This window comes from Maylandia zebra, linkage group LG16, assembly GCF_041146795.1.
Source record: "Maylandia zebra isolate NMK-2024a linkage group LG16, Mzebra_GT3a, whole genome shotgun sequence".
NCBI classification, from domain to species: Eukaryota; Metazoa; Chordata; class Actinopteri; order Cichliformes; family Cichlidae; genus Maylandia; species Maylandia zebra.
In genome coordinates, this window is record NC_135182.1 from 13081744 (window position 1) to 13153832 (window position 72089).

The 72089-nt window shown below is 41.6% G+C and overlaps 2 protein-coding genes and 1 long non-coding RNA gene across 5 annotated transcripts; 2 read left to right on the plus strand and 1 right to left on the minus strand.

The window, feature by feature from the left end:
- The first annotated feature begins 1317 nt into the window (after positions 1-1317).
- Positions 1318-20270, plus strand: si:ch211-269e2.1 (cohesin subunit SA-2). The gene is made up of 32 exons (XM_004567950.6): positions 1318-1801; positions 2146-2241; positions 2335-2422; positions 3025-3189; positions 3400-3496; positions 3584-3660; positions 3752-3823; positions 5910-6114; positions 6200-6351; positions 6442-6515; positions 6618-6741; positions 6823-6921; positions 7189-7268; positions 7356-7463; positions 7542-7662; positions 7790-7907; positions 8103-8206; positions 8303-8395; positions 8513-8599; positions 12562-12762; positions 12948-13024; positions 13113-13200; positions 13288-13368; positions 14588-14680; positions 14793-14967; positions 16830-16966; positions 18652-18753; positions 18842-18993; positions 19084-19212; positions 19297-19487; positions 19573-19648; positions 19729-20270. Exons 2-32 carry the CDS (start codon positions 2192-2194, stop codon positions 19868-19870), a joined length of 3558 nt encoding a protein of 1185 aa, XP_004568007.1. The 5' UTR covers positions 1318-1801; positions 2146-2191; the 3' UTR covers positions 19871-20270.
- Positions 20271-21936: 1666 nt separating this feature from the next.
- Positions 21937-39944, minus strand: ppp2r3b (protein phosphatase 2, regulatory subunit B'', beta). 3 transcript variants are annotated; one of them, XM_076874726.1, is made up of 15 exons: positions 39774-39944; positions 38964-39357; positions 29622-29807; positions 29143-29246; positions 28390-28492; positions 26991-27065; positions 26817-26903; positions 26394-26550; positions 25696-25744; positions 25520-25609; positions 25239-25414; positions 24495-24613; positions 24289-24395; positions 23441-23485; positions 22383-22519 (listed from the first exon to the last, which is right to left on the minus strand). In XM_076874726.1, exons 2-14 carry the CDS (start codon positions 39315-39317, stop codon positions 23470-23472), a joined length of 1623 nt encoding a protein of 540 aa, XP_076730841.1. In that variant the 5' UTR covers positions 39318-39357; positions 39774-39944; the 3' UTR covers positions 22383-22519; positions 23441-23469. The 3 variants fall into 3 exon arrangements, with proteins under 3 accessions (XP_004568005.2, XP_004568006.2, XP_076730841.1); XM_004567948.5 differs by lacking the exon at positions 23441-23485 and having other exon boundaries at positions 21937-22519; positions 39774-39942; XM_004567949.6 differs by lacking the exons at positions 23441-23485; positions 38964-39357; positions 39774-39944 and adding an exon at positions 32654-33094 and having other exon boundaries at positions 21937-22519.
- A 43-nt stretch (positions 39945-39987) lies between these two features.
- Positions 39988-50551, plus strand: LOC143412920 (uncharacterized). Its single transcript, XR_013093427.1, has 3 exons — positions 39988-40165; positions 40655-40783; positions 50412-50551. It is a non-coding gene; the product is annotated as an uncharacterized LOC143412920 (long non-coding RNA).
- The last annotated feature ends 21538 nt before the right edge of the window (positions 50552-72089 follow it).

The window sequence follows — 72089 nt, forward strand, 5'->3', positions numbered from 1 at the left end:
GTCGTGCCAGGCCGATTCTGGCCCCCAGGCCTTATATTTGGCACTCTTGACCTAAAGGTTCTTCAACCAAATTGTGTTTAAGATCATGGTCAAGGTCACATTTTTTGTTTTGTACAGGAAATGACCTGTAAATTGTCATGGATCGTGAGCTGAAGTAGCTACTTACATTCTGGTTCTGGTGACTTCCCCTCAGTCTGGCATCTATCCACTATGTTTGGACAACAGTTACTCATATTACAAGTATAAAATACTTGGGACTAACAGAAAGAAGTTGTCAAAATACACAAATGCCAAAGGTGCCCCATTAAAAACTCACCAGGAATACACCAGTCAGAGCACATACAGAACAATCAGTCTACATCTTTTAAATTGAGAATGAGATAGAGCGTGAGCTCAGACTTTCAAACCAGTATTTCACATTTACTAATTGGAAACATGTTTACTTACACTAAACGTGAGCTGTAACAATGGAAAAGTGGTTAACTGTGCATATTTTAGAGTGTTTTTGACTGACTTTGTCTCTGGTGGAGACTGGCTTTCAGCATTTAGCTGCAGCAGCTTTTATTCTCCCCATCTGTTGACTAATGTCACGTGTATATAAGCAGGTATCGCTTACTGGGAGGGAGAGAGAGAAAGAGAGGCAGGTGTGCGCTACAGTCTGTAGGTGAGAGATGTCAAGCAAATACAGCCCACGCTAAATGGGCCACACCAATGAAAACTCACATTTCTATCAGAAGTAAGGAAGTCTAAGTACACATTTAACCTCTGAGATATCTTAATATAAGAAAAAGAAAGTGTAGTTTCAATAATACATACAGTTTTTCAACGTGACAAAGAAATGCTGATGTACTAAAGGAAAGAAATCTGTCACCAAAACTTTAAATTGTAAGTAATAAATGTGTCATGCCAGACTGTCATGCAATTATAAAACAGAAGGTTTTTGTTAATTGACAGAAACTCATTTCCCCCCATTTCTGTAGTAGATAGTGAAAAAACCCAGCAACATTTGTGCTATTTAATTATTAATTATTTGGTGTAATATCTTTGTCATGAGGAAACCGCAGTGTTTCTGGCCTTCAGGCCTTATGTTTGATACTGCAGCTGTAGGTGATGCAGGGGTTCTGAGAGGCCTTTCTATTCTTTCCTGCATTTATAACATTGCTTCTCAAATCCTTCCCGTCCTTAAACCTTTGCCTGCGGGCTAAGCTGCTCGCATAAGATGAGTGAATAGCTCCCCCTGCTGGTCAGCTCATTCAAATAGGAATGAGCTGACCAGGAAATGCCATGACATCTCCCTTCTGAATTGACTGCTGCTACTGTGCTTAATTAAATTACACGGGAAGCGCTTTTGGGACCGAGGTGTGCAGGATACATTGCATTAAAAATCACAGCAGGACCAGCGAGATAGCTAAATGTGCTGCATTATTTTTGTGGTAGCACAAAAAGGCACAATCTTCCTGTTATTCACTCGCTAACAGTTCATACGTCGACGAGGCTCTTCTTACAGATGTTTACAGCGCTGTGGCCTGACGAAAACCGCTCCGTACAGCAAGCCTTCTGTCACCGCCGCCGGAGGAGGGACTCAATTCACACTGACGTTTCCCGCCAGCCAATCGCATCATTCTATTCGGGCTCGTTAGCCAATCACGACCCGTTAGGCTGTCTGTCAACTTGACTGTGAGAGCTGGGGCTAAAGACGGAGGATATCAGTGGAAATACTTGAATTAAATGAGTCTGACAAGCTTCCAATTCAAAGGCATACACTGACAAACATCGAGGCGTATGCGTTTATGCGAAGAGGGTAAGTTTGAAAAGTTTAGCAGCGACCTTTGAGTCTTTGTCTTACCTTTTAGTTTTAATCCGTGCTTGTTATATTCTGCAAGCCGAGGCACTGCTAATTAGGCTAGCTGTAAATTATTACTTATATTTTTTTGATTTAGTAAAAGAAAGTGCTCTGTTCAACTTTCATGGGGGCCAAAGCGGCCACTATGCCCAAGTGTCTTTAACTTACCCTTTAAAGCACCGCGGTAGCTCCTCCCAGCGGAGGGGGCACGCAGAAAATCAGTTAAACGCAAGCCTCTGCCCCCACCCTCCAATGCATTGCTTAGTTTTGGTAGCACAGACTGTCGGGTACTGTGTTTGCAGATGCAGAGTCACACAGCTGAGCCCTGCGTGAACGTCTGAGGGGATCATGATACCAGAGGCCACAGCTGCAGCTGCATCCAGGTCCTCAGAGCAGAAGTAAGTTAGCAAAGTTAGTCGTTATTTGACAGTGCCTGCTATAATAACCCAGCTTCCCTCTGTTAACCAGTTCTCCTGTTTCTGAATTCCCAGTAAGAGCTCTTGTGCCAAGGCGGACACCTCTGAAGCCGTCAGTCACTCAGAGGAGGACTCTGGGAATGAGAACAGGCGAAAGAGTGTGGTATGTGTTATCCACTGATGCTCATGCAGGCTTACACAAGAAAAACGCTTCTTCTGCTTCTTTTTCTTCTTCTTCTTCTAGCTGCTCCCTTTAGGGGTTGTCATATCTGATCCCCTGCTTCCACCTCCACCTATCCCTAGCATCCTTTTCTATCACATCAACCCCCCACATGTGAGGTCTTCCTCTTTTCCTTCTGCCTGGCAGCTCTATATTCTACAGCCTTTGTCCAATATATCCATTAGTCCTCCTCTTCACATCTCCAAACCATCTCCTAACTTTGTCTCATAAATGCTAAACCTGAGCTCATTTGTAATCTTGTCCATCCTTGCACCAGCTGGTGGAAGCCGCCATGTTGACCCAGAACATGAATACAGTGGCCCAAGTGGATATCAGTGTTCTGCCTAATTGAGTTTAGTGTATGTGGCTACAAACCAGCCACATACGTAGTCCGGAGAAGAGAAGTCGTAGGCGTTCTAATGCTGTGGAGGCAAATTTGTGTCTGCGCCTTCAGACTGATTTTCACTCGACCTCGACTGGAAATCGTTGCACATTATTTCAGCCGGCTGTATTTTCTTCACCTGTCACGTTTTCAATCCCGGCAGAGACGAAGGAGGCGAACACACGAGAGCTCCGAGAATGTCAAGTGCAAAAGTCCCAAGGCCAGCTGCAGCGGCACGAGGAGAGCAGGAAGAGGACACGGCAAACAGAAGCACGTGGAGGCCGTCACCTTGTTTGAAGTGATCACCATGGGCAGGAGTGCCATGCAGGTAACTTCGTACACATTGTGTCGCTTTGTTGAATTTAAAAAGGGAAGCGTTGTAATCTCTGCTATCTGTCAGAGCTGCTGATTTCACCCTGGCTATTGAGCAGTTATAACAGGCTATTAAAAATCCCACATCCTCAGTGTAGAAATGGAAGATTCTTAATTGTGTACAATAATATTATGATTCACCGGGTCTTCTTTGATGCCTGAGCAGGCGGTGATAGATGACTGGATTGAGGCGTATGGGTCAGACAGAGACTCCTCTCTCCTCGACCTCATCAGCTTCTTCATCCAGTGCTCTGGGTGCAAAGGCAAGCAGACCTGCCAGCGCGCACATACGTGCAGCATACCAACAAAGGGCTTTGTCTTTAGCGTGCTTTCTGGTTTTTTTTTTTAAGGTGTCGTCACAGCGGAGATGTGTCAGAGCAAAGAGGACAGCGAAGTCATGAGCAAGATGGTCGAGGAGCTGGATGAGGTAAGAGGATTTCAGCTCGGCGCTCTGTCGTGTTATTATGTGAAGCATGTTTTGGATGTTGTGGAAGAGAAACTGTATTTGAGTGTTTCAGACTGCTGGTCTGCAGTATAAGAAGTTTCTGGCTTTTCCGTGGATCCTCACAGTCACGTGGCCCATGGATACAGTAAGTACCCACTCACTGCACTTTAAGCACTTCATGTCAGCAATGGCCAGTTACTGCTCTTCCATTGTTTTGTAAATGAACTTTTATTTTCTTTTATCAGCTTTAAACACAAAGTGACAAACAAAGTAGTGTGGTATATAGAGATATTTGTGGCATCTTGGTGTTTTTTACTTTGCTTTTTCTTCTGTTTCCAATATATTTGTTGTTATTTCAGCTACATTCACACGTTTGAAATAAAACGGTCAATCAATCAGTCAAGTAAAGCCGATGGTTCAGTAGCTTGTAGAACCACCTTTAGTTGCAGTAACTTGAAGTAGGAGTTATATGTATGATTTTATTAGTCTCTCACATCACTTTGGAGGAATTTTGGCTTGCTCATCTTTACAGTGTTGCTTCAGGTCATTGAGGGTTGCAGGTATTCGTTAACGGACAGCTCTCTTAAGGTCCTGCCATTTTAATCAGATTGAGGTCTCAGTGACAGGGCCACTGCAGCACTTTGATTCTTTTCTTTTTCAGCCATTCTGTTGTAGATTTTCACAGGTTCTTGGGATCATTGTCCTACTGCGTCACCCAACTATAGCTATGTTTTAGCCTGGCAGACAGGTGGCGTTATATTTGAGTCTAGAGTACTTTGGTATACGGTTCCAGGCCACTCAGTGACTGCAAGGCGTCTGTTTCCTGTGGCTGCACGACAAACCAAATTCATCACGCCTCCACCACTGTGCTGACAGCTGCTATGAGGTGTTTGTGCTGATATGCTGAGTTTGGTGTTCATCGAATGTAGTGCTGTGCATTACATCTCCACTTTGGTACACTTATACTTAGTCTGGTGGTTTGTTCGGATGGAACTTTGCAAACCTAAGCTGTGTTGACATGTTATTTTTTAGAGAGAACAGCTTTCTCTTGGTGTTCATTAAAAGAAAAACAGAATGACAAGGATGCTGTTTTTTATTTTTAATGTAGGAATCTTTGAAGTTGAAGTCTTGGGATTCAGACAGACACCGACAATAAACCTGCAAAATGTGGAAGTTTTGAGTTCAGTGTTGCTGTTCGTTTGTTCATACGTGGTGGATTGACTGAGCATGAATCTTGTTTTGCAATAACATACTGTTTACATGTCAGGCTGAGTTACTTTCATTTTCACATATAATTCACTGAGCGGTTCCACCACAGCAGCAGGGCAGGGTTACAGTTGTGGTCAAAGGTTTACTTTCACTCATCATGAGCATGAATGTCAGGGCAATTTGGCCTTTAGTGATTTATTTCAACTTACAGTACAGTATGCATCTTTAATGACTTTAAACAACAAGAACTGGATGCACTAATTTGAATTTGTTTAGGATTTTCTTGAATATACACAGGGTCAAAAGCATATTTACAAACAAATTTTGTCTCATTTGAGGGTCACAATTTAAGTCTTCTTCTAGACTTTGGCAAAGTACTTACGTACAGTTTGAAGTGATGATCTTGGAATCTACAGTTGTTTAGAAATGCTTGAAGAGATTGTAGAACCTTCAGCACCACTCATTAAAAGATTTTAGTAAGTGTAGGTATATACTTGAGGCTCTGTGTATACTTATGCACTTGTGCATAAGTATACATTTGATAAAATTCAAACTTGTGCACCCAGTTCTTGTTTTTGAATCATGAGTGTATTTAAACTTCTAAGCACAACTGCAAACTGGTTTTGCTTAAAAGTGGCGTATACCCGTGTTTAAAATGAAAAGTCTTGTAGTAGTAGTAGGGGTGATGCAGTACGGCTGTATGGCACTGAGATTAGCCGGTCTGCCGGGACTGTGGCTGAGCTTGACTTCCTAAGCTAATGCTCTGCTCAATTAGCCAAAAAAGAGACAAAAAAGCACAATAAAAATGTTTGACTCCTTGCACAAATGTAGCTTTTACATGATTTTCTATACATGTTGCAAAATTATTAGCATTAATTTTCTTGTTCATGAAAACCTTCAGTACGAATCTGATATACTGTATGATACTAATCACCTGGAAAAAAGCATTTCAGTAACATTTTGGATACTTCAAAGGTCTTAAACTTGCTAAACCTGCTGTCTCTTTCTCTCCTCCGCTGTAGGACAGTGTTGAGTATCCTCTGGTGCAGTCTGGACCGTACGGCCGCTGGTTCCACTCCGAGTTCTGCGACTTTGTGTCTGTGCTGGTGGCTCAGTGTCAGCACGGCATCATCTTCGACGGCTACCTGATGAACACCCTCATCTCGCTGCTCACCGAGCTGTCAAACTCTTGCGTGCGAGCGTTCAGACACACCTGCACACTAGCGGGTAAGAGCGAAACTACGTGAATCAGCATTCAGACACACTTGCGGATAAACTAACCCGTACTTTCGATGTGGACTTCTCTAATCAGCGGTGAAGCTGCTGAGCTCTCTGGTGGGCGTGGCTCTCAGCTTGAGCGCTGGCATCGAAAACAGTCAGAAGCTGTATGAGGTGCAAAAAACGAAGACGATGAGGCAGAAGAGCGCACAGCAGCTGGAGAAAGTACAGAGGAAGATCGCAGAGGTACACAGAGAATGAGCAGGACGAAACTGAAAGGACTTTTCCTTTTATTGACGGTGTGGCTTCTGTGTAACCTTCCTGTTGCTCCTCTAGTTGCAGGAGAACCGAGCAGAGATCGAGAGCATGATGGACATCATCTTCAAGGGAGTTTTCCTTAAGCGATACCGGTACAGTTTTCTCTGACATGCTTCATTATTTAAATGTTTAATCTATACTGCATTATTATTTTAACTCAACTCGGGTTTGTGGGTGTTTGCGTGCTCGTGCAGTGATGTGCTTCCAGAGATCCGCTGCGTCTGTATGGAAGAGTTGGGTTTGTGGATGAAGCTCTACAGTTCTGTGTTTCTCAGCGACAGTTACCTCAAATACATGGGCTGGATGATGCACGACAAGGTAGCCAGCAGCAAAATAACAACAAAAAAATCATCATGGGATGATTTTTACAACGCCGCCTGGCTGCTGTTTATCTTTCAGGTGCCAGATGTGCGTCTCAAGTGTGTGTTAGCTCTGCAGGGTCTGTACGGAGATCCCCTCTTCCTGCCTAAACTAGACCTGTTCACCAGCCGCTTTAAGGTAATCCAGCCTCCATCAGGACCGGTGAAATCTGAATTACCTACACTGCCTTCAAATATCACTGGCTTGTCATGTCATGTTCGAGCCTTAAGAGCTCAATATAGCTGGAGATCAGGACAAGACTTTTAATAAAGCGCTGCTCATAATACTGCAACTACTTCTACTACTGATAATAATAGTAATAGTAACTGATAGGGTTTTTTGTATAGCTCTGATTAAAACAAGCATCACAAAGTGCTTTAATGCTCTTGTACTGTTGTGTTCCAGGACCGGATCATCTCCATGACCCTGGATAAGGACAGTGAAGTGGCAGTGCAGACCATGAAACTCCTGGTGCTCATCTCCAAGTGAGTCTGTTTGATCTGTCATCTAATCTTCTCACTCATGTCTTCATTCTGTTCCTCTTCACATCCACTTCCTTCCTCACTCCTCAGGACATCTGACGATGTGCTCACTCCAGAAGACTACAAACACCTCCTCCAGTTTGTTTACTCTTCACAGCGCCCTCTTGCGGCCACTGCGGGGGAGCTGCTCTTCTCAAGGTATGTCTTCCTATGTCACTTGAAAAACAACTTAGCGGTTTATTAGTGCTTCCATATGATATAGATTGTCTCGGTCAGGCTTCTCAATGCTGTAGCCCCTGCATCTGATACTCAGGATGGATCGAATGAAGACGAAGCGTGTAAGCAGCAAACATTTGCCAGACTGAAGGCTCTGCTGCACTTCTACCAGGAATCTGAGGTGAACACAGACTGGCTGTTTCAAGTCGAAGCTCCAGTCTGAGCTAAGAAAGGACTTTCTTCTCTATTGTGTTATCACCTAGTTTACATCTGTGATGTTGTGAATCATGTAAAGCTTATGCTTTCAGCTGCACAACCACGTGGTGTACTTGGTGGACAGTCTATGGGACTGCGGTGGAGCTTTGCTGAAGGACTGGCCCTCCTTCACGTCTGCACTGCTACAGGACTCTTCCTCATGCAGTCCAGGTAGGGAAATGTGTGTGCTGTCAGTTCCTAATAATTTTCCCTCACCAAAGATTTTTTTGTGGCTTAAAAGGACCGTTTAAAATCATCCACAACCTTCATCTTCCTCATTCTGGTTTTCAGTTGTTTCCTCCACAAAAAAACATGTTAGATCCTCTGTGAACTCCTGCTTTTCTAAGTATGTGTGTGCGTATGTAGGTTTCACCCTTGCTGAACAAGCAGTGCTTGTAGAGATCCTGGTAGCGTCGGTGCGTCAGGCCTCAGAGGGACCTGTGCTGGCAGGGAGGAGTGGAGCGAAGAAGGTCAGTGGAAGATGTCTGTCCTCTCTTTGTATGTGAGATAGCACACTGATAACTCATCATTTAAAAGACATAAGTGTTTATTTTGTTGTGTTTCAGGTAATGAGTGCCAGAGATAAGAAGATTCAGAACGATGACTGTTTGAAGCTCACTGAACATCTCCTGACGGTGCTTCCAAAGCTGCTGTCTAAGGTGTTTATTCCACATGTAGCTGTTGCTATATAAATCAGTGTGATTCTGTATCCAGGCATCTGTGCTGCACTATTGAATTCTGGTTGTTATATTGTAATGTCTCTATTCTCTCTGCAGTTTTCAAGTAGCAGTGACATCCTTGCCTACCTGATGAGGATTCCCCCGTACTTCCTCCCAGAGTGTCTGCACGCTGAAAACACACAGGTATGCACACCTGCACTCAGTTTACACTATTTAGTCATACAGAAATGGGAATGTGGTAATGTGCTTTCCTTATCCTGAAAGGAGGCCTATTCCGCTCATTTCCATCCATGTGTTTTTATTCACGGACTAGAGCAGCGGTCCCCAACCCCTGGGCCGAGTCGCTTGCTACCGGGCCGTGAGAGTCGAGGGTCGGGTGTGAAATTTATGGTTTTCAGGGTTTTTGTCGTTAACTTGGTTTCCCTGGGTCTTTTCCCGTGTTGTAGTTGTGTCTTATTTTGAAAGAAATATTTACACGTTACCTTAGCAACCAGAGAGCATTAAGTGGCAGAGAGGAGGATGTTACTCTCAGTGTTGTCAGGATGCTGCTAATAAAGTTACACAATTACACAGTGAATTTGCATTTATTATTATATTTACAAAATACCATCGTTTTTGTCTTAGTCGTATTAATTTACTTTGTTGTATTTATCTGCGACACCTTAAAGGCCGGTTCGTGAAAATATTGTCTGACATTAAACCGGTCCGTGATCCAAAAAAGGTTGGGCACCGCTGTACTAGAATATCTTCAAATGATTCATAATAGAAGATAACCTTCAAGTGGTTTTTTAACAGAGCGAGGGATTTTCAACACACAATTTCTCAACATACTACTACTAGTTCTGTTTGGTAAACTTAATGGTGAAATGACACTACTCCAATACTCAGCTGGGCTATCGTCTTAGCTTTTTACTTTCATTATACATCACAAAGCCTGCAAATGAGTTTTGCTACCAAATGCGATGTTTTCTTTTTTTTTTTTTTTTTTTTTTTTTTAAATGACATCAGAAACAGCAGTATGCGACATTACGTGATGGCAGAGCTTCAGTTCATCCTTTGTCATTTTTTTTTTTTTTTTTTTTTAATAAATAGGACAGGGGGAATGAATGAGAGAGAGAGGGGGAGAGAAAGAAAGAAAACCCAAGGGGAGAAGAGACGGTGAGAAGGGGGGGGAAGAGAGACAAAAAAAAAAAAAAAACTCCTGGGTCACCTGTATGGAGAAAAAACAAACAAACAAACAAACAAACAGAGGAGACAGCAAACAACAAAGAGCAACATAATAATAGAGAAAACAAAGCACCATCACAATAAACTAGCTAGTCATAGATATCAGTATTTACTAAGTAATAAACGATATTGTGCAGCACGCAAGATAGACAGCGCACAGTGTGCTTTGAGGCAGCAGCCAAGAAAGCTTTAGTCCGCGTCTGTGAATACCCATGTGTGCATACCTGTGTGGATCAGCATGCTTGCATTCCAAAGGTTTCTCCATGTAATGATCTGCTAGGGAGTGTGGGGGGGCCACAGCCCCATCCTCCAGGGTGTGAAGCGGGTATGGAGGAGATCAAAACTCCAGACATCCAGAGGCCCCCAGAACACAAGAGACCATGGAAGACCAACAGAGGGGCAGCCGCGCCACTGTTCCAGTAAGAGCTGAGGAGAGTCCCAGATGAGGGCTCACTCAGCAGCCGCGGAGCAGAAGCCAGGGGGGGTTGCAGTGACGCGCCCGTGAGCTCCGCCGGCCCCCAGCTGCGCCTGAGTGACCGAGCCCTAGGCCGAGAGGCCGGGGGCACCCCACCTCCAAAGGGGCCCGAGCGAGCCCCAGGCCCCAGGCCCCGACAAGCGGCCGCCAAGGAGTGAGCCGGTGTGTACCCGGACGCCCACCCCCAGACACAAAGAACCACCAACACACCGACACCTGAGGGAGTCCGCCACCGGCAGGGGAAGTGGTGGTGGGTGGAGATAGGCCTCCAAACCTTGGAGGGCCTGAGGTGTCCCCAGAGAGGTGGCGTCTGATACCCAACCTGACATATAGACACAGACATACAGGCACACACAGACACAAACATCCATTCCCACCCTCATGCTCTCATATGCACTCACTCCACACTCAACCAACGTGGAGACAGACATAAAGAGACGCTGTACACACAATCACACTCCCCAAGCGTACTCTACAAACCGGGTCTAGGTACCCTTGCCCCTGGAGGGGGGAATTGCACCCAGACCCAGGTGGTGTTACCCTTTTCCCTGCGGTGGGGAGAGGCAGACCACCCCGACTCCGCAGCAGCAGGGAGGCCCCACACCCCAGACCGCAGTCGGACGGCCAACTCCTCCTACTAGCCCCCCCGCTCCAGCAGGCCGCAGAGAATGGGGGTGGGAGAAGACTCCAAACCTCCCTCCACCCGCTCATTGTAGTGTTGATGCATGTGTGTTCTAAGGTGCAATTAAAACCCAGGAGGGCATGGAGCTACCTGCCAAGGAGCAGCAGGTAAGCGCATGGTCCCTCCTGCTAGCCCTCAATGACTAAGTGTATTTAAAATTGAGAGGTGGGCAACGACGTCAGGGGTGAGGTATACACCCTGATGGTGATTTGGACTCCGTGATTGTGCCCACCCCCAAGATCCTATATGTATGTGTAATGAGAGTGTGAATAATGTGAATGTCTAAGTTGTGGGATAAAATTGAGGCAGAGGCAGCCAGAAGGGGACAGGGGGGGGGGTAGCCTCCTCTGCACCCTGGTGACATACCCCCACTCCAAGGCCCTGCATGTGTGGGTGGTTGTGGAGGAGCGGGAAGAGGGAGGCAGCTGGAGATGGGGAGGGAAGGAAGGGAGGGGCAGGTAACCCCTCCCTGGGGCCAGCTCCCCCGCTGACCCCAGTAGGCACTCCCACCCTCCGCGACCCGCCAGGGAAGGGGGGCCCAGGCCCATCAGACCGGGGCCCAGTGCAGTAGCGCCCCCCGGCTCCACAGAGCCCTGGACAGTCCACCCAACCCCACCACAGAGAAAACTGCACCCACCCCACCAACCACACATCTTCCAGACTACATAAGACGGTAAACGCCCAGGCTGAGATCTTCCTCCACCTCTCCTGTATCTCCCCCTCCTGCAGAGAGTTCCTGAGAGAAGAAAGCTCCTGCCAGATGTGACCATCCCCCCCACCAGTTGAAGAGCCCCCCAGGCGGCTCGATGCACCGGCGGCACCCTGCTCCAGGGCCGGGCCCCCATGCACCCACCCGCCCACAACCCCGGCAACACACCAACCAGGACCCGAGCCCCCGAGGCCCGGCCCGGGCCCCCGCCCAGAGACGGAGCACCCCCAGAACCTCACGCCCATCCCCAGAACCTCAGTTTACACTATTTAGTCATACAGAAATGGGAATGTGGTAATGTGCTTTCCTTATCCTGAAAGGAGGCCTATTCCGCTCATTTCCATCCATGTGTTTTTATTCACGGACTAGAGCAGCGGTCCCCAACCCCTGGGCCGAGTCGCTTGCTACCGGGCCGTGAGAGTCGAGGGTCGGGTGTGAAATTTATGGTTTTCAGGGTTTTTGTCGTTAACTTGGTTTCCCTGGGTCTTTTCCCGTGTTGTAGTTGTGTCTTATTTTGAAAGAAATATTTACACGTTACCTTAGCAACCAGAGAGCATTAAGTGGCAGAGAGGAGGATGTTACTCTCAGTGTTGTCAGGATGCTGCTAATAAAGTTACACAATTACACAGTGAATTTGCATTTATTATTATATTTACAAAATACCATCGTTTTTGTCTTAGTCGTATTAATTTACTTTGTTGTATTTATCTGCGACACCTTAAAGGCCGGTTCGTGAAAATATTGTCTGACATTAAACCGGTCCGTGATCCAAAAAAGGTTGGGCACCGCTGTACTAGAATATCTTCAAATGATTCATAATAGAAGATAACCTTCAAGTGGTTTTTTAACAGAGCGAGGGATTTTCAACACACAATTTCTCAACATACTACTACTAGTTCTGTTTGGTAAACTTAATGGTGAAATGACACTACTCCAATACTCAGCTGGGCTATCGTCTTAGCTTTTTACTTTCATTATACATCACAAAGCCTGCAAATGAGTTTTGCTACCAAATGCGATGTTTTCAAACGTGAGTCGTGTCGCTCCTGTAGGCGGTGTCCAGCCTGTTGACAGAACTGGAAGCTGTTTTAGACGTCCACTCAGGCCCGGCTGTTCTGGAGGGAGGGGCCCGCGTGTTCCTCTCTCTCTGTCGCGAGGAGACAGCTTGGTGCTCCCCCGCCCGAGCTGCTAGAGACTCTCTGGTCCAGCGTTGGGTGGACCGGCTGACAGCACTGCTGGGGGAATCACTCAAGGTGAGTACTGCTGGATTTATGTGGACGCAATTATTGTGTGTCAGGCTTGTATTCATGTATCCAGAAAAAAAAGAGTGATTACCTTGTACTTCTATTCTGATTTTACTTTTACTCATCACACCTGAAATCCTCGAAATGTTAGAGACTGAAAGCAACTCTCATGAAGTCTGACTTCTCTTACACAGGGTGAAAGTTTCTCTGCTGATGAGGAGAAAATCAGAGAGATTTTAGCCATGCTGAAGAAACTTAGAGCTTTCAACAAGTAAGACTTGACAGTCGTTTAAAGTCAAGCGTGAGTATGGTGCTGCTGATGTGGATTTATGTGGCTGTTTCTCTTCGTGTTTCCATAGTTGCCATGACCTGAGCCAGTGGGGTCTGTTTGATGTGCTGTCTCCTCTCCTGTCAGTAGAGAGCAGCCTGGAAGGAGCTCCACCTGAGGTATCATCCCCGCCTGCTGTGTAGACAAATGTGGTCTTTGTACTGCGCACACGTCTTCAGTGTATTTCCACTTCACTGTGTTTGCAGGTGTTGCTGGAAGTACTGCAGTGTTTGTCCTTTTCCATGATGTGGTCGCTCAGCACCAGCAGTCAAACTCTGACCTGCAGGGTGAGCTACATCCGCTTTACAGCTCAGTCTTTAACCTGTGTGAATGTAGTGATATAGAGATGAGGTGTTAGCAGCGATGTATGTGCACTTACACAGAAAACACTCTGTGTTCTCAACATTTTAATCATTTTTGATAATTAAAAAGACCGCGTTTTATTTTAAAGTCATATGTAGTGTTTCTTTTTTGCTTTTGTTTGTTTTTTTTGAGTCTGGATGCTTGGGTCAGAGTAAAATTCTCACTCAAAATCAAAAGACATCCCCTCAGAACAGCTGTATTAAAAGTGAAGGAAGATAAACTGCAAATAAAAGTATACTACTGTTCAGAGGTTTTGGGTTCTTTTCCCTGTAAATTAAGGATTTCAATTTTACCGTTTAAGCTAAAATAACATAAAAATAATATAAAACCGGTTGTTATTGTGTCCATGGTGTACCCTTCCTCCCATCTTATTACAGCTGGAATAGGCTCCAATCGCCCTGTGAGCCTGAATTGGACAAATGGAACAAGATTGATGGATCTACCTAGGCTTACAGAGGCTCATTTTCTGTGTTTCTGTGCTGTTTTGTGTTCCCTAATTCAGGATTATCTTTTGAAAGGCTGATTTATCAGCTGGAAACAGTTTTACTGATCACAAAATAATAAAATCTGCATTGTTGAGACTCTGTAGCATCAAACTCTGTGGGTTTAATACACTTCTGAGGGTTTGAAGGTAACTGCTGAAAAAAGAAGTTTCTGTACAACCGTGTGTACTACTTTCTGGCTTGTATGAGTAAAATGTGATGAAGCAGCCAGCTGAGGAACTGTAATGTGTCAGTTGCTCAAGCCCTAATATACTTGTGAGCTGATCGTTTTACCTTCTGCTAATAAGGCAAAATGCTAATGCTATAAAAGGAGCAGTACACACTGTAGCAGTCTAGTAGCAATCTCGCAGATGTAATAATCTATTTCCTAGAAATGTTCTTTCAAAAAATGACATTTTTAAATGAACCTGAACCTTTAAACAGTAATGCTAATTTCTTGACAAAAACAGGAACAAATTTAATTTGACAGTTTCACATCTTAACAACACCTTAGGAAGTTTTCATTAATTATTACTGTATTATTATGCAAGTCAATAGAAGTTTTTAAATCATATTTACAAGTTATTACAAGCAGCCAGAAACAGAAGAATTAGAGCTGAAATGATCAGTCAGTTAATCAGTCAACACTGTTTGTGTTTAGGAGAAGGCGCAAGCCCAGAGGCTCCAGCTGCGTCTCTTCTGCGAGAGAAGTCATCACTGTCTGTCCCACGGTGACCTCAGTGTGAGGCAGCAGGTACGCCTGCTAACCATTTCGACACTTCCTCCTTCTTCTTCTTCTTCTTCTTCTTCTTCTTCTTCTTCTTCTTCAGGCCTTTCTTACGTCTTCTCATTTTTTCCAATTTCAGGCCTTCCTGGGTGTGTGTGACGTCCTGACGGCTCACTCCTACCAGCTACGCGTGTGGGATCCCACCTCTTTCGGTCCACTGCTCTACACGCCCAGCCCCAAACTGCAGAGGGCGCTGTTGAACTTTGTGTGCGTGCACGTCTTTGTCGGCTCAGACTATGACAGCCAGAGCAGGGGTGAGACGCCAGCCTGTTTAAGTGGCTTTATTTTTTCTTATTCTTACCTCACTTTAAAGGATGTTTTAGCCTCTCTGTTCAGAATGATGTAAGTCCACAGGCAGTGGGTGGCTCTCTCTGTGCTCACCTTAAATCAGGCTTTAAGATTTCTGTGTATGTTTGATTGTGAGCAGAGAGGAAATAAGAGAGAAGGGGAATGAAGAAGTACGAGAAGTGAAAGCAAAAAGTCCTGCATTAAAAATTGTGACCCGAGCAGAGGAATAAAAGTATCATTAGCAAAATGAGCTTAAGTACTCTCCCGGTGATGGAGTATTATTTATGGCATGATTGGATTGTTAATACTAATGCATCAAAGCCTGAGCAGCATTAGCTGGTCGAAGTTTACTTTTAATCAGGCCTCCTCTGAAGGCTCGCAGCATGAATCTTTGGGGATCGTAAAAAAAAGGATTAATGGGTCAGGAAAGAGGAGAAAACAAAAATCCGATGCTACAAATTTGTATTCATTTCTCTTTAATCCTTCGATGCAGCGGATGGAAGGCAATGGATAATTTGACCTCTTTGGGTCTCAAACATGTAGTTAAGTGAAACCATCTGAGAAGTTTAAAGGGGAAATGACTCTCTGGTGAAACGGCTCAGCAACTCATGGATATCTGAAACACGACAAGGGGGCCAGCGGCAGGGGGGCACAAAAAGCCAAAAAAGTGTCTAAGGCATTGGTTTTCATTTTTATTTTAACTTCTTTTTTTTTTCTAACCAATGCAAAGTATTAGGATTTAATGTTCGTTTTTATGGCAAGAAAAGTAACTACAGCTGGTTTTTGGAATAAAGAACAGAATACTGAAGCGTGCTCATTGCAGCGCCGCGCGGTAGATGGCACTCTCACTCTGCCGCTGCTCTGAGCGAGCCGCTGATTGAGTGTGCCGGCCCCGCTGTGGTAAAAACATGTAGATATTAAATGCACGGCCACACATTTGGCTTAATAAGTCGCTGCAGAGCCGCCTGCTGACTGTAAATGGGGTCTGATTTCCAACCTGACCTGACAATTGACCCTCAATTACAAAAGAAGCCTTGTTAATGTCCTCAGACTGAAACAGGGTTGACTAATTTGTAAGAAGGGATGTTAGACTTTGTTATGCAAAGCAATGCAGCTTGTAAGCGGATGACGGTGACACGCTCCTGTCTGCTGTGAAATGAAAAAAACAAGATTGACATCTTGGAAATACATCGTTTTTTTTCCCCTTTTATAAAGTCCTTCAAGTAAACTTATGAATTCATCCACAGCTCACTATATCTAAAACATTTTATTATCTTTAGTATAGCGTCTGCTTTCAGAGACATATTGCATCCAAATATGGGGATAGTCTAGAGAAGTCAATAACTGTCCTGGTGGGAATCTCTTAAATGTTCAACCAAATACGATACAGGATTATTGGTTTTTGAACATGTAATAAAAAGCTATTGTTTTATTGGATTTGCCTGGTAACGATTTTGTTCTATAGACAGTGTTTTCTATTAGCTGCTGGATCAGAGATCACTCGGAGGGCAAGGGCACTGAGTTAAATCATAAAATCAGGGCAATCTCTTTCCGTGAGAAAATTCCATTAACTCTGGCTTACCTCCGAGCCTATTTTATTAGCCTTGTGAAAGATTGAAGCCACATGGTGTCACAACCATAACTCCAGCGTTATGTTATCTTTGATATCCACCTGCTAAAGCCATTGTCCTGAAACCAACTAAAACACTCTTTCCTGTGTCTGCTTTGTTCTTTTCTTTCTGTTATATGACTTCTCATCATTAATCACTCTTTGGCGTTCCACCACTTCGCGACCGATCGCACGCCCTGCCTGCTTTTGGGCTCTCAGTCAGTGAAAACTCTCAAGTGGAGAAACTGGAGGACCTTCACAAATGGAGAAATGTGCTCGCAGCCTACTGCAAACTGATAATACACGGAGTGCTGGAGATGAGCATGGCAGCAGAGGTCTTCATGTACTACATGAAGGTAAAGGTGAACTCCTCAAATGAGTAGTGTGACATTATGGGGAAGAGCACTAATAAGCTTTTGAGTAGCGAGGAGTGATTCTTCCTGTTCTGTCCTTTCAAAATAAAGGTTGTTAATATATACACTATTTGATTTTAAACATTCTGATAGTTGCATGAGCTATTATTATTTAGACACACACACACACACACACACACACACACACACACACACACACACACACACACACACACACACACAAAGAGATTGGTAATATAATTAAGTTAGATTATTTTTTTTGTATAAACAAGCAAAAAAAATGACATGTATATTTCTTTGTAATATTTATATTGATGTGAACATAATATACAGGTGTCTTTGAACAAAAGTGCAGCAGCTTTAATCCAACACTAGCAAGAAGACAACTTCTTATAATGTGTTGTGGTGACAGGAAGTACACATGCGTAAAACAAATCGAGTTTCCGTGTACATATCTGGCAGTGATGGGCCTTCAGAAACCAGTGAAAACCTAAAGATGTTTCATTAAACTCTCTTAAATTATGGTTAATGTTATAATCTTGTGTTGTTTAGGTTGCGTGTGGAAATAAAGTCTTGTTTTATAATATCTGTGGTTTGTTTGGCCTTGTTCAGCATCCAGTTGGGTTTAAAACCCTCTAAAGGACCTTTTCAGTTTCTTCAGTTAGTTTTGTGTTAAGCCTGTTTCATATTAGCCAAAATAAGCATTTCATTTAATATCACAGGGAATCATCTGCTGACAAAGCTAACTAGCCAGTGGCAGCATTAGGCAATAACTCCCTTGCTTTACCCTCTTGGGCAAATTTGGTTGGGAAAAAAAATGGTGCTAGCCAAAATTTCTAACTTTGATACATCAAAACAGTGATGATCCACAAACCAATGGGTGGCATCCATCTTTTATATACAGTCTAGACTTTGTAAGAAGATTTTTCTACTAACTTATCCAAGAAGTCCCATACGGAAAAGAAATAGTAAAAACTTATATGTGATTACTCATGAAAGTGGCCACTTTCATGAGTAAATCATATAAGGCTTACATGATTTACTCATGAAAGTGGCCACTTTCGCATTACTTTCATACATTGTTTTAGTAAGTATCCAAAACATACAAGTTTCATTATATAATTTTTCAAGGGATCTTATATCTGTTTTCACACTTATATGCTTTTCATACAAGTTTCACACAAGACAGATACAAACTTTATAAGATTTATATATATCTTTTCCATATGGGGTAGTTTAGCACATAACTAGAAAAAAACACAAATCGTTGTGGGTATTGAACTAACATGATATAACATGTTAAACAGAGACTTTTAAGGGTGCTGCTGGGTGGATTTTATTGCCTTTGAACCACACCAAGGCTGTTCCCTCTGTTTTTGTGCTAAGATATTCAACTCAGCCTCAGTTTGTGTTCCTAATGCATGATCAATAAATCCCCAAAATACTATTTTAACCATCTAGCTTCATGTGGTTTTGTGACTTACAAAAGATGAATATGGTTGGGTACTTGAATCAGGACATAAAGGTGCACTTAAAAACCATTTTTATTTATGGAGGGATGTTTGGGTTGCCTTAATCAAATGTAGCGCTTTAATGCTGCTGCTGTTGCTTCACTAAAGATCTTTGGATTAAACGTCAAGTGTCATCGTCTCCCTCTTTGTCCGCAGTATTACAATGACTTTGGAGACATCATCAAGGAGACTGTGTATCGCACCAGGCAGATGGATAAAATAGAGAGTGCTCGCACACTGGTGCTCTGTTTGCAGCAGGTATTGTCACTGAAAAATATAAACTTCAGCCCCAAACTGTCACTAGAAGGCAGCGAGATACTGATGTGCTGTCGTGTGCACCTGCCAGCTGTTTGTGCGCCTTAAGCAGGAGCAAGAGAGCGGCGGCAGGCCTCACCCAGGAGTCCAGACTTTCACCAGCATTAAAGAGCTAGCCAGGCGATTCGCCCTCACCTTTGGGGACCTTGTCAAGTTTCGTGAGTGTGTCGTCCTGGTCCACAGGTTGGCACGTGACCTAATTTCTCTTTTTGTGTTACTTTTTGCTGATATTTTTCCTTTTTGTTCCTAAAGTCTGTGTGTATACATGTTTAGGAACGGCATCGAGTTTGTGTTCCAAGACTTTACTCAGACTCCAGACTCATCTACACCACTGTACCTCTCCTACCTGACCATCCTCAGCGAGTTCTCCAGCAAACTGCTCAGACCAGACAAGAAAGCAGTGTGAGTGCTGAAAGCAACAAGCAGGAGTTTAAATGGTTTTTAAAGAAAAACAAAAACCTCTGAAGGCTGCTCATGTCTGTGCAGGTTCTCCTACCTTCAAAAACACACTGCTGAGCACATTATTGACCTCAGGGAGGAGTGCTGGCAGCCTCTCATCTACTATCGCGCATCCCTGTTGGCTGTAGCCGAGGGGGAGGACGCCATATCCTACGTAAGCTCGGACAGGAAGGCCAACCTGCCCAATCGCTTGCCCTTCTCCAAACAAAAATGGGAAGGTAGGAGAGCCGAGTTCAGTCAAGCACAGAGTGATTTCCTCACCATCACCAGCTGCTTCAGGTGTGTATCCTTTTTTATTTTCAGGAAGAAAGTCCCCCAGTCTGTTTAGCCCTGGTGAGTCCAAAGTCAGCAAGGTGCACAAACCGAGCTGCAGCCCAAGGTGAGCCCAAGTGAAGTGTTTTCAAACCAGCTACGAAGCAGGTCTCACATGAATCACTGTAACCTGACCTCTCTCATCAGCCATCAGGAGAAAGCAGCTGATACAGATCCATTTTCTGTCCCTCTGGATCCTCCACCCAAAAGACTGCACGCTGAGGGATCTGTAATCTGTGTCACCAAGGAGCCAGATGATGGTGATGGTACCGTGGAGGTTGAGCTCTGAGTGTGAGGAGGTCGGGAGAATCGGTGCTGCCGTCTGCATGACGAGACCTCAACAGATGTTTTACTTATGATGCACCTTGTTACCAGTGTCCTCTGTGTGTGGATAGAAACTGGTGGGGTTTTTTTGTACAGTGATCATGCAGCATGTCATGTTTTCAGAAGGATGTGATCAGAAAGGATAAAGGTGGCCATATTCTGCCATGCAAAGACCAAAACCACAACAAATGTGTTTTAATCCACAGCTGAAAATAGTTCCTTATATTATTACCAACAAACTGCTGTTTCAGTAAAGTTTCCCCAACACTGGACTTCCCAGATGTTTAAGTAAGTAAGTAAGTAAAATTTATTTATATAGCGCTATAGTAAACAACTGAGGTTGTCTTACAAAAAAAAAAAGATAATCCAATTTGGGATCATTTAAAAAAAGATGGAACATTTTCTGAAACTGTACATGCAATTTGAGTGGAGTGATACAAACTGGCTGATTCAGGGACCAGAAGTACAAATTGTTGGTTTTGGCCTTTTAATGGAAAAATAATGACCAACACCAGGATTAATCTGGTGTTATGATTTACAGACCACTTTAATTTGAGGACCATTTGTATCAGTATGTGCATAGATTATTATTATTATTATTTTTTAAACATACAGCTTTACTGTAAAAAATACTTGATTTTTAAAAATGACACTAAATACTTTCTCTTTTAGTTTTCCTATTGGACACAGGGTCAGTTAAGAATTGTAGTTTTTATTTTGATACCTGCTACTTATGTATTTAATATCAATTAATGTAAATTAAAAAAAAAATATTGCCTTCAAGTTAATAATATATTCTATACTTGGAATAAGTTAACAAGCACTTTGTTACTTTTTGAAACAGCTGTACATTTATGTATTGTTGTGCACAGAAACATTGGTTAATCTAGTAAATGATATTCTCTTATCACTAACAAACAGCGCAAACACTTGAAATGTGATATAGATAATTTTCAGCTGGTACAGATACACTTACCAGCCACTGTGTTAGCTACATCTTTTTCACCGCACGTTAATTCAAATTTCCAAATCAGCAATTCGGTGTGTGCAGGACCTGGACAAGATAACCTGCTGAAGTTCAAATTGGGTATAAGAATGGGAAGGATTTAAGTGACTTTGAGTGTGGCGTGGTTGTTGGTGCCAGACAGGCTGGTGCCAGTATTAGCTGGTCTCTATGGTTTACAGATGGTCTTAAAAAGATGAAATATTCAGTGAGTCACAGTTCTCTGGGCGAAACTTCCTTGTTGATATCGGAGGTCAGAAGAGAATGACCACACTGCTTTGAATAGGAAGGCAACAGTAACGCAAATAACTTGTTATAATCAAGGTATGCAGAAAAGCATCTGTGAACAGCAGCAGAAGACCACTCCTGTCAGCTAAAACTAGCTATGATTTGCACAACCTCCCCCAAACTGGACAACAGATGACTGGAAAAATGTTTCCTTCATATAAAGTACAACACTGAACGTAGCAAAAAGCATTTCTTTACATCACGCACCACATTAAACTGCACACTCTGTTTTCTTTAGTCTTCCATTAACCAAGGCTTTATTATTAATTTAAAGAAACACAAAACATTTGAAAATGGTTCCTTTTGTTCTGTCAAAGTAGTCAACTGAAGTACTCTGTGACATAGAAAAAAAAGGTCTAAAATACTTGCTCAAATCACATTTACAGCACAGCAAGCACAAAATAAATATTTACATTAATTTATAAATTTATCTCTAATAAATTATAACCCCATCTCGCACACACATTAAAGTCATAACGAATATAGGTCTGTACAACAGATGCTGTGTGTGTGTGTGTGTGCCTGTGTGTGTGTCCAGAAGGCTTAACGGTGGCTTGTTTGGCATTTACAGCAACCTCCAACTGCACTGACGAGTTTACAGCAATATAGAAAACACTTTGTTGTGATCACTGGAATGTAAGACTAGCCAATAAGTTCGATATCTGAATCCAATCAGCATGGTTTTTGTCCAAAATACAAAACAAAATGAAAAAAAAACAAACAACCAAAACTCCCGGAGCTCCAGTGTGTGATTTTTATGTGACTGATTTCAAAACATTTATGTTTAGATGAAACAAAACTTGCCCCAAACATTATTGATGACCAACCATTACATGCAGAAAACAACTTGTTAATGTGTGGGGAGGGAGCAAAGGTCTAACGTGTTCACTCGTGACATCTTGTCTGCCGGGCTGTTTACTGTAAGTGTGAAAATGTAAAACGTCTGGTTCAGTATTGAACTACTGTCTGTACTTTAACGACTTCTTTGTCAAATCTGTGTCAGCATGCACGTTTCTCCATCTGTTTGCAGAAAAAGAATATGGCACTCTGGCAGTGCTTGACTGCATCTTTCTGGTTTACTCTGTTTGGTGATGTTTGTCCACTAACCCAGGTGCATGACTTGTGTTTCTGAGAGTGGAAGGTGCTCAGCAGCTACACTGCAGGATAAAAAACAAAAACAAAAATCATTCGAAGTCCTCGTCATACTCATATTCATCCAAGTCCAGGTTGCAGTGTGGGGTGGGGATCTCAAAGAAGTGTCTCTTTGTCAGACCCAGCTCACTGGAGATGTGCTGCCCTAAAGGGCTCAGCGGATTTTCATACCTAAACAAAAATACACACAGACAAAACACTCAGTGTCATCAGGGAAAAGATACTTTAACACATTTTAAACCGTCACGAAACAGAAGTCAGAAGTAGTCAGACCAGTTTTTCTTTGCTGTCAGGCCTCCTGTTCTTTCAAATTTAGCAATGTGGGATAAAATTCACAGGCAAAGTTTAGAACAGTGACAGTGAAACTTTGGAAAGAACAGCTGATCAAGCCTCATATTTCCATTCTAAAAACGTCAGAATGCATTCTGACATTGACTGAGGCCAGTCAATTTTCCCCTCCACCTGTTCCTTCTTCACAGCTTCTATACTGGCCTCGACCCATAGAAGTCATTCAAAGTCATTCAAGAATAAAACTGAATTTGACCAACATTTACAGAAACGTTGGAGACATGGTTGATATATATATCTGCCTTCTTTCAGAGAGCTAGATGAAGTTAATGTACCAGGATATCAATATAACAAGCGAGAAATTTGTATTATTTTTCCTTTGATTTAGTTGTAAAGTTTATCAGTTTATTAGCTTTAGGGGTGAGGGTGATTGGATCTTTATTTAGAGAAACAAGTATTCCCATCTAATTCTTAGCAAGAAAGTATATTCCCCAAAAATGTCAAAGTACTTTTTCAGTAACTTGGGTAACAGGAGCACAAGGCATGAACAGAGGTGGAAAAAGTTCATTCCCTTATTTTAAGAGGAAGAAGGATAAAAACAGAAGGTGTCCGGTTCAAAAACAGACTCCCAGGTCCAGGCAGTGGCCACGATCATGACACCCTGCTGGCTGACATTACAATTATCTGCCCTATGCTCAGATCAGTGATGGGACAGGTAGACGCTAGGAGTGGGTTTAGGACTAGACTTTCCCAGAGGAAGAAGAGGAGAACAGCTGAACCCTGGTGGCACCCTCAGTTTCTTACCTGCTCTGGTTAGCAGCCATGCTTTAGATTTAGTCGGTAGTGTTCCTAAAACCGCCACACAACATAGCTGTCAACAGTCTCATTTATCACAAACTCGCTCTCAGGGCGGCATTGAGCCATGACTCCTGAAAACTTAACAACACAGTGCACTCTCACTCATCCTATGACTTTATCTATGCCATCTGTGAATACTTTACAGCACACTTTCACTCTTCACACAGAAAAATGACTTTACTGATAATAATGATGAATTTTAGATTTACATAGTCAAGCTTAAGGTTATGTGCCTGCTGTCCAAAACAACTTTAAGTAATCAGATATATGCTTACTAATAGCCACAGTTCATGTTCCATCTTATGTGAACAGATTACATTAAAGGAACCATCATACAGATGGCATTAATAATACTCAAATAAGGATAAAATAATCAGTAATTGCCTCAAAGGGGAAAAGTTCAAATTAAACTGGAGGCACTACGACTTTCAGCTGCTGTTGTTCAGGCTTGCAAGCAAAATCAATCCCAGTTTTATTCTCATTTTTTGCACCAATGAGAACAAAAAAAACATCCAATTGCAAACAAGGAGGCTAAAGCTACCATATTCCAATTTATCATATTGCATCAGCTATTCATCATCAAACTTCAGAGACCTCTGGTGCCGTCCTAAATGTAAAAGCATTTTGAATTTGTAAGAAGAAAAGAACTTTTTTTTAAGACTACGAGTGGACATGAAAGTGAATCCTTTTTTGTTTTATCTTTGCTTAAGAAAAACTAAATGTTTGAGAAAAACTGAACCTTGGGTTGTAACTGCTGCCATTTCTGGCAGACCTGTGAGTAACATCACACTTACACATCGTTACACTGGTCATTGCCTGCCTCCTCGGTTACCAGTATGTCGTACTCCTCTGCAGCATATTTCTCCCAGTTTGACAGCTCCTGTGCGTCCGTCTCCACGTCCTTAAAAACACGACAAGTTACATGATCCACTGGCAGGAAAACGAGACACGATGCTGTGTCAAATGTGGTGGCATCCAGTCAGAATTCAATCTTGCTCACCCTTATCACAGAGAACGGGTCCTTTTGCTCGTGGTCCAGGTACTTCTCGATGTTGAAGAGCGTGTCAAAGAAGATATGAGCCATCTTGCACCTCTTAAGATCCCGCAGAGTGATCTTACCTGGACGACAAAAATCAGCTACTTCAAATGGAACATTTATGTTTATGATATTAGGTAACTTGTATCTGTCTATATGAGGTTTAGCCTAGGAAGTAGTACTGGTAACCCAGCTACAACATCTACTAAGTCTTTTTACGGTTTGCCTCATCTTGGGGCGGAGGGAGGGATGGGTGTGGTGTTTTGTCCGGAGATTAAAACAGAGTATGGCTTTGGTGACAATATTTCAAACTCTGGCTGCAAATAACGATTTCCCTACTGCTTATTTGGACAATAAATACTTTAAAAGGTAAACTATACTTAATGTTTACTTTCCTGTTTGATTATATTAAATTAAGAAAGAAGAAATCTGAAAACAAAACTTTTTTTAAAAAAAACAATTCAGGTCATAAACTTAATTTCACCTAAGTAAGCTGTGCTGCTTGGTGACTTAAACAAAGTGATGGAGCGAATTTCTATCACACTGTGGATAACACCAGCAGCTGTCTCTCATCTATCAGTGTCCCCTCAGATAATGATCAATGACCTGGCTTCAAAATGTGTGTGCACGCATGCCACTGTGATTGTGGCATGTGTGCAAACTACAATGTGAATGTCTGAGTGTGTATTAATGTAAAACAGGTCTGACCTTCGACCTCAGGCTTGACAAGGTCAAGCATTTGGCAGAGGCAGTCCTCAAAGGGCAGCGGCTCAATAGCCATGGCCTCCAGCTTCTGGCACTGCTCCTCGTAGAAGTACTCCAGCTCATACATGCTGAGCACCCCGTCCCCATCCAGGTCCATACAGCGGAACCAGTACTCTATGCTAATCAGACATAGATAACGTGAAAGAGGAGGGGCCAGACATGAGCGCAGATGAAACCTCTAAGCAAAAGGATGACGCAATCAGTGTGGCTGAGTGTCAAGATACCTGGTGTCAGTCTTCTTGTCTTCCTCAGAGATGAGGAACCAGACGAAATCAGCGTAACTCAGCCGCCCCTCCTTATACACTCGTCTGTCCCTGACGGAAAACACACAAAACTAGTATTAAAGCTGGCAGTGGAGACTAGATAAGACTTTCATCTTTTTAAACTTGATTACATTTACCTTGTTACTGTTCCTGAGAATATTCTCTCAATCATCTTCTGTGAAATGGCTGGAAAACAAATACACAAAGGGGTCACTTCCAATCCACTGTGTTTGGAAGAAATATCTCTTTTCCCTCTTAGGCAACAGCTCCTTCAGTTACTATACAACTTTTTCACAACACATGTAATCCATTCTCACAGTCTGTAAATCCAGACTGGCTAGTGCAGCTCTTTTTTAGCTTGACAATGCTATAAATCCTCTGGTCATCATTTCGACTGTACGGTGTTAGAAATTGTTCCAGACTTGGCGTCATTGGAATCGAGTATATATGCTGCTCTCTTATTGATCTCGTGTCTCATTTCCCCTGCTTCACTCACAGACCATCAACCAAGAACATGTGGTGTGGAGTGTGTGGGGAGGAAGTGTCAAAGACAAATCTTTTTTTCCTGGCTGTGTGTTTGTTTTGTGAGGAGTAAGCCCGGACGGACCCAATAACATTTACAAATGCCTTTTTTTGTTCTATGTAGTTTCAGCCTACTGACTGTGCTGCCACTGGCAGCAAGACTTAAGCAGAGTTCATTTGGTTCTGATGAGGCTGAGCACTCCTCTTCTATCTTCTGTATGCATTTTTACAAAATACATGTTGATGGGACATAAAGAAAAAACTATATTGACCAAACTAATGATTTAAAAAAGGCAGGGGTGTGTTTGTGCACCTTGGTCATTGTGTCCTGCTAAGTCCTTCTGGTCTATGTAGAGGTCGTGATCGGTGTCCAGCTCCCAGAACTTGCAGTAAATAACATAGAAATGTTCGTAGGAGAAGAACTCTGTCAGCTGGTTCACATCCTCTTCTTGCTCCAGCAGCGCCACGTTCTACCCAGCAGAAAGTAGAAAAATCTCTCATTATGATTATAGACCAGTTACTATTGAAAATGATTCTTTTAACAGTTTATAAAGTCCCATCCCCCAAAAATTGAAGTTAATATGCATTTCCATATTGATGTGATTTCATTATTATTTTTTGAAAAGAGAAAAAAAACATATTAGATGTTTTAGAGTCCAAAAAAATTGAGAGAAATGGTTATTATACATCTGTTTAAATTTAAAAAAAAAAAAAAGCAGAGTATGTGAATAAATACCTGGAGAAAGTTACTCTTCCTGAGCTCAGAACATGTTATTTTCCCCGTCCATGACCGGTTCACATTGTAAAATACCCTCTGAATCACCTGAAAAACAATGGACAGTCTTATCTTTGAGATAATGCCATTTCCGTGTTTCACTACAAAGTGCAGTGGTGTATAATTAAGGCATACCGTTGTGATGTATCGCGAGTGAAAGTCTGGTGCCTCTTTTAGAAAGGCCAGGCCCGGGTGTGAGTTCACTACATCCTGGGAACATAAAGAACAAACCAGCTCACTTTGATGTTACTCTGCTTGATTTATAAAGCCAAACAAAAACAAAATAAACAAACAACCAAGCGATAAAGATCACTCCGATGACACGCTATGCCTTCTGCACTAACAAAAAGATACGCTCAGTTAAATTCTGCAGTTATTTCCAGGCACCAGCTAAATGACAGACAACATCTGTCTTTCTTTACAGGTATACAAAGCACATGACTTTCAAAGAAGGAATGAAAATGAACAAAACTGATTCACACATCAGTAGCTGCCAGTGTTTATAGTTTCTAAACAGTGCTATGTAAAGAAATTCTCCTTTTTAGGAAATCAGAATTTTCTTTGATTTACAAATTTTTTAAAATTCTCGTCCAACTTGTTTTGGGATGAGCTTGAGCCCTTTTTAACTGACAACAAAGTGTTAGGAAGGCCAAAAAGAATATGTTTACTGAGTGACCTTCTCTCCTTTCTAACGCCATAAAGTCACAGTGAGGGTGCTGCATTTCAAGTGAACACTGCAGCTATATTCTTGCCGTGAAACTCCCTCATGTCGCTTCTTTATTCTACTCCCCATCTTTCTACTGGAGGAAAGAATTGTTGACATAAATGTGAAGGCGGCAATGAAATTAAAAGGCCTTATTTTCAGGGCAGTCGTCGTGCCTCTTTGACTCTTACTGTGAGAAATTAAATCATAGAGAAACACATAAATCACAGGGCACAGGAAACAGGCGGGGACAGTCAAATCTACTCCACTGCAATCCGCCTTTCATTCATCAAAACAGTCAAAGGCGATTCGCTGAGTGGAACCACACAAATTAAACGGCGTGAGCCACAAGGCATCTCTGGTGGTATGCTAACGGGCGTTCAGCTCAGATCGCCACTTCTGCCAGCATGAAAATGAATCAGGTGTAGGGTGGGGCGTGTGTGGCACACCAACAGCTTGTCAGCTGGGATGCGAATACAAATAGCCGCCACAGCAGGTCCACATGGTAAGAATTTCCAAACAGTCAATTAAACCTCTCGTTTGAGGACAATAAATGAACCATAAGTCCAGGTTTTTGTGACTATTTTAGTACCATAATGCATTTATAACATGAGCCACATTTTCATCTCTATCAGGAGACTCTTCTCTCATAACACTATATTCCAAGCTTACAGTAAGGTGGCTGAATTAGTCCTCCGCCACATGAAAAAGCACAGTCTCAGCAGGGCAGTCTAAAAACATACGTCCAGTTTGCACCACCCAAGCCAATGCTATTTTGCCATCCCACACTGCCAAATCCAGCCCTCTCCCTGGGTGTGCTACAGCCAGTACCTGCAGGAATGGAATAAAGTCATCTTGTTCCAGGTAATTACAGCCAGGCTTGGCCAAGAGGTGCACAAATTTAGAAGCGTCATCATGACAGGTCAGCAGAGTTCTGGAGGAGAAAAGAGAGAACAGATGGTTACAAGGTTACTCCCACTTTGGCTGTTAAGTTGCCTCTGTCTGTTTTATCATTCCTTCAAAAGCATAAGTTTGACAATGTTGTACTAAAAAGTGCTTATGTGAAAGTATAATACATTCTGAAATTAAGATTCTGTATCGCTGCTGGGTGATTATAAGCATGGAGTGTTATGGTAGCAACTCAAAAATAATGGGAGTGTCTGTTGTGGCCTCTTCTAAGAATGGCTCAGTCATGAGCTAAAGTCAAAGGGCAAGTCTGTCCAGTTCTCTGGAGGCTTAAGATATTAATACAAGAGCATGCCTATTGCACACAACCACATTCAGTGCAAATCACCAGTATAAAAGCCCCTTGGTATTCCTTTCAGTTTCACGTAGAAAGACACTGAAAGGATGTTTTCATTTATACACTGTATGTATACAGAGGGTCTTTCCCCTTGTGATGTTTATGAGGGCAAAGATTTTTGTTTAGGAATGAAAAGGAAAATGCAATAACAGCAGAGATAATAGCAGTGTATGTTATTCCCAGCGAGTGGTCATCATTGTTCAAAGGAGATTGTTTAAGCCATTTGGCTGTGAGTGAATGCACCAGTGGTCTAGTGACAATAAGAGAAGCTATTGTCTTACTTTCTCCACATAGCCACAAACTTGTGAACGGACACGAAGCCCGTCCTGTCGCCTCCAGCTGAGCAGAACAATGGCACTTTCCAGTAGAGGGGACACTCACAGGCCTATGGAGACAAGGTGGCAGAAGAAACGGGGTAGTGTGTGATCAGGATTTAGAGAAGATAGAGGAGAAAGATTAAATAGAAATGCAAACTCCACAAAACACATGTGACCATTAATGCAGAAATGAATAGTGAAAAGACATCAGAATCAGAATGAGTGTTTCACGGTTTAAAGACTTCCCAGAGGAAACCTAGCTGTCATTGCTCTCTTTACTCAGGTTCCCCTCTGACCATCACCAACCTTCTTCAAGGTCACGGAAATAATATTTTTCCAGGAGGTTTTAAACATCAGCAAACATTCGTACAGTCAGGAGCTAAATGGCACTAATGAAAATAATTTGCTGTGTGGCAGCTCCATGCTACAAATTATCTACTCACCTTGGCAACCTGCCCCATATCCTCAATGGTGGCTCTTTCATTTGGGAATTGGGAAAATATTTTCTCAATTTTGGAAATGAGGCCGTCAATGTTAAGGTTGGCTTGGGGACGGCCCTGTGGGAAGTAAAACTTGGGAATGCTTTCACTCAGTGCTGTGGTGACTGGCTCCTCCGTCCTCACCTGAGCCTGGGATGAACACAGAGAAACAAGCAGTTAGCGGCTGATGCTAGCAAAGGCTAAGACCACTCAGCTCAAGTATTCCAGCATGAGCTCGAGGCTCGTCTGAACACAAACTCTACACATTGCTGGCATTCATGTAACTATACCTCTCAGCAGCCCAAAGGCCATCAGGGAAGGGTTGTGACTACTCAGCAATCACAATTATTCATGTGATTGACATTTTGCTCCAATACAAATTCACTAAAAGATAAATAATATCTACCAGTGTTTGTAACTTATAATCATTTATTTATGAAACAGTGTCAAAAGGATTTAAGAATTTAGGGCTTTAGACTGGATATAGAAATCTGCAGATAGTAGAAGTCTATAGTCATGATGTGGACAACTTGTGCTACATTAGTCAAATGATTGGTCTAAAGGGTGTTTTGTTTGAAATCTTAATGGAGAATGAGCAGTTTGTACTGAATAATGATTACAGGCTACCTGTGGCCAACTACAATAGGGTATTATACTAAATTTAGTCTTGCAATCTTTGTGCACTGTGATTCAGATGTAAACATGGTGACTTAAAACAACAAGTGTGTTTTAATAAGTCATTTTAAAACTGCTCTACTTTTGTTTCCACTTAAGGAAAACACAGAATTTCAAGATTTTATCTTAAATGTTAGGATCCATGTAAAGAGAAGTGAAAAAAATAATTGCAAGATTTTACTACAAGCTTCCTAATAAATGCATGTAAATGGAGAGGCACACTATCAAACATGGTTCATGGCAGATGTTATGGATGGCTCTTTCAAGTACCCAAGTAAATCACGAGTGACAGTGTTATCACTTAAACGAGTGCTGTTCGTCTACGGCCACTATGGTTGTCTTTAGTGGAGGGAAACACAGCTGAGGAACTAAATGAGTTTCGGACTGCAATGTTATGAATGTGTGCCTCAAAAGGAGAGCAACAGCTTTTTAAAAACAGAAAAATGAAAGCCTGCCTTTTTTATTTGTTTTTGTTTTAGCTGTGGGTATTTTTCTTCTTTATTATTGACTGTGATCTATTTTATTCTGTTCTACGAAGCACTTTAGAGTTATGTCTTGAAAAAAATGTTATACAAATAAAGTTTATTTGTTTTATTGGCAGGATATTATAGGCAAGAAACAAAACTGAAACAGGATTAAGTCAGGGATATACTCTGAACACAGCAGAGGCTAGTGGCTTGAAATGAATGTATTCACCTTCGATGCTTGTGTTTGTGCAGTTTCCTAAGTGATATAAAAACCTGCCTTTATGTTGGAGCTTGCATACGTCTGTGTCTGTTATTATTACTATGATCCCAGGCAGAAAACATAATTTTTTTATTGTCAGAGCTTGGTTGCTTGTGCTGTATAATATTATTTTGTTCATTTATGCTTTGTTTAACCATGAAAACATGTGTTTCCTGACTGTGGAAAATAACATATTCTCTATTCTAACAATGGAGACATAATATTATGTCCAGGAATGTCACAGTGAATCCAACTGACCACACCAACAGAGCATAGCTGGCATATTAGGAAGATATCAAACTCACTGATAAAAATGACCACTGTGTCACTCACACGGTGCTATGAGCCTTACACATAAAAAGACAACGCGCTCAGTGCCAAATGAGTTGTTATGCTGCACTTATCACTATGCAGACTTTAAAAGACGTACAAATTACCTTGTAAAATCATCACTAGGAACTTGAATGACTGTGTAAACATTAGACTACTTCTTATTGTTGCTATTTTATTGCCATTTTATTATTGTTGTAATTTTAATGTTTGTTTGAAACAGGTCTCTCTTGTAAATGAGACAGTGAGTCTCAATGGGACTACCTGTATAAATAAAGGTTACATTTAAAAAACAAAACAAAAACCCAGTTACTAAATACAGCCTGAGCAGACTATACTTTGCTCTCAATCGTCATTCTCAAAGACTATTCAAATGAGTCAACAATGCTCTAACCGAATCATTTTGTGAGGCCTCTAATAACTACATAAACACACCCACACTTTGCTCAGTTAAGACACCAAAAATAACATCTTGCTGTTTCTTTTGGTCAAACATGTATTCTACCCAAAGTTTATTAGACTAAGTCTCCATGTAACATCATGACTGTAACAATAAAACATTCAACAATAGCTTAGAAAGGCCTTAAATTACAGATCTAAACATAACAGGATGGTAAATCTTTCCTTGCCGGCTTCTACTTATATGACTGTTAGTACTGTCTGAAAATGTTTTGTTGTACTCTAATAAATGATGAATGCTGCTGATCCTCCGCTCTTGTCAACTGTGTTGGTGTGAGCCATGGCTATAAAAGGACATAAACATCTCCCGTTGCCCTGCCCCGCACTGTCCCCTCTTTCTCTCACTTCATGCTAACCGCTAGCAAAGCTCTTGAGCACAACTGCTAAGCCACATGACATTTTACATATTCCCCATGATGTGGTCTGAAAGAGGACAGAGAGGCAGCTGTGCATAACATACCACAAAAGATGAAACACCATCCAGTACGCTTAAATTTCCTACATCTCCGTACAAATGAAGAATACCTTCATTAACAAAAAGAAGAACCGATTGCACAACAATATTTCACATGACACAGCTGTGCGTGAAAGCAAAGTTTACAATATGCCCAGAAAAAGACTTAACTACTACTTTGCCTTTATTTGCCTAATCCGTTATTGTACTTTAATTAGTAATTGTGCTACAGTGACATCTGAATACCAAGAAAGTAAGCCCATAAATACCAGTCAACATTAATAGACCTGTCCCCTCACTGAAAGGCCAGCAAAGCCTGTTTGACACAGCATACACTCACACAAACACCTGCCTGTCCTTGCTGGAAGGCTCTCAGCCTCTTCTTAAACCGAGAGGGCAGAACAAAGTCACATCCACGTGCCAGCAGAGCCAGCTCCTTCCTCAGGTCAGGGTCCTGACGCAGGGATAGCTCCTTCATCCTCATCCTCGCTCCACACAGGACGAGGAACACATAAACATAAACAACACTCAATCCAGCGTTATCCCCTTGACCATGCAGTCACCACTGTAAGTTAAAAGGCAGTGGAAGCAGTGAAGCTTCTCTGTGCGTATGTCCCTGTGGTTGTCCTCCGTTTGAGTGAGAGCCACTTAATGCATGAGAGCAGCTGCTACTGTGACTCTCTCTCCCATTCCAGATCTGGTCTCACAATTTCAGCTCAGCCTGCTGCTCTGTCCCAGCCTCTACCCAACATGCACACGCACACACACAGACGCAGCAGTGTCAGGGAGCCCTTGCCTCAAAGCTGCTGGGGAGATAAGGAAGAACTGGGTGCATGTGTGTGGGAGTCACCTAGTGTATGTGTGGGATGGGAGGGGGTTCAATGGATCTGCCCTTTCCAGTTTGCATTCCTGAGTCCTCATTGAAGGTTATGTAAAGAGACAGACCTGTTGTTGCAGCTAGCAGTCGCCAGAGTTCAACTACAGGATGGATCTCCATATGACAATGTCACACTGTTCAAGCTAAATGGTTTTCCTTCTGAAAGCTTCCACAAAACAAAAAACTTGGGAAACTGACCCCCTTATTCTTTAAAAGGCATCAGGGTGCTAATGAGAAAATTCAGAATAAACCCCTGAAGTGATGGAATATAATGAAAGCTGCATATTACTTCTACTGTCACTAAATTTGCCTCCAAGCATAGATCACAAAAAGAGATTGAGCCAGAACAAGCTACTGATGCATGGGTATGTAAAGTAAATAAGAAGGGTATTTACTATTTAATGACAGAAAACAAGGGTCCACTCATCAGATCATATCTAGACAGCCATACATTTTCCCCATACGTTCTGCATGCTGTCTTCTGGTGGTTTTTGTTTTGCCTTCCCTTCGCAAGCTTAGGCTGCCAGCCATTCCACATCTTATTATAGTTGATGGGCAACAGAGCGAGGCAACGGGACATGCCAAATTCAAAGACTGATGACCGAACCAGTCCGTGCCTATTAAAAGCACCACCAAGCACTGTTTGGGCAATCCAAGAAACTAGATCTGGAAAAACATGAGTGTATCTTTAGTCCTCAAACAAACATCTACTTCCGATTGCTGTTATCCTGAAATGACGGCAATTACATCAATTCTCCATAAACGCACTGATCTAACAGCTGTAGAGTTGCGTTGACTGCAGAGATTGTAGACAGGGCAAAGCCCAACGCCTAAACACCTTCTCATGCAAGTAGCTAATCAAACAGAAATGTCATAGAAATGTCTGCATCAGAAGACTATGTAAATAAACCTGTATCTGTTAATGGCATTGTCCATAGAAACTAAAAGCACACCCACTGTATTTTTAGATGACAGGACTCCACAGTTTTCCACTGGTTTCTGCTCAGTCCCAGTCCCTGGCGTCTTCCCTACAGGATGCTGCTGCTGCTTGATAAGCTGTTTGTATACATTCATTTCACATCAGCTGCCTTTTGCTGATGCTCTCAATACAAATGAAACGTAGAAAGGAAAGCACAACCAAAAGAAACAAAACAAAAACACCCCAACAAACCCTTGACCAGATTCAAGCTTGAACTCTCATCTACTGTTCAGTCTATTTTTGCATAAGCAAACAAAATGTGAAGTCTGTTCCATACACAGAGCCATCACAACACAGCAGGGATAACAATGTGTTGTTTTACACATGTAAAAATAACCCCATGGGTGTGAGAAGTGATGGTGCACAGGTTCTGTATAAAGTTTGTGCTTTTTAATTAACCAGATAAGACGAGCTCCAGCAGGCGCTATAACAAACTAAATCATCTTAGGGCCACTCCAGGAAAGTTGTCTGAACAGCACCTTGAGAGGCAACTATCTTACAGACAAGCTGCTAAACATCCCCGGGCTGATGGGTCACTTAGTAAACAGAAAAGCAGGAAAACTCAAGCTGACCCCATAATGTGTCCAATCTCTAAACTGTGAAATCTGATTTGTACACAACAATATGTTAAGTCATGTTGACTTAACCGAATTACAGATGAGATTATGAAACACACTGTTCACTGTTAGAGACCTCTGGCAGATCTACGTGTTAGCATTTCAAGCACTCAGATGGCAAGATGAAGGTGGATTTTAGATGGGCTTCAGCAGACTCATACTCTACAACTATGATATTCAAGAGACCAAACCCACCAATCCTATCTGACAGTGACATGATTTCTACATCCAATCAGTGGCGACTTAAACCATCACAACCCTTTGGTAGAGCCACAGCTTGTTCACAGAATGAGAACAAAGCCAGTGTTGCAGTGAAATCCAGAAAGCTCTAACTCAAATCCCCACAACTGGGATTTGAGTTAGACCATCTATGATGGGGATTTGGGATACATGTGAATATTTGTCAGACATTCAACTGAGTAACTGATAACACAGTGGTCACAGACAGAACATGATGTGAGTAACAAATGTCATAGCAGTCTAACCTAGATATTTGAATGAAAATCAATGTAACCAATATGAACAAGAAGTAGAGCAAAGGAAGAAGCTGTAGCTGAGACACAGGCACACCGGTACTTGTATAACAGCACTGCAGTCTGTTTGTTTAAAGATTAGGCTGTAAAGGAAGTTTGTAAAGTTTTTTTCTTCTATTGGCACCATAAGATATTTAAGCAGGATGATAAAATGTTGATGTACCGTACTTTTTTGACATTAATGGCATAACTAGGTAATAGGAATTAATATGTCAAACAATTACACTTTTTATCAAGATATTCAAATCTCATGAAAGTAGGAGATGCCACCACTGAAGAAATATGCTTTCAATGCATCCTGTAGTTTTACAGAAAGCTCACAGTACTAGTTAAAAACAACATTTGCTATTGTACAACGTTGACGCACAAATGACTGAGACTCCAAAATAATAGCACTTGCGGGAAACACTTTAACACCTGGTGCTCTCTGACAGGTCAGACAACTGATAACGTGACCCCAGACCCCCTGCTTCAAATAGCTTCTATGTTGCTGAGTGCAACCAAGCATGTTTTAAAAAGATGTCTTAAGAAATGCACGATATACCAAATGCAGATGCGGAGAACAGAAAAAAAAGTGAAACCCTCAAATGCAATGTGCTCTCACTGCCCTATATTTCAATAACTCACTGTTTGACCAATTGGACTCCTAACACTGAAGTGATTTTACGTGTTGAGCTACACAGCAGCTCTGAAAGCCAAGCATTCACGGGAGAGCTGATATTTACTGTACATAGTGTAAATAAAAGACCTGCGACTACATATCCTGACAATGAGCAGCATCTAATGGAAGCAGTTTCAAAGGAAATTACGCAGAAGATGAATGTGCTGCCACACCTCATCTCACTGGCAGAGTTCTGGGTATCTAATGCCAGCACAAGGGAACCAAGGCTATCTATATCAGTGTCTGATGTCAAAGTCAGACCAGCTGTTCCAGGCTGCATCAGTGTGACATAAATCGAATTTTTTAGTAATCCTTTGAAGAATGCATCTGTATGCAGGAATTCATTTTGTTGTCTTAAAATAGAAGTATTGCATTTATTCACCCTCACAATCCCTCTAATATTGAGTGACACAGTGTGGCCACATGCCATGACACATCACAACAGAATATACAAACTGCCCAGCAGTTGCCTTATAACTGATTGATCAGCGGAGAGAGGGCATTAGCGGGCAAATTTCACAGTGGTGTGTGAGAGTGCGTGTGTGTGTGTGTATGTATGCAAATATCCAAAAGTTTAGATTCAACCCTCCAACTGTTCAAATGATTAAGGCTCAAGATAAAGAACAGAAACAAAGAAAGCCCCTGATAGACAGTTAAAGATAATCGATTACTCTAGTTTCAAAGAGTGACTCTACAATCCACACTTCCTCTTGTGGTCAGGCTATTAAATAATCAACTATAGCTATGAAGAATGAGGTTTTACCTCAACCCCAAAATTTATAATAGATAAAACTGATGGACATTTAATTAGTTAATTTCATTTTATTGTCCTCTATTGAAATACGCTGTTTATCTGTGCCTATAAGGCTGTGCAGTAAGTTGTAAGACCATAGTTAAGCATAGTTATTTATTTTATAACATACTACCACTAGTGCTACAACTGGTCCTGCTAGTCATGTTTCTAATATATAAACATGTAAGTTGAAACAAACATTAGATCTCATTCTCCTGCTCTGTTATTTTACATGTCTACTTGAAGATCTCCTCATGCACCTCTTTAGCATGTCACTAACATGTAGGAGGTGGGGTCCTGAGGACCGTATGCCTCCAGCTGTCTCAGGCTGTCTCACTGTCATCACATGCACTAATGTCCACAATCTATCACTACTCTAGGCTTTCACGTTGCACTTCTCATCCTAACAGATTATGAGTCCTTGAGCAGATATACAAAATATTTACGGGCAGCTAACTATTTTGTGTAGATTGTTTTTAGGCCATAATCTAAACAATCCAAAGCAAAGCACCTTGGACCCAGCACAGTAAGAAGTACAGCACACAGACTGAAAGAAGTAACCAGAGCGCCAGGGACAGGCTAGGTTCAGACACTCCCACTTCTCATACCACACTAATTCATGGGTGAGGCCTGAACATTTGGAAAGTATTTGACTAATAATCACTACATACGCCTACAGACAAGAAGGCTCCACTGTGACTGGGTAGAGTGGACAGCCTCTAAATGTCTTTGATGCTGTAGGTCACTCAGCATCCTCTTGTGGCCAGTGAGAGCAAACAGAGATCCCAGAACATACAAGTAAGGGAAACTTGACAATTAAATCAGTGTTAATACAGAATTTAAAAAAGAATTACAAAAAAAACATTGCAAAGACAGATGTTAAGCAAATATAAGTGAAATCCACACTATGTCCATTTAGAAGTAGCATTAAACGGGACATGTATGCTTTGTATGACAAAGCTCAACTTATGACTAAAACAGAATTTTTTTTTTAGATTGGAAAAAAGTAACTAGGAGGAGGATAACATTAACGTTTACAAACTTTTCATGTGAGATATTTCGATGCTAAAGTAAATTATCAGTGGCAGAAGCCAATGTTTATCTAGTGTGTTGCATCAGTGTTGCACTGGTTAAAAGTTGTTTTAGATCTTGTTTAATAAAGTGTGATGAAGAGGGAAGTTTCTTTTTTCTCCCTTGTTTCCATGTTGCAAAAAGGAAAACTAAACAATAACAACAACAAAAAAGGCCCCAAAAACTCTACCACTTTTGGCTAAATTAGCATTTTTAACACTGACCCAGAATTTCAAGCTCAGACATGTCCTTTTTGCAAGTACATTAAGTTTTTACGTCATTCATTTAACTCACAATAGCATAGCAGTTGTTCGGGTCATTACTGACTGGAAAATCAACAGTTTATGATTTCAGCTAGTTTAATTAATTAGAGTTTAATGAGCCAGATAAACATTATTTGATCCTAAAATGGTCAGAAATAACAAGAAAACCCATAGTTTTCTATCAAATAAGGTGACACATAGAGACTGCATTTCCTGTTCCACATCATACTCGCTTTGCTGCTGCCCCACCAAAAGGCCCATTCTGTGCCACGAAAACCTTGGTTTAAATGTGCAAATATGGATTTAATTTCAGGTTACTGTATGGATTGCACAATACTAAAAAGATATGCAGATAAACTGCCAGTTAAACATACAAATAAGTGCATTAAAACTATAAAGATAAACTTACCAGACTGATAAGCTGTTGTGTAAAAAAATGCCAAGCCAGGATTGCTTTATAGTTGGCTTACCAGAAAGCAAAGAGAGGTTCCCCTTTCGACTTTTAAATACATGTTTACTATCGGTATGCAAAGAGTTTAAAATATTCAAATCATTGTGCAACACACCCTCAAGTACCTCAAGGTGGTTTCAGGAAGAAAAAGAACAGGGTGGCACACCTTGTTTTTCATACTAGTAAATCAAAAACTGTCTGCAGTGTAATGCCTTTAGGATAAAAAAACAAAACAAAAAAACGGACTAACAGCTGGCACAATGCAGAACTCCTTGTTTAGTGGATCTTAGTATGTTTGTGGATTTTTTCCTGTGGCACCTTAAGACCTTTTGGCTAAATTTTTCAACAATTAGTTAAATGCTTACTAAAAAACATGGAAAATATTTTTTGGAGTTATTGTTCGAATACACAGTTTACCTTCTTTGTGCTGAGAGATCTCCGTAGTACTCTTCCACTTGGTCCAGTCATTCTGGTGTTACTGCTACTTCGGGAAGGCAGGGTACTGGTAGATGGGGTGCCGAAAGGTGTACTTAAGGGAGCAGGCCTCTTCTCTGCCAGGTTCTTCTGTGATGCCACATTGTTGTTTTCATTGAAGCTTAACGACCTTTTATCAGGAACGTCCCCAGTACCTAATTCAATAGGCTGTCCACTTTTGATTAGATCAAGATAATTTTTGAGTATTGACTGAGTTGTAGGATCACTCAACCAGTTGAGAAATAGCTCGTCTACTTTCATTTTAAGAACCGGCTGGAGAACTTGTGGTGACGGCATTTTGGGCAATGTCGTCTAAAGCTTCCTCTGATGACCGTACCTGCGAAGAATTAAAAGCATCTTTAAACTCACACCACCAATATCTGCCTCCCACACAACGTCCATAGATGACACGAAACTGTCAGAGCAGCGGCGCTGAGTAGGTCACTGAGCAAAAAAACATGACACGAGCAGTAGCCCTTGCTTTGAGTACAAACCAACACTCACTCATGTTATTGAAATTTAGCGCGAAGCGTCAATGCTTTAGCCCATAGGCGAAAGTGGAAAACCCATATGACTTCAATAATGTTTCCAGCCAATTTTAATCCACCACACGTCAAAAACGGCTGCATAAAGTAAACATTTCAAAAGCTTCTGTTAATTAAACCTATCCTTCTATGGAAGAACGGGGACTACAACAGGTTTAGCTACTATAGCTTTAGCAGCTAGCGCCAACTAGCCAATAAATGCACCCACCTTGCCGTGAATGGACAGCAATGCAAAACACGTTAATATGACTCTACATTTCCTTCATAAGCGATGATACTCAGCGTACGTTCGGCTAACAGTCAAAAATAAAAGCACCATCGAAAATCCGGTGACATTCATTTCACTGGGAGAAAACACAGCAGACAGGAACAACTTTTCAGGCTCTCGTTCCCCTGGTAACCACACAGCGTTATCGCGAGATCGTCCACTCTCCGCGGAGTCAGTAAGCACTTGAGCTGACGCACACCTGTTAAAATTTAGAAGTGTGGAAGTATTTCTCATATAATGGTTCTATTTCCCCCGCTACATAAGCCTATTCTAACACTGTAGTATTCTCATTTATAAGTAACAACAAAAGCCTTACTGCCAAGTCTGTCTCAGTAAGTATTAGAAGTGTTTTCAAAGAAACTAGGCCGTAGCCCGTCGACTTGGACTTATTAACGTCCAATGATTTCATCTCCTAAGTTTAATAAGTTCATTTTTATGACTGTAGTATGTAGTATTATAGTGATAAAAAATATATAAGCATGTAATATAATACATAGTAAGTTTACGATATATTGTGGATTAGTATAAATTGTATGAGGTTGCTATTATTGCTTGTGCATCTTGAGACACTAATTTAATACAGGCGTTCATTCAGTCTTTTTCTCATTTAACCTGTACATCTACATTCCCTTTGATAATGTATGTTGATGATATGTATTGATATGTTTGTATGATGTCCAGCGAGAGCTGTTCATCAGTGCACTACTCATTTCCATGAAACTAGTCCTGTGTGTCCAGTTTAGCATCGTACAAACCTGATTCCGACTGTGCATGAATAACAATGATGCATGTGTGTCCAATTTCACTCTGTCTACTCAAAGCAGCTGGACTGAGCACCTGCTGTATATGGAGCTGGACATACTTATTGATTACTGTGCGGAGGAGTGGCCCCAGACATCTGGCTCCCTCATTGCATCCCCCAGCATAGAAAACAAGCAACACAGGAAAAGGTCAGTTTAGATTATTGATACCATATATGACACCTGCAATAAAAGAAAGCACAGTGGAGTATTTTTTTGTTTCATCAGAAAGGCATGCTTTATAACAGACCCAAGACCCAGGCTTCAACCACTGATTTAATGGTTTGGTTTTTTTGTACTTGAGTCTTGTCTACATTAGTAAAACTGATTTCATGATCACAGGGTCGGTACTAATGGTACACCAATTTCACGTGGAATTCTTCTCATTTACACAAGCACTGCAGCCAAAACTAACATGTTGGTTATTGTTTGTTTCTGTGAAAACAATGTTGCTGGGTAATTATGTTTATTATGCAGCCAACAGAACAAATTTTGTCTGGACTAATCTTTCTCTTTTGGCATTGACTGATTATGCCTGTAAACATTTTTTCTAAACACCAGTTTTTTTGGCATATGCGCTGTGTGTAATTATTTGTTTCTAATGACTTTAATTTACTTCACTGGAGCTTTATGACTTCTGACATGACGGATGTATTTTCGAAGGTGATTTAGAATTTTTAAAAAGTTACTTTTTGATGGAACCCATACCGCAGTGGTATGCTGACAGGCTTTACTGATGTTTCTCTTTCTTTTCGGCATGAAAGACATTGGGGACACCTATCACTCCAAACCTCTATCTCGTTAATAAGAACATTCAAAGTGCCTGTAGCTTTGTTTTTAAGAGCGCATTAACGGCGGTTCCACAGTTGTGAAAAATATCGACTGAATTCCTCTGATTGCTTCCCTTGATAACACGAGTAAATCAAATCTGAAACATCCAAAGTTGTCTGAGGCGCGGCACGTAATGAGAAACCTCTTTGTTCTGTAGAGCAGCGAACCTTACATGTGTTTTAGAGCCCAATCAATATCCGAAATGAGAAGAGAAAAAGTCAAGGTCTTGAAACTTTAGACTTTGCAACTTTTCAAAGTGTAATTATAGTGTACAAATAGGATTTTACCCAAAGCAGTGTGCATGTTGTTTTTTCACGCCTTGAAGGACATTTCAAAGGTTTGGCCGAGTCTGAAACCACAGGGGGACAGCTGGTTAGCGTAGGAAAGTGTTAGTGAGGGGTTTATGTGTGCAGCTCGCCCTTACTGCTGTCAGCTATGCTATATGGGCGCTCTGTGAAGTAGACGATAAGCAATCTGCTCTAATAAGGGGAGTGAATAAAGTTAAAAGTGTTGTGTTGTAGTTATGTGCTGTAGAGAAATATTTGGACCATACCGTACTCACATACTAGAAAAGGCAATGGGCCATGGTTATTTTAAGGTTTAAGTTTGTTTGACATTGGTACGTTTAGCTACTACTCTTTTCTCTTCATTTAAAAGATCCAGATTGCAATGTGAGATTTTTTTGTGGCTGAAGTTTCACATAAATTACTTACATAGAAGGAGAGCAGTCTTTAATAAGTAATGTACGGGTAACTTTTGTTGTGTAAAAGTGTAAAAATGGCTTTAAAACATACTGTAGACAGACAACAGTGTCTACAGTGCTTTTACTTACACTCAAAGAAAATCTGATAGTTCTCTCAAGCTGTTTTTTCTTGAACATCTTACAGGATCTGATACCAATCCAAACATCTTCACCTTTGACTTTGGCTTTCATTCAGTAGGGACGTTTACAACGTAAAGTCAAGACAGTGACAAATTTGTGAGCAACGTTGCCACCTTTGTCTCAATTGCTTCTAAGTGGTCTTAACCTCTGTTGCACATTTGTTTTAAACCAGCTCATTTGGTACATTTTTGTACAAGGCAGAGATAAGAACAAGGCCCAATCAGACAAACAAATGACTTCTCCATCTGCTTGAAATTTGACAAAATGACCCAAATAGTTTTAACATATTTCCCAGAAGATATGTGGAATAGCAATGTAATATTTTCTTTTCTGTTTTATGACTTTGAATATATAACAACTAAATAAGTACATGATAACAGCGAGTTGAAAAGATTTTGATTGTGAAATGGAAATAATATGCAGTTACTGTTAAGTTACGGTGATATTATTCCCCAGTCGTTTTGCAAACACAACAGAAACTAGTAGAAAGTGCTTTCTTAAAAATTGTATTTCATTATGTAGTTAAACTATTTGTTCAGCTGCAATTTATGCGTATGTTGTTTTAACTTTTAATATAACTCATCGTGGCACTGTTCTCCTCAGCGACACACGAGCAGACTTTGCTTCAACATACATTGTCAAATGTGTGCTGCAGAAAACATCAAACTGCATAAGAAATGATTTTAAGCTTGGAGTAACAGGAGTAAAAGTAAGCAGTAGATGCGTAAAAACTAATGCTGATACAGACGCTGCTTCTTTTCAATATCTCAACATTTAGAGCAACATATATGGTTTTATCTTTCCCAGGCATCTCCTTCTTTTATCTGCGCTCCGTAGAAAACACAAGTGTACTTGCTTTAGTTAAAAACATACAATCCTACTGAACCAAGAGCCAGTGTTAGCGCTGGAAAAACACATTTCAACCTCTCTGCCTGTCGATGGGACTTTTAACATTGTAGAAGAGTAGATTTAAATTTTTTAATGTTAGAGGTCTTATTAAAAGTCCAAATGATTGTATATATAAATTACATGGTGGACTATAATGAATGTAAATCAGTGTAGGAGTAGTATTGACGTGATTAATCATTAGATTTAAATCAAAACTATTTTTACGAGCAGATTAATGATCACAGCGCCTGTTGTTGCAACTGTTTAAATGCAGGAACTACTCAGGAACCCACTTAGCTGGAAATATTTTAAGCACAAAGTTTCTATTCTGAAGTGCATTAATATAATCAGAAAGTTGCTCCCATCCTCACTAGCCTTTATTAGATTATTTTTAAGAATCTTTATTTATTTTTTTGCTGTTGTTGTTGCACAGCAAGTGATGAAACTCTGGCTGACAGGGTGATTTAAACTCTCAGATTCCTGTGGCATGTAATACAAAACAAGGTACACGAGTTACCACAACAGTCCTGAAATGTCATTTTTATATGCCTCTGCCCATCGTGCACTGTGTTTGTTTTATTTCCAGACACTGCTGAAATAATTGTTAGCATAAAGCAGAAATTTTACAAGGATGTTTCTATAGTCTAGTGATATTTTTTGAGCAGAAATTGCTTTGATCTTGGTCTTAAACAATCCTCTGTTTGATATGGCTTTCAAATGAACTGTGGTATGAACCTCACGTTCCGCCTCCCAAAATGGCATCGGGTAGTGATGAGCCTTCTCGTAGCTCTTTCATGGCTACACTGTAAACACGCAACGCTGTTTTTATTCCTTAAGAAAATCACAGACGCAGAATCAAACTGTCTTCAGTCAACATTTAGATTCCTAATATGCTGTGCGAAATGGAGCCGCGGAGGAGGAGACTTCTTTCATTAGACACTTCACTGAGGCTCTGAAGTTCACTCCTTCCATCTGAGATGACTTTAAAAGAGAAACAATGCATCTGCCTATTGGGGCCTTTGGAGATTTTCTCTCTCATCACATATTAATGAAAGAGGTGCATGTATGGAGTTGCAAAGCTTAAGCAGGAAAACCTGGTTTTGAGCATACCAAAGAGAGTCGACAGATATATAGATATATTTAATGGAGTCGTATATAGTGTGTCTAATCAACTTGGTATACTATATGTTGTTTCTCAGGTGAAATGCTTTGCAAATTTTCTTCAGTCTAGTTCTGCAGATGCTATACAAGGATGTAAAATGTGTAACAGTTGCCTGTAGAGGGTGCACTTCACTTGGGATGTGTTAGGGCTGTACTCCTCTCACTTGCTTTCTAAGCAGACACAGATACATACACAAACAATTCACTCAAGTGTAATGATCTTATATGAGGCACACAGACAGCATGAATCAGAGGTGAGTTCATGCCAGTTATTCTGCTGAATGCACCGTACATCAGTTTCTCACATTGGCCTCCATTTCTCCTTTAATGAGACAGGCCCATCAAGACGGAGCGGGAGCTTTTTGATATCCTCAGAGGGGCATGGTGAGCAGACACATTAATGCTCATAATTCATAGCAAATCAAGGAAGATTTTGTTGGAACAGAGGATCACACCAATTACCAGTTGTTTATTGTTTGCTATTGTTGTGTTTACTGCAGTCTAATCATATTTGGAGGTCGGCCACAGCACTACATCAGCTCCAAGTGGAAAAGCTCTTTTGAAGCCTTTCATTTCGTTGTGCCATATTAGCTGCACTGAGCAGCCCTAGACAACATGCTGCCTTTGCTTTCAAGATAAAAAGAAGCAAGCATTACATCACTTTCTAAATAACTTTACAAATTAAGAAAATTGCAAGTAAATTGGTCACCTAGAAAAAACAAAAAAAAAGTAAAACACCAGCCCATTAAGAAAAATGTGTTTCATCTATTAATTTGCTTCGAGATAGTAATCGTTTCAATAATGGCTTGAACATGGGAACGAGAGTTCGTGTTCGATTCTGGGCTGATGTTGTTGGTCGCTAATGTTTGGCCAGACAGAGCTCAGTCTTTTCCCTTCTTGCCCCTCCTATGGAACAAGCAAATTCGTGGCATGAAAGCAAGAAAATCATGGAAATCAGCAAGGCCTTCATTATACCAAGGTCATTACATCTGGCTTTTATCCTCCTCTGTACTTATAGGAGGTAAGAGAATCCTATTCTCCATCACCCAAGGCCTCACCTTTGAACACACACATGCACACATAGGCTTACACCAGAGCCAGCATTTGCTCATGCACGGGCACACACATATACACAGGCAAACACACGTAAGTTTCTCTTTCATTTGGCCTGCTTGAATTTCATCATTCATTTTTACATCACATTAGTGTGGTGTGTTAGTGGTCGACTTGTCTGCGTGTAGAGGGCGGCTGTTACTTCAGGAAAAGACTGAATAATGCACGGGAGAAGGCAGGGAAAGGCTCAAAGGGGGTCTGTAACAGAAGAGATGATTGCCTCCTTATACTATACATATATATGGCACAGTTAGGGTGCACACAAAGCGAGGTAAATAGATCAGTGTCTTGAATCTTGCTTCACGGTAAACTGGAATGTAGGTGGGCTGTTTTTGGGCCATGCAGTAGAGTAAGAGTGCTTAGTTGACTTTTTTAAATGATAAATCACACTTAAATGTTGTGTCCTGTCCCCTTACATCAAAAAAGACCAAGAAGATGGAAAATATAAGCAAGAGTTGAGCCAAGTGGGTGAAATGTGCTGCTGTTTTGTATCATTAAATCACATTAGATTATTCTTGGAAAAATGGCAAGTATTAACAGCAGATTTAGTTTCTCTAAGCAGTCAAGGTTATTATTTCAGATCTTTTCAGAGACATGCGAGTATAACAATACATTAAGTTACTTTAATTAGGCTATTACTTTCAAAATAACCCAAACCTACAATCTGGAGGGGAAAAAACTCTCCACCTTTAAAGTTAATATTTTTAATGGGCATCACAAGACAGTTGAGTCTTACTCAATGCCTCCTTCAGAAAAAGCAATAACTGTGATGTTAAGGGGAAGAAAAGTGTTCTCTTAATGTGCGCCAAAGATGGTCTCTTTTGTCTGCCTCACTGGCTGTGTCTAACTTAAAACTCTCGATTGATCTGATACCACCAAGAACTGGCCTGCATATTAAACCAAAGCTGCGATACATCTCCTCTAAGACGGATGAATTCGGTGCATGTGTGTTTTAGTGGGCTCGTGGCTGCGGTCCAGGTTTGGATTATTACAACAACAAAAAAAGCTGAAAAAACCTATTCAGCGTTTGCTGTTGTCCATTAATAGTCATACACACCATAATATCCCTCAGAAGTCCAGCTCAGCGCCTGCCAACACACATTGGCCTTCGCTTCTGATGCTGACATCATTTAATCTTTAGGAGGAGCTTGAAGTTTCTATCCCAAATCCTTGATCTGGTTCACCTTACAGGACGAGCCTCTTTGTCTCTAATCCAAAATAAACAGACACGTTATTGTATTCTCTCTCGTCCAAGGCACACGGACTTCTTTGCCTGTCTTTAGGTGAAGCAGTCTCTCTACTTTGCTGCCCATCCACATTGAAAATAATTAAAAGAGCAAAGTGAACACAAATGTCCTCATCTGCTGTGCATGGGAACTGACAAAAAGCCAGGAGATATCCCTTTTCAGAAAAGCACGCGTACTGCCAGCGCATAAACACACACAAGTCCTTTGTAGATGTATGCGGTACAACAGTATGAAAAACAATCCTCTGTTGTCTCACTGTTTTTTTGTGCCTGGGTGTTTTCTAAGCATTGAAAAGGATGCACACTTCTCAGATTAGGACTGGCAGAAGTGCTCGGGAGAGTGCGCCAGGAAAAGGATGAACATTAGGCACCTGATCAGACAGGATCAATGAAAAGCAATTAGATGATAAGTCTGCAGGAGCAGGCCTGCGTGCGCACGACTGCAGGGGCCAAGACCTTTACAACAGCCAGAAGAGTGAGCGAATAAACATATCTCCTTCAGCCTTTATGCAAGAAGTGAATAAGGCTGAAGGAGTCTGTGACGATCTGTTTAGCGTAGTACAGTATTTATGTGCGTTTGTCTGCTTCTGTCTCCTTGTGCGGCTTATGTGTTTTGCCTAACATCTATTGTCATAATGATGTGTGATTATTAAGGGAGCAGGGATTTCACAGCAGGGGAAAAAAAAGGGGCTGAGCCGACAACAGGTTGGGCCTCCCTTTGTGTCTTTGTTTGAAAGCTCAGCAAATCCATATTCATGCTCCCAGTATGCACACAATAGCAATATGCAACACATTTGTTTATAATCTTTGTTTATTTGGGTTGCATACATTAACAAATTCCCATTTCGTACTGCTGTAATTCAAAGAGGAGGTAAAAGGTAACGGTAAGGAAAGGTTTCTCGCAAAAGAGGTGGACACAGTCTCCAAGAGCTGATGCATTGTTATTTCAGTTCTATCCATGGGAGAGTTTAAGCTCTTGCAGTAGGCTTGCTATTAGGCTAAACCAGGGTGCGCTATGTTCTGTGTGGGTTGAAAAGACGAGTTCTGACCATTAGCGTAGCTCCCATTCCTGGTTGCAGAGTACAAAAGCGCATAAGAGTTTTTCTTCCAATTTGTGGGTGTAATGACGACACACACAACAAATAACTCGGCGCTTAATCCAGTCTTTGTTAGTTCATTGAAATATTTTTCCCTTTGTCTGCTCTAACTAAAATATCCATCATTTGTGGCCCTTAAAACTAAATGGAGGTGTAAACATAGCGTATAGGATGCAGTAAAGTGCCTTTCCTCCTTACTTGATTCCTGCATGTGCTCATTTCCAACACTAGATGGCTGTCTGTGCTGTGTATGCCTTGTGTCAGCACCAGTGCAGCCTCTTCATGCTGCTTTTTATTGGCCTTAGAAATGCAAGGCTGAGCAAAAGATTTTTGTTAATAATGCTTTGAGACACTCGGGTTATGAAAACACAGGGCTGCACAGACACAGCACCCAACTTAATGTTTTGATGTTTGAATTTGCCAGCCCTTCGTTTTTTTTTATGATGTCACGAGCAATGGATTAAATACACTGTCATCAGAAAAGTCAGTTGCAGATTCGCACACACGGAGGTGAAAGTGCATTTGAGTGCATTTAAAAATAAACTCTATGTGATGTCAATTCTAATATATATTCCACATATTTCGATCTTTTTAATGTGGTTTAGGAAAGACTTCAACTAAGCTGACAGATTTCAAAACAAGTCAGAGGTAATGCTAATGTCAAAAAACCCACCAAACACATAATTTATCATTCCAGTTATCGTATAATTATTCTGACTGCAGTGCCATTTGTGTATGTGCTTTGTTTGCGTTGTTTAAGAGGCTATTTGTAGTTTCATTATGTGCAGTAAATGGGACCACATAGAGCACTTGCTTGTATTGACTTTGAAGATTGCATTTCTTCCTTCTTCAGAGGCCGTCCGTCTCTTTAGCCTGAAGCTCCCAAACCACACAGCCGGCCAGTTCATGGTGGCCTTTTATTATGATGTCAGCACTTCGCTTAAAGAGCATTCAATATCTCCAGGACGGCCGTTGGTGGAACATCAATAGAATAACACAGACGAGCAATAGATGGCTATTCCTCATAGCCGGTCAGTTCATTTGCTCATTGATTTATTGGTAGCTGACAGTGTAATGGAATTAAGTAGCAGTGATTATCACAAGCAAACAGGTTATTTGTTTGTTTGTTCTTCCTGCATCTGTTTGCAGAGTTTCAGCACTAGCTGTGCACAGGTGAAAGATTACACACGCGCTTACGGACACGTAAATAGATCTACGAAAACTCAAAGTCCTACTGAATTATTTGAACAAAATGAGAAAGGTCTCAAAGTGCAATGTATGTTATGTGATTTATTATTAGACAGGGTAAAAACTAGGTAATGCAAAGGAAAGAGAAATGAAAGAGCAGGAAAAACAAAAGCATCCCCGATGGAGGGGAAAGCTATTGGACACAGCCTGATTTTCAGGCCTATTAAAAGATGGTCATCTAGAAAGCAGGCGGAACCTTGTAAGACAATTGAACCAAAATCACCCACATAAATCAGAGCGTGATTACCTCAGGAGCTGGAGTTATTGGGTGTTAACGTTGCTGTGCACGCGCTTTAACTTATTAACACTCTTAATAGTGAGGAACAGATTTTAACAGAAGTCCTGCAAAACCCGAATGAGGTGGAACAACAACAGCAAACCAAAAAAGAAGTAATGCATTCAACTGGTGTTGGTCTGTTTCATCTCGACAGTGGCACCTTGATGCTGAAGTCAAAATCCTCCAAGATTTCACAAAGTTTGGCAATTCTGTGTTGAAAGGTTTCTCTGTTTTTTTTTTTTTTGGTGAATGTGTACAATCATATCTCTCCATCTCCATCTACTACAGCATCCCTGGTTCTGTAATTCATGCAAAATGAAATGAAAACCTTCTTAGCAATATGCAGATTTCTTTATGCAAAACAGCATTACCTATGGTGCGCGGACGGCAGCTAATGCCTTTGATCAGTCTCTCTGACATTCTAACTACTGAGAAGAAAAGAACTTAAAAATTGTAAAGGCTCTTAATTGAAGTGAACATAAAAGAAGATACATGGTGTTAATTGGTATACGCTAAGAATAATCTAGACCTTGGAGACCACTGTCCCTTACCGGCCCCCCTGCCAAAGTGTCAGGATTTACATCTTTAATTCAAGATTTCCCCACATTAATTACCTCGCAGGCAGCGAAATGCGGATTACTTCATTTTAAAGTATAATAAACATCCAAATAGCCCCTCCACCCTCCTCATCCATGAATATAAATTTTGGTTAGTGTGCAAAAGCAGCACTGGGTCTCGTGTTCTTAAAGAGGTTGTGCAGCAAGCATGTGTCTCAGAAAGAATTTGAATTTAGTAAAAACATAATTGAAGTACACATTGTTGGATGAAAACCTTTAATCATAACAGTTCAGAGTTATAACAATAAAGTTAGAACGATGCATATGGAGATTTAAAGATGAAATTATACTTAGAGGTCACTGTGCAGGTGTTACACCAGATTGTTTTGGAAAATGCAGAGCATATTTGGCATGGTATCATTGGCATAACGACTAATTTGTATGTGTTTCTGTGTGTGTGTGTGTCTGTCTTTTCAGTGAGGTAAAGCAATTTGAACACTGGACTCCAATATGACCTTTGATTATGAGAAGAATAAAGCAGTGCTCATATCCCAGGCCTCTCCGTTTCCTCTCAACATGATGAATGGGACACCCTGAGCTGCAGGACAGAACAACCATTTGAGAATCCAGGGTGACACACACACACACACACACACACACACACACACACACACACACACACACACACACACACACACACACAGAAGTGCTGACAGACAAATGACACTCTGATGGAAAGTGAAGCACTTTTAAGCCCTTAAATGCCACCACCACCAGCAGCGCGCACACACACACACACACACACACACACACACACACACACACACACACACACACACACACACACACACACACACACACACACACACAGTCTGTACTATTCTAGCCGCTGCACTTATCTCCCTCCCTTTAGCACATTTAACACTATACTGCCCTTGAAAATAACCAGCTAAGTTGTGGCTTTTATCTCGTGAGCAGGTTCATGTATGGATTTATTAGTGGAAAATAGACACATCTACCATGGCTTATTGAAACAGTTTCAAACGCATCCCAATGTGGTTAATATTATGCAGTTTATTAAGCAACAATAAGCAATTTATGTAAACACAGTTCAAACGAGCGCCGCTCCTGTACACCTTAAAATCCTCCTCTTTTTTTGAAGTGGTGTTATTTTGGGGATTCATTGTAATTTATTGGCTCAAAGTGCACAATACAGTGTTAAAACTGATTTGATATGGAAACCTGCAGGGACATATTAATTAAAATAGCAATCTAATTAGCATTCCACTGTGACCTAAAAGTTGAATATTATTAGAGCTGCAACCGTCGGCTGTGATGAAAAGAGCTTACATGACAGTGAAATTGAAATTCAAAGAGCTGGAGATAATGTACACACAGATCAAAAGAACAAACGGTGGGGAGAAAAATAACACACCAAGAAGTTTTACATTTCCTCACAAGGGGGAAAACCAGTGTGTTGTGCACACTCCTGCACCCACATTCACACACATGAAAACACTGTTACACTCAGTATTAGGTAGTTGAGTATAATTTAACCTAAAAATGTAGCACGTAGAAATGTCAGCGCAGTGACAAAGAACTTACACTGGTAATGTAATAGCAGGTAAGTTCACTATTTATAAAGTTTAGGAGGAAGAGCAATTTGGGCTGACATGAATATTTTTATCTTTAGGTTATAAATTGGCTGTTGATGTTTTAATTCACATCAGTTCATATGAAGACATAATGTTAGAAAGTTGAAAAATGTATCAATAATACCAAGTAACGTTTTAGTTTTCTACTTACTCAAAGACTATTTTACAAGTTTTAAAGCCTATTTCTCTGCTGGAGCAGGGAAAAAGTACCCTAATTGCAGGACCTACATTATACTTTGTGATCCGATAATAGGAATGTGTCGATATGCTGGCTGAATATAGCAAAGAAGACAATATAACACATACTGTTATCAGTTTGTCTGTTGTGCTACATAATTAGTTGTACATTTTTAAAGATAGCGTGAGGAGCTGAAAGAGCAATGAGGATTTTTTTGTTTAGCTGGCACACACAGGGCATAACAACAAAACGTTCTTATCAGCACTCCTGACTTTCAGAATAGTTGCATAGTTTTGGAAGTATTGGAAGTATTTTAAAGTAAGTGCTTTCTATCTAACAATTACACACATTTGCACTTGAGGTTTATTTTACTCAAGCAGCCAGAGATTCAATGAGAATTAGGTAGCTGACCTGCTCTGCCTCTTGAGCCACAGCCATCTCACCAGGATATGAGTAAAAGACCAGTTATTATAATATTTCTATGAGTAAAGTTAAGAGGAGTGCATTTAAAGCACTTGAAGTAGGAGTAGGACCGCTCATGATGCAAAATGACTTTTTTGTTATGTTATGACATTTTGTACTTTTATTACACAGTAATATTGTTTCTCTTATTATAAAACAATAATGTAATATTTTTCCCCAGTGGAGTATAATGAGGCATGCAAAATACCTGAAAACTTAAGTATTCTAAATAAACATGCTTGCTTGCTTTACACCACTGCCGTTATCACACTGTCACAATAGTACGTCAGAAAAGGTAAAGAATGTACAGACAAACACTTTTCTATCCTGATCTGTTGAAGTAAATATTGTGTTTTCAAACCGAATAATAATACCAAGAGTTATTGATTATTTTGTCCACAAATGACTGTCCTTGATTACTGAAATCTTCCTGTACGCCTGTTGCGGTCTCTTTTTTCCTAATGATTTTGTGCTCTTGTTAAATAGACACTTCAGATAGGACAAAGCTGAAAAATGACACGCAGTAAGAATCGAACCTGAGGACACCCTGCCCTGAGCAGCAAACCAACTGACTATCTGGACAGCCCTGGTTTTAATATTTTATGATGATTGCTGACTTTAGGTCATAGGTTTCCAGCCTGTTTTCCCCATCTCTTGGCTCCTGTTTGAAATCCAATAAGCAGTTCTTCACAGTCATATTGAAGTATAGATTACCTACAGTACACAGCAGGAGGAAGCAAAGGAGAGGTTTACATTGCTGCGATCATTGACTCTGCACTTGGTCTGACAGATTTCATCATTTTACCAAAGCGGTTAACCTGTATTAACTGCCACAGCTTTCCCCAATATACATTAAGCCTAACACAGGTCATGACAATCAAAACAGTCCTCACAGGGGTCAGTGCGCTCCACTCTACTCATTGTTACTTCGGTTTAACCTTGAGGGGTTGTATGCTTTTCCCTGCCTCCCTTTGGGGAGACTTGCATATTTCTGCATAGCCTTGTGCACCAGTTGAGGTGCCTGTTCTCTGGGTAAGGGCCTCTACGCTTCTCCTGCAGCTCTACAAGCGGGTGTGTTAACATGTGTCCCTGCAGTGGGCCGCCGCGCCAGCCAGCAAGTGATAATTATTCATTAGTATTCATTAGTGTGAGGTGCTGGCCGGTGCAGGGCTCATGTTGAATCAGTGTTCTGACGAGGCCTCGGCCCGGCGCGGGTCAGTGAGGAGCCAGTAATTAGGCCCACCAGTCAGGAGGCATTTTCCTAAGCACAACACATGAGCTTGAGAGAGACGAGATGCAACCACCAGGAGAGAGGCTGCAGGAAGAGAGAGAGTGTGCATTTTATTTTTAAAAGAAAGCCAACCTTGGCCTCCTTGCTTCCCTGCCTGGGTAGTGCCGAGTATCTTAACCTTTCTCCATCACTCACTCCATCTGCGGTAAAAATGCGAGATAACCTTGGCTGTCTGCTTTGTTTGCCTTGTGCGCTTTCTCTTTGAAGATTTTTTTTAATCCTTTTTTTTTTTACTTCCCTCAGCTCTCCTCTCCATTTTTTAATTGAAGGATATATAGCGTATATGATTCTGTTTCCTTAAATCTAATATGTTGGTTGCATATGCTTATTTATGGATCTCTGCATGTCAAATGGTTGATAATAGCAGCAGTTATTATCACTTACAGAGATAATTGTGTAACAGTTAACATGACAGAGTGGTCGCCTCCCAGGAATGCTGTTAGTATTGTAAATGGGACCGAGGCCTAACCGAATTAATCTAATTGAAAGATAATTACACTGGCTGCAACAAAGCTGGACCAGATTCATCAAACTGCTTCCTGCCCCCGTGAGCCATTAAGAGGAAGAGATCTACAAGCAAGCACGGGAAGGTTAAAGGCATCCGGGGTGCTCAAAGCTGGCTGTGCCGAAGCTGTCAGTACATATCTGACACAGAAAAAGAGGATTTGACATTGACTGACAGCAATTGAGAAAACAGGGGGTCAAATGTTGAGCTGTTGCGAGACAGGAGAGAGGAAAGGCGCGAACCCCCCAGATCCAAGTCTCTGTGGAGGACAGCAGAAATCCAATGAGATGATAGCTTATCCTGTCAACACATAATGTCAGTTTCCCTTGAATATAAACAAAGAGCATAAGACACTGACAACCTCTCACTCTGCTTCTCTTTCTGTTTCTTTCTATGTTGTTGTTTTTTTTGCTTGTTCATTCATGTGCAAGCATGGGTACACATGGATGTGGGAAAGGGAGTGCCTCACATAACCTCGCAATATCCTGACATGATTCCAGATTAGACGAATTCCCTAAACTACAAGCGAATGGCACGACACCCTCGTCTTTCCCAACAAGCCCCCCTCCCTTTACATTTCCTCATTCCTTCCCTTGGTCTCCAGCATGCACATTTTTTCTCCTTTGGATTTTTCAGATTGGCATAGGTGGGTTGACAGCTCTCAAACTGGCACTGCAGAAGGGGGAGATCCCAGAGTGTGAAGGTTAGCTGGATAAACCTATCTGGGGTCTGCCCAGGAGGAGGAGAGGAGGAGAAGGATGAAGAGGGTGTGTATGAGGGGGGAGGCCATGGGAGAGCTGGAGAAGGGGAGAGGAGAGTGAGGGAGAGAGGCTTGGTAGGGCCCCGCTGAGCACATAAGCTTCCATGCTGAGCGCAAACGTGGCTGGCTGACAGTTGTGCTCAGCCTTCACTGTAATAATGAATAAAAGGAAACTCCCTGCAGATTACACATCTTCCGTGTTTTGACATTGACCTTAATACATAATTTAACCACAAAGCCTGAACAGTGTGTAACGAGATAAGAGAGGACCAGAGGATAGAAAAAAGATGCCTGGCCTAAAACATACAGGCCAAAAAAGGCGCCTCAGCCGTAATGGCTCTAATATGAGCCAGTCTGTGAGGACCAGTATTTTTTTTCTAAACAAGATGGGAGTATTTGTGGGAGAAGACTGGAAGATTGAAGGCAGCAGGAAAATTATGGATATGTGTGCGTGTGGTGTGTGTGAAAAATACAGTGATTTTCCTGCTTATCGAATTCCCAGTGGGAGGAGAAGGTAGTGCTGCTAAACCTCAATAGAATAGTAATGTGCCAGCCCGGCTGTTGTGTGTGTTTGTGCTTCTTCCCACTGTTCATATAGTTCTGTTTAGTGTGTAACTGTAGACTGGCTGAGTGTGATATCTGAAAGAGGTATTTGTCACTCTCATTGTCACTTCTCGGTCTGTGTGTGTGTGTGTGTGTGTGGGGGGGCATCGTGTGTTTGTGTGTTTTCCTCGGGGCGTGTGAGCATTGTGATGTCTGAGTGACTGTTAAGCGCAGTGTTTGCTGAGCCAGCACTCTCTGCCACAGGTTATGTCACTTCAGCTGAGGTCACCATGTCACAGAGACTGTCAGGAAATGCTTTCTTTAGCCAAACTCCCTAAGGAGAAAGCTACCAGACTCTCACACACACAGCCTTTAGCTGAATGTGTCCTAAGTATTCACATCCTAGATGAGCCACCATTATGTTACCAGCAGCTCGAAAGGCTGCGACATGAAGAGGGACACCGCAGTGATCTCGATGCCATTTGTTTACTAAAACACAAACAAAGAGAATAGATTAAGCACAATTACTTAACTGCAGTTTCTGTATCTAACCATTCATGCCATCATGGATCATTTGTATCCAGTATCATTTAGTACTTAGTGTTATTCATTAGACATGGAATCCCATGTGGGATCAATGTTTTTTTAAACTTCTTTTACTCTTTTTCTACACTTCCAGCACATGTTCATTTGCTTAGCCCTTTAGTTGTTACTAAAAGACATGAAAACACCTTTTTTAGGGTATGAAAAGATTGTGCTTTAGCTTAAAATACAAAGAAAAACACTTATTTTAAAGCTTTGATTATTATCTTGCCTGAGTGGCACAGCTCAGTTGGCATGTGTAGTGCAAACACACACTTTGTACCTGCACAAAGTCAATTCCTGCCAATGCACACAAAAGAACAGACTGAATTTCAGGCTTTGCCATGAGACTAGGAGCCACTAATACAGACCTGGCCCACATCCTCACACAGTTTCCTTAGGGTCATAATCAGGGTCAGCACCTTGAATGTAAGGACATAGCGACTGGTCCCAATCCTGGTTTAAAAAATACACCTTTTGTTTTCTACTTGCATTTGGAGCATTCATGTGTGTTTTACTGTTAATGGTAAATGCTGCAGATTGAGAATCATTACTACCACATTAAAGCGATGATTACATCACTACTCACCTGCTAGGTGCTGTTGAATACAGATACAGGTCTTAAATAAGAATTAGGAAGGCTGTACTTGCTCCTTCCTCTCCTACCCTTTCATCCTCTTCACTGCTCTCACACCCTTTCGTCTTCGGGCTCTACATGCACAGACTGTTCTGTAATTGAAGCAGCACGTCAGAGCCGTCTTCCTGTCTGCATGTAACCCTCTGATTCACACTATTCTCATTAGTGTCATAATTACCTCGTGTTGAAAAGCAAGGGCCTGAACGAGCTCCTCAATGAGCGCTAAGGTGAGAGTGCGGGCCTGTGGCACTCTTGGTTGGGGGGGTTAAGGCTGACCTCCAGCCCAACAGGGGGCAGTGGTGATGTACTGAACTCAGCCTGCATGATGTCCACAGCTGAGTGCATGAGGTCTTTTTAAGGGCTGCCTGCTGTTTTGCATGGTAACAAGCAGTTGTGAAGGGAAAACCGATTGGGCAATAAATGAAACAGGAAAAATTGTTCCCTGGAATAGATAAGTGCTGCTGCTTTTTCATACATTTTCTGTTTCTTCTATCAGCTATCTCTTTATAAAGCCGCCTCCTTCTCCCAGGAAAATATACACACCTGTCAGTCTGTGCCTAGTCCTTGGACTAGACCTTTGTCTCAGAGCCCTTGGAGTTCTTTAGGGGATTTGCTTGGCTGCGGCCTAACCGGCCCTGAACAGCCAATAAAGTGGTCCAGCTGGGTAGGACATCTAGTATGTGTGTTGTAAGTATGCCTGTGTGGACTTGTGCCATCATGGCTCAGTTAGCACACAGACCCACAGCTATGACTGTGGTGGCAATAGTACTTTGGTGCTTTGCCATCAGGCTTCCCTCCAAGGACTGTGTCAAGACAGTGATGATGCAGGGTGGTGCTCTACTTCTGCAGCAGTAATCTAATGAGCCTGTAAACACACTCATTTGACATCATTAATTGGAGGGAGATCAGAGATCCAAGAGGGTGTGTGTGTATAGTGTGTGTGTGTGTGTGTGTGTGTGGTAGCAGTTGGAGGGTTCTCCCATCAGAGAGGGTTCTCCCAGATCAAAGATTTAGAGTGTGAAATCCCTGATTATGCGACAGAGAGACACATTAGAGGCAGTTTTCTGCCAAGCTGAGAGAGCAGCAGTGTTTGGTCAGTGCCAACAGAAGGCCTTGTTTTCAGCAATAGAAAGCACTAAAGCAACACACTTGAAGCTGCCCTCTGTTTTGTCAATTATACAGTGAGTGGATAAATCAAAGTTGGAAGACATGGAGTTTATCTGCGTCCAGTTTATTGATTTTTAACTATTTCAGGAATCGTAAACGTGTGAAACTACATTTTAAACGCATGGTGACAAAGCTTCTCGCGGTGCTTTTGATAAAAGTTTGAATCTTCTTTGTGACTGTCACAGAGTGCGATCCATTAGCTTTAATTGCGCTGCCATACTGGTTCAGTCACATTTGTCAGCTGGATCTAAGCGGGGGGGAAACAGAGGTGCAGTGCTAGAGTTGCTTGCTACTAGTAGTCCTCTGCTCTGAGAGCAACCCAGTCCAGTCGTTAATGATCTATCTGTCTACCACCCGCACAATGGCCCACACCGCTGTTCGCTTTCATTTACAGAGTGCCAGTCTCTGAACTCCCCTCATCAGCCCTTTGTTCCTGACTGTTTAATGTTTTTTGGGGAGTTGATTGGTGTAGCTTTGTATGGGATACTTTTGAGCAAGTGGCTTAGAGAGACAGCTAGAGCAGGAATTTTCTAGTTTAATACATTATGAAGATTTCACTTTCTGCCTTTGATTCTGTACTGACAGTTATCCTTCAGTCCTCCTTTAAAGTCCCACTTTCAATCCCTAATGGCTGTCATGTCGCTGCACTCTCTGGACTCTTACTCAAAGTGTCATTGGCATAATGGTCGGCAGCCGTTGGCCTCTTTTGATCATCCATGCTGTGTGCGAGAGCAACTAGAGCTGAAACAGTGAGGTGTATGAGGTGTGTGTGTGTGTGTGTGTGCGCGCGCACTGCTTGCGCCTCTGCTCGGCTGCCACTCCCAGGCAGAGCTCCACCACCGGAAATCTAAAATTCACTTTCAAATAGTTTTCCTCCTGTTCTTGGTGCCTAATAGCCACGCACTGCAAAGTGTGTGTGCATGTGTGTACTCATTAAAGGGATAGCACGGGTTTCTCCTGTATCAGCATCTCAAGCTCAGCCCAGTTTGGCACCCTCTCAATGGTTATGCATACTCCAACAAAGAGATGAAGGGCCGCAAGGGAGTGAGAGAGGCCAGGAGTGAGAGAAAGTGTGTGCGTCTGTGTGTGTATGACGGTGAGCTGAGGCCTTGGACGAAGCCAAGCTCAAGTTCAAACACCCCGGCCTGCGTTCGTATGTGTCATGCCAATCCAAGATAAAATCACACTCACCAGGCCAGAAAGAACACATCTAAGCAAGATGATCAGGGCCAGGAAACATCCGGAAGGGTTCTGAGGCTTTCCAGCAGAGACGTGCTTGTAATAGAAGCCAGTGTGCACTTACTGAATGACATTATGTTCAAACATCCTGGGCTGAAACCCTCTGTGCTTGGATCCAAGTAGTGCAACACTTCCAGGATCAGTATCCTCTCATTTTCTGCCTGCTTCACTTACCTGCCCCATAGCAGCTTAGGCCTCAGTCCAGGTGTTAGGCAGGCTCGGCCCAGAGCCCAGGGCACTATTGATGCTCAGACAGTAAGACTAGCCGCAGGGCTTCTGCACATCAGTGTATGTGGTTTCATGAAACCAGAGAACGTATTCTGCTTTGATGGACTCACTTTGAATATATTCCTTGAATTTGACAAGAGCATAATTTATTGTATAGATATTAGTGAAGTAAAATCTCTTCTAGCAATGCTATTCCTTTCTTGGATTCTCTGCTGCTGTTTGGTCCTTTGTGGCCTTTTTCCTGAATCTGCTGTTGCTTCCATTGTGTTATATTATCAAATTTTCTCCCAGTCTTCCTTCAAACCCTAAAAGGCTATTAAATTATACAGAGAAAAGTGCTTCACTGTCTGAAATTTGAACAACAGTTGTTTCTCAGGTGGTAAAGGCTGGTTGTCAACTAAACTCGGGGTTGGCAGTGCGATCCTGGCCCCTCTCATTACAAAGCACCCTTGGGCAGGAGAAAACTCAACCTCAAGTTGTTCCCTATAGTAGGCCAGGATACACACTCATACTCGCAGTCACTCTGGTGTGTGAGTGTGTGTGACTGGGTAATGAGAAACACATTTTGACGCACTTTGTGAACCTAGTTAAAGGTGGTATATAACTCGGTGCACAGAGCGTTAGCGTATGCCGTCACAGTGCCGCATGTAATATTGTGGTTTCTCATCATATGTTGTTTTTTCTGCAAACTTTCCCCAGTAAACTTAATCGATTTGCCTTTGGACTTATTTATTTAATGCACTTACTCGCACACACATACATGTGCAGCCCTGCCCTCCCCTTTATCCACAGAGGGATACAGATCAGAGCACTCGGCCAAGATTGTGTGTGATGTAAAGTTCTGGAGAATAAAAGACGTCTCTTCCAATAACATATTTCCGCCATGTATCGAAAGACGTGTCAATTTCAGTTACACCTGGCGCGGCAGCTGGAAAACAGCGAGTTCTTCACTTCTAAAAGACAATGCCATAACAGTCACTCCCCACCTGAATGACTGATACATTAAACATGCAGAAAGCAGCGGGAGGACACCAGGGAGGGAGCGTTCAAAGACGAAAACAACGCATCCAAAAACAGAAAAAGAGAAATATGTTGCTTGCTACAGTACAATGCAATGCACCTGTCTGGTGATGCTGACTAGCAGGAAGGATTAAGGATTAAGCCTTAGTCTTTCCAGGAAAAAAAGAGTATTTTACTGTACAGACAGTAAAAAGTAAGTGCTAATATACGCATTTTCTTGCTGTATAAATCCCAGAAATTCTGTGTTACATTCCAGCTCACAGTGTATTTCTCTGTCACTGTATTATTCCAGCTACGCATACATATCTTGTCCCCAGTTCTGGTCTTATCCATGGTCTGAAAGCAATCCCAGAGAGTCAGCTGATCACACAGGGCTTTTGTAATAGCAGCAGAGGACCGTCTCTGTCCTCTAGTTTCATGACAGGACTGTCAGAGAACATGCAAGCTTATAGACCAGACGTACTAAAATCTGCAGCCCTTGCCTTGGTTATGAACTGCTGACACAGCTCCTCTGGCCTGTTGTAGAAAATTAATTCAGGCAAGTCAGAGGATGCCTCAGTCAGTGGGATAGACAGACAGAAGGGGTCCTGCAAGGCAACAGTGTGAAGAGGATAAGAGTCTGTGGTCCTCTCTGTTCACTGCTGGACACATTAAGACTCCATTAAGGAAGCCTGACACAGATGGTGATGGCTGCCTCCGTTCTAACTGAGCAACTTATTAGAGAAAGTGGAACTTCGGCTCTCTGTCTTTTTACTCTGGCTCACATAGAAGTCCACATGACAGTATTTAAAGTCAATGAAATGTTTGTTTTGACTTGAGTCATTATTTAGACAAAACAAAAATTTGACACTGTTATTTGTGCTATCTAAATTAATGAAGTGTCATTTATTTTCATGAGCATTAACATGGTTTAATTTCTATTTTGTAAAATGGAGTCACCAAGTCGTCATTGTTCAGTCTAAATTTGAGCAGTAAAACAGGGTTACACAAGTATTAAATAAAACTTCATGTCTGTAGCACTGGCTGCAGCCAGAGCGAACAAAACTCTCTGCATGATGATAAATGAGAGATCCTGTGTGATCCAAGATGATTTCAAGTGGATTGGATAAACATATCTAAACGATGGTAGAACTAGTTAGGGAAACTTTGTCAATTGAGACATAGCTTATGATTTCATGCTTGTATATCATTTATACATTAATTATAACATCCTCTTCTTCTTTCGGCTGCTCTCTTTAGGAGTCACAACAGCACATCACCTGCCTCCATCTTATCTTATCCCCAGGATCCTCCTCTATCACTCCAGACCTCTGCGTGTCCTCCTTCCTGACATCCTGAATCTTCTCTGAGGTCTTTTCCTCATGCCATCCACTGGCCCATATATCCACTATTCCTCCTTTTCACATGTCCAAACCATCTCAGCCTTGCCTCTCTAACTTTGTCTCCAAAATGCTCCTCCTGAGCTGTCTCTTTGATATACTCATTCCCAATCCTGTCCATCCTGGTCAATCCCAGTGACAATCTTACCATTTTCAGCTCTGCCTCCTGTCCTGTTAGTACTACTGTCTCAAAACTGTAATATTGAAAAATATTTCTGTCCCCCATCAGTGGGCTGACTTTAGACACTAGTCTCGGCTATATAGACTAGTATAGTAATAATAATAATGGATTGGATTTATATAGCGCTTTTCAAGGCACCCAAAGCGCTTTACAATACCACTATTCATTCACTCGCACATTCATACACTGGTGGAGGCAGCTACAGTTGTAGCCACAGCTGCCCTGGGGCAGACTGACAGAAGCGAGGCTGCCATATCGCGCCATCGGCCCCTCTGGCCAACACCATACATGACCTCTGCAGCTATAAAAGTTTAGCTATAGTTGTGCCTATAGCAAAACTATAGTTGTGTGTAAATAAATGGTTCCTATTGTTATGACATAATTGACAGACATAATGGAGCCGAACTGCATACTTTCTTGTAGACATCCCCTTAAAATATAATGTGGGCTTAACACAGCACTAATTTTGTGGGAACAGTTAAAGTTAGTGGGAGTAAGAAAGCTATGAAGAGCAGCAGCTTCAACTTTCCACTTAAAATCATGGCAGCATAGCTCAGTAGCTTGCACTTTCTGACTGGTTAAATATTGTAGATGCCATCAATTGCTTGCAAGACATAATCGTCAATAAAGAGGAGGAAAAAAAGGACAGAAAAACATGTTTGTTTCATTGTCGTTAGGTTATACAAGGCTAGACCAGTCAGTACAACTGAGCAACGAGTCCCTCAGCAGCTGACACACAAAGTCTACCCAGTGGTTTGAATATTCAGTGTTGATACAAACAGGTGACAAGTGAAAGGAAAAAGCATCACAGTTTGGTAGTTGAGAGCACTATCTAACACGTGAGGGTCTTCATGCTGACTTTGAACGCCATAGCATATGAGCCATGTTGCTTAATAGTGTGCTGTAGCATTCAGTGACCCTCATATGGATGGGGACATCAATATAGATTTTTCTTCAAAGAATACAGTATAATTTAAGATGACAAATGGACACAAACCATGCCAGCAAAATGACCCCCAACGCTTAAAACACTGGATACTCCCACAGTGTGAGACAAACAGTTTTTACCTATAATTATTAAGACAAATGTTTTATCCCAGTTTGGACAAAAAAAGTGCATAGTTGTATTATTTTAGGTGGTAATTATTATACTAAAAAATGAGGAAAATTTCTAATTCCAGTCAGGCTTTCAGACATCTAAAATAAAAGATAAGAGCATCAGCGAGTGGACTGAGTAGCTTCTAACTGCTTGCCAAATCCTTCACATTTACCCTTGATTAATATTACTAATTGTGTCTTTCTGCAAGTATTTTATCTGAAGATGAAACTGTGATTTTATTTAATCAGCTTGCAACTTCTGTTTCTAGCCCTACATTCAGATTGCAGACTTAATCTTTAGTCTTTAGTTAGGCCTTGGGGAATCCTTGTTAATAGATCTTCTTGCTTAGGGCCTCTGGCTTAATCCTTGCCATTTACCACTTCCTGTGCTAGTTTTCTAAATACTCTCAATTAGGTGGCTGGCAGGGCATTTTGTATCACTCTATGTTCTGACCACTCCTCTTTTTTTGTGCAAAAGGGTTTTGGGGGGGGTGACCTTGGCGATTATAGATATAGCCATGATTGGACCTTGGTGATTCATCTTCAGCATCTCTCTGGATATACTGCTAACTTCATAGTGAAATGATAATTAACTCCCAGCATCAATTAGCATTCACCATGTAGAAGGGTAACGAGGAGCCAATTACAAGAAAATATACATAATCAATTATTTATTCATTCTTAATTACAGTGAGTTTTACCCTGTTACAGCAGCGGTAGTTCAATTAATGACCTTCAGCTATCTTCATTTGAAATTGCCACGGAGCAGAGGAATTTACCAAACCCCAGTGTGAAACAAAGCCGGGGAAGCACAAACACACACATGCACGCACACACGACAGACACGCACAAGCTGAAAATGAATAAGAGAAAGCAAGAGGGAGAGAGAGGAGAGAAAGAAAGAGATGTAGTGAGAGAGAAAAGAGAGAGCAGAGGAGGGAAGGGACTGGCACTGTCTGTCAGTCAGATGCCCAGAGTTGCGGTGTGCACGGTGTCACCCACACGACCGAGCCGTCTGTCGAGGCCACCTGCCTCATTATGGGAAATGTATGCATCTGGGGCAGGCTCTGGCTGGCTCATCCTCAGCATGGGCAGGGAAAATGGCACACTGGCAACTATTACTGCATTATGTTAGCAAGCGGTACACACTGCATGCATACATAGTGAACCGGGAGACAGGAAACTAGCAAGCCAAGAGTTTTGCCGAATGGACTGAAAAATTATGGAAATGACTCTGTATATGTGCGGATTTGTCACATGACTTCACACTGGGATAAGACTGATATTGTTCTAGGAGTGCTGGTTTATAGCATGTGGCAGTGTGCCACATAAATCTTTTTCTAATATTTGATGAGGAAGAGTTCACAGTAACTGCCGTTTTAAATTTGTATGCACAAACTTCTCAAAAGGAGTGCAATGTTAGAGTTAAGTTTGACAGATGACAAAGAAGCTGTTTGTTTTAGATAAGCACAGAAGACAGCATGTCAGTGAGTAGACAGCTGCATGCAGACCCTGTGTAGATGTCCTCATCTCTGGCCACAGGGTCCTGCAGAAACCAATAAGCACAAACAGAGCAAGCTGATCACAACAGAAAACTTTCTCCCTGTCCATCCCTGCTCCCCCCTGCGCCCGCCTTCTGCCCATACCTGGCCTGAATACCATTAGACTTAATAGAGCGTGGTGTGAGGGACAGCCAATCATGATGGCGTCCCGTCAGTGACACCGACATGTATCTTGGTGCTCATTATCATCCTTGAACAGCTCCAATTTACATCTGATGCTCTGACTAATTCTGCTCCAGTGTTGTCAAGAGGCATAGGAAGTGGCCTGGCCGTGATGACAGCGCGGCTGTCAGGAGCCCGTGGATGGAGGATTCCTCGGGGCATGATTTAATGCCCATGTCAAGCCCCGCTGTCAGCCTCTCTCTCTCTCCCCGCTCTCTGTGCTCCTTCTCTCCATCCAGCCATTAGGATTCAGCCAGCGGAGAGATGGAGCAATAGAGATGGCGATTGGCCTGCTTAGGATTCACACTCTGGGCAAGAAAATAACACGCCCTGTTTCACAAGTGATTACCCTTTCCTTGTAAACTGCAATTAAGGCTAAAAAAGAAAGGCAGCAAAGAGGTGATGGAGAAACAAAACGCACATGACCGCCAAGCGAAGAGGAAAACCTTGAGCATTTTCCCTTGCTGGTTTTGTAGCTGCTTGTTTGTCTAATTCCCATAGACAACTTTTCACTGGTATTTTGCAGAGTTGTTTTGGTTTCTGTTTGGTTGTATAACACCCACAGATTTTGTGCCCCTCGCTCTCCCTTTTGTAGAGTGATTAGCATATTGCATGATGTCTCTGCGGATAGTTCCAGTTGCACTATGCAATCCTCTCTCGCTCTCTATATATTTATTTTGGTCAGGATAGAGAAGAACTGTTGTGAAGTCCAGCCCAGCCATCTGAAAAGTTTATTTTGTATGAATTTCTAGAACTCGAGATTTGTTAGGGGGTTGAAAAAAACACTGTGCATGCTTTTGCATATGCATGCGTCTGTGTGTTCGAGAATAAGACAGACGCTCTGTGCTTATCTGAAACAATGGTCAAACCTGAGACACCTGACCTTTTTGACCTTTGCTAAAGGTCAGAGGTGAGCAGGCTACAGATGGCTGGAACGGCTAATCAGGACAGAGAGGACCAGGGTGCAGAGATTTTACAGTCCCATGATAGCAACTATGCGTCATACGAGTCTGAAACATCGATCTGCAAAATATCCCACACACACACCCCCCCCCCCAGTCTGTGTGAAGGTATTCTTGCAATATGTGGCTGCAATACTGCAATATGTTGCCCTCCCTCAGTCTGTTGCCTCTGTTACAAGGGAATGATGGATGACCAGAGATTTTGCTGCCTAATGTGCAGAGAGTGAGGACATATGGCTCAGTTTGCTCTGTCCTTGTGAACGCTCTTTAAACATGAGAACAGCACTGAATGAAAGGAAGAACACCGCAACTGCCTCAAAGTAGAGGCCGGCACAGTAGCAGAAATTAACCTGGCCGTTTCCCCTGCTTTAACATTTAATGAACATTAATTAGATTCGGTCTGCCTTGTGCATGTTTTGGCACAGCTTCATATCCTCTTTGGCCACATTAGGCTTCGGTTGGAGCACTGATTACAGCACTAACAACGCTTTAGCTGTATGGGAAAAAACACATTCGGTTCACAGCATTAGCACTGGAAATCAGTCAAAAACAAGGAATGTTTATGTGTGATTTGGGTGATAGATGACAGGCATTTTTATGAAGTGTTTCTTTGGTATCCTTTAGCTATGGCTCAGCAGTTGGCACACTAAAGGAGGCACAGTGGGGAAGTGGGCTGGATTGGGCCAGTTAGCATTGGCTCTGACTGGTAAGTGTCTGGTCTAAACCTGCATGACTATGTTTTTTAGCATGTTTCCACCACAAAACTGTGAGGAACCTTTGCAGATGGTTTTAACATTCTTTCAAAAAGATGTTTAAAATATCTGATAATGGCACAAACTAGAAGTTATATGTAAGTCTATAAAATCAGATTTTAGTTAAATAACAATTACACCTAAATAAATACATGGAACTACTACTACTATGCAGTCATCCCCCTCAATTAAATAAATATGATCGATTTTTACGACAGTTAGCGGTTTGATTGAAGAAAAGGCAAGTATATAAAATGAGGCTTAAATATAATAAAAAATAAGATGCTGAAATGCTGGGAGTGTGTCCACTAAAGTCACTAATTGACAGCTCTTGCATCAGCCCTAAGCAGGACAGCAGCAGGAAAATATACCTGAATCTATTTTAACCGAGCCACACAGTATAAAGAGGGGGAATCACAATGTGCATTGAGACAGGGAATATTTTTTCCTTTGCAGATGCTTCTGTGGTGTGGACAGTTTGCAACTCTTTATAAATATGAACTTTGTTAACATAAGATCCCAAAGTTTACAGCAACTCCTTATCAGATTTATGATCCATACTGCCTGGCCTGTGGCGCTGGTTTGCCACTATTTATTTTGAGATCAGGCAATATGAATAATATATATAAGTTGTAAAAATGTTAGTGTTATAAAAATAATTCACAAAAGCTAAATAGATGTTAATAGTCCTGCTAGTTTAAGAGTAAGTTTTATTGATTATTACGTCTAGGAGCAGTTAGCTAACAGAGATACATACATACACAACATATTAAAGCTTATTATAGTAAGGTTTTTGCAAGCTAAATTAGCAACTATGCATAAGAACAATTGGTAGCTTGCACATGCATGTAGGCATTGGGGTATGTACTCCAAAGATAACAGTTTGTGATTGGAGGAAAAAGCCCAGTGACATCTTGACCTGTTCACCACTAACAGTGGATTATATGTGAATCAAATTAATAAACTTTTCCTGTTGTAAAAAAAAAAAGCATTTTATAAATGTGTTTGTTGAAAAAAATCAATCCAGCTCTTTTTCAGTTTATCATTTTTAGGAAATTTAGACGTGGAGCTGTTCTGCAAATTATCCATCGCAGGATTGATGGTGTGTAATGCCCTTATGGATTTTAAGATGTTTCTAGTGCAGTAAACAGGGGGTAGCATGAGAAATGTGTATTTTAGTTACACACACATATAGCTTACCTGATAGTAGCAGGGTGTTTTCCGAGATAGTTGGTGGCCCCGCCCCCTTGTTGTATGGCGACCCCTACATTCCAAAATTGTTTGGAGTGTCGTTTCCATGGCATTAGAGGATGGGCATGATCAGTGTGTGTTATGCCTTGGCTCTCAACATGCTTTGTGAGCCAGGGAAAGGAGTAGGTAATCAGTAATAAGTACTGATTTTTAAGTAACTGGACATGAATAACTTGAACTTATTTTCTAATATTATACTACAGCATATTTCTCACTAACTCATTCTCTTTCTCTTGACAATATGTTAAAGATGTAGCAAATTTTAGGGTCAACTTGAAAGAAAGGGAGATGTGAAATCAGAGGTCAGAGGTCATATGTGACATGATCTTTGGATGCAAACTGTAATGTCACATTTAAATCCCCAAATACCAAACAATATACACATATAACTTGTAAGAATCATAATTTCTAAGGCTTTTTTTCAACTTGACTTTGGGGTGAAGAGTGAATGTGAGCCAAATCTGAACGAATTGTTAGTATGACCTCACTCTATACTAGGGGTGCAACAATACTCGTATCAATATTGAACCGTTCGATACAGTGCTTTCGGTTCGGTACGCATATGTATCGAACAATACAATTTTTAAAAATTTATTTTATCAACTTTTCTTCTGACAATGCTGTCTGTGTTGAGCGCTCAGTGGATCTGCGTTCGACTACTCCGCCTAGGCTGCACTATCGAGTGCAGATCCACTGAGCGCAGCACAAGCTAGCAAGACAGAAGCTAAGCTCGTTACAACATGGCAACTGCCTTAACGCTACCCAAAACTGAACCTCCCCCACCCTCATTCAGATCTGGCCTTTGGACCTATTTTGGTTTTCATGTGACCCTGATGGGGGAATGATGAAGCGCATCATGGACAAAAGTAAAACAGTATGTCGGATGTGCCACGCAATGCATCAATTGGTGGGAACTAGTGCGTTAGCGCAGTTAGCTTGTTAACGTGTTGACGCCGTCCAGCCCCACGCACGGGGCGATCCGTGGTAACTCGTTAACGGAGATTTGCCGTGTTGTGGCGTTAACGTCATTTCAGATTAACGCTGACAGCACTAGTGGGAACACAATGAATATGACTGCACATTTACACCAACATCATCCTAGTGCAAAGACAAGTGGAAGCAGACAAAAACAACAAGCACGCATGCTACAAACTTTACCCGAGTCATTTAGACAGCCGTTAGCACATGATTCTCCTTATGGGGACCTGATATGTTTAATTTGCTGCTGAGAATAAACCCCAGAAGAAGCGTATAGTATAGCTTTTATTTTGGAAAGAGCCATTTCTCTGTAATAAACTCTCTTTTCCAAAGATGAGTGATTTCTCAATCAGATAGTTTTTTTTTTTTGTTATTATTTTTTTGTTTCAGCAACATTAAATTTAATAACTGTACTTTTGAGTTAAAATATATATTTATAATTTTAATAAATGACAAATTAAAAAGGCATGAACATTATTTTGTATCGAAAAAATATCGAACCGTGACACCAAAGTATCGAACCGAACCGTGAATTTCGTGTATCGTTGCACCCCTACTCTATACCCCTACAAAGTTTAACCAGAATTCATTCAAAACTTTTCAAACTATTGTTTTTAGAGACAGAAAGGCACAAATTCAGGTAAACTGTACCAAAAACACAAGTTCCTTGGGGAAGGTAAATATAGAGTGTACATAGTTCAACATGCTGTGGTGGAGGAAAAAATGTTCACAAATATTCCTGAACAGATACGCATAGTAAAACAAATAGATAAAATGATAAACCATGAAGATTCCTCTACTAGAATAAATGATGAAACAATGCTTTAGTCTCGCTGAAGGTGCTTGAATGCACTCTGCATCATTTTCAGGGTTTTGTGGGAGTAATGACTGACCTTAATTGTCGCATTGACGTTTAAACACACATTCTCCGGTAAAATAAATAAGCACTTGGTGCCGATAGCGTATGAGCGAAGAGTTGTTGTGGCAACAAAGAGCCGACTAAACCATGCAGTTATTATTTTCAGTTTGTGGTTAACTTCCTGTCTGAAGATGGAGATTGATGGATACCCAGAGTGCTCCTGTGTGTCTTGAAGGGAACTATTGATTGCTGTTGCCATTGGTTTCAGCCTCCATTTGTTGATCTGCCCATGAAAGCCCAACTGCATGGATCATAGAAATGACCTCAGCTTTTTTTAATGATGTTTGAGCCTCAGAGAGAAATAACCCCCCTGCTGCACCCACTACACTAACAGTCAGGCCAACCGCTCTGCTGTTTCTCTCCAGATGGGCATGTTATGTTTGTTTTTCTGCGAGCTTTGGTCGACGGTTATTAGCATTGATGCTAAGGAATTGGGAGATGCTTATGCAGATGTATGAGTGCACAACAATTGAAGCAATTTTGCTAATGATGCTCTCTGAATTATGACAGTTCGGCTCTCCGTTCATTTGCTAAATTGTGTTTAGTGTCGTTTTTATTGCAATTTTTATCAGTGCTTTTTTTTCACCCCTTTAAGAAGAGAAGGGATCATTAGCTCAGGACTATTCAACCATGCACAGAGGAAAAATGCCATCAAAGTTGTCACAGAAAATGTCCTTGTTCTCTAATTTATAAACAAAAAACACAGATTTTCCCTTTCATGTGGCTTCTTGGAGATAATTATGACAAGATGAAAGCAGTTAAATTCCTCCCTCTGTTCTCTGCTCTTCAGATGGTTCCCCCATTGTCAAAAATGGAGATGAGATTTCATGTGGCTGTCATTGCCTGTGTCCCCGTCTCTCTCTGTCTCCCTCTCCTACTCTCTTGTCTCTTTTCCTCCTACTTCCTGTCTCTCTCTCTCCTTTTCTGACAGTCTAGCTGTTTCACTCCTCTTTGTCAGTTTTTATTGAACTCTGATATTTGAATCTGTAACGCTTTCAGAACTGTCAATCAATCAGTCACTATCTGTCTTAGAGGTCGCTGTCCCCTAATGGAAGAGAATGATTAGCTTTTATCAGCTCACTGATTTATATGGTTTAAAGCGCCTGCGCACAATCAAAGGAACAAATAAGTCCTCTTCTTGCACGCATATGTTTCTGGGCATGTGTGTGCAGAAAAACACACACACACACACACACACACACACACACGCACACACGCACGCACGCACGCACGCACGCACGCACACACACACATGCAATGTTGATGGGATGTCTACCGACCCCTCCTTCCTTGCCTGCCTCCCTCGCACACTCTGAGGCGACGAGCTGGTGCACTGCAAGTGTGCCATGCCACGCTGTGGTGTCTACAAGTGTGTACGTGTGTGCCCTCCTGGGAGGTAATTACCAGAATAAATACAGTAGAGGCCGTGGCTGCTAATTTATGCCTGATTGTTAACAGTCAGAGTATTGTTTAACATGCGCACAGAGGGCCCTTGGTGTTTTATTTCATGAACGTGAGCATGTGAGAGGAAAAGGGGACAATTTTGCATCTTTGTTTTATGTTCATCCTCATACTCCTGTCTGAGTCTGTGACCCTGCTAGTTGGAGCGAGCAACCATTCAAGCAGTTTATGTTGTCTTAAAATATAAGTCTGTGCATCTTACATGAGCCCACTGCTTTTTCTTACAGATAACCTTTGGCCATTCGCAAACTAACAAAGCCACGTCTTGCTCTGAGAGATTTCTGTGCATTGATCGTGTTTGCGCTCTTTAGTCTATTTTTGTTATGGCCAATTTGAGTTTCAGGCCTTGTTAAAAGGCCTTTACTTCTTCAAAGACTTGTTTGAGGGTACAGACGTGGTTTTGGTTTTAAGGTTGGATTTAACTTAAGCACGTAGTTCTGATGGTTAAAACCTTGTTTAGACAGACAACAGCACTGCCTGAAACAAACCCAACTAATGAGGCCACTGTGTTGATGCAGCAAGAGTGCTGAAGAAGAGGGCTTCAAGGGTTTAAATTGGATATGACTCAACTATGCAGTGTAGCGTCATCTAGTAAGGTATGATAGCCAATCATGATAAACAAAAGTCCACATTCCTTTCTACGTTATGATCAACCCTGGAGAAAAATAGTGATGAAGTGTCAGTGCATTGCAAAATCCTCTTAATCCTCTCTATTTCCTCATTTTAGTCCCGCCTTCTTAACAACCATGATATCTCACATTGATTTGTGAAGCCCCAATTTTAGCATTCTGGCCATCTTGTTTTTGGAGCTAGAAGAGGCCACATTCGCATGAATGCATTGATCAGTGATATCAGCTAAAGCCCTCCATAAACTGCAGGGGTGCATCAGACAACCAGATACTTGCTACTTAGTAACATATCAATAAAATGGTAGAATTTAATTCACCAAAAATGGAGCACAGACTTTTTGGATGACCTATTAGGAACTGTACAATAATTGCATTAAAATGTTACCAAATGTCCTCTCAGAGTTTCAGTTCAGAGTCTTGAAAGCAGTGGTTAAGTCCAGCAGAGTAGCAGACATCTACAGTACCGTCTATCAATGCATGCACTTTATCACATGGGTTAGCACCTACCTGTGACTCAGATTGGGTGCTTTCATAATAATAAAAACTTTTTGTAA

Coding starts and splice junctions, on each gene's coding strand:
- si:ch211-269e2.1 (XM_004567950.6), top strand. CDS start 2,192: ATGATACCAGAGGCCACAGCTGCAGCTGCATCCAGGTCCTCAGAGCAG. Junction 7,663..7,789: donor ACTTCTACCAGGAATCTGAG/GTGAACACAGAC, acceptor TTATGCTTTCAG/CTGCACAACCACGTGGTGTA. Junction 8,207..8,302: donor GGAGGAGTGGAGCGAAGAAG/GTCAGTGGAAGA, acceptor GTTGTGTTTCAG/GTAATGAGTGCCAGAGATAA.
- ppp2r3b (XM_004567948.5), bottom strand. CDS start 39,317: ATGCCGTCACCACAAGTTCTCCAGCCGGTTCTTAAAATGAAAGTAGAC. Junction 26,904..26,990: donor ACTCGCGATACATCACAACG/GTATGCCTTAAT, acceptor ATTGTTTTTCAG/GTGATTCAGAGGGTATTTTA. Junction 24,396..24,494: donor ACCCGTTCTCTGTGATAAGG/GTGAGCAAGATT, acceptor CGTGTTTTTAAG/GACGTGGAGACGGACGCACA.